Here is a 72,089-nt window from a genome sequence, read left to right on the forward strand (position 1 = left end):
CGAAAAAACCTAACCCAGTGCCGTCGAGTCGATTCCGACTCATAGCGACCCTACAGGACAGACTAGAACTGCCCCACAGAGTTTCCAAGGAGAGCCTGGCGGATTCAAACTGCTGACCCTTTGGTTAGCAGCCATAGCACTTAACCACTACGCCACCAGGGTTTCCAAATTTACTTCAGGGTTATTAGCATTTCTTTTCTGTGACTTCCTTGTTTATATCTGTTGGTCATTTTTTTTTTTAATAATTTTTATTGAGCTTTAAGTGAACGTTTACAAATCAAGTCAGTCTGTCACATATAAGCTTATATACACCTTACTCCATATTCCCACTTACTATCCCCCTAATGAGTCAGCCCGCTTCCTCCTTCCAGTCTCTCCTTTCGTGACAATTTTGCCAGTTTCTAACCCTCTCTACCCTCCTATCTCCCCTCCAGACAGGAGACGCCAACACAGTCTCAAGTATCCACCTGATACAAGTAGCTCACTCTTCGTCAGCATCTCTCTCCAACCCATTGTCCAGTCCCTTCCATGTCTGATGAGTTGTCTTCGGGAATGGTTCCTGTCCTGGGCCAACAGAAGGTTTGGGGACCACGACCGCTGGGATTCCTCTAGTCTCAGACAGACCATTAAGTCTGGTCTTTTTATGAGAATTTGGGGTTGCATCCCACTGTTCTCCTGCTCCCTCAGGGGTTCTCTGTTGTGCTCCCTGTTAGGGCAGTCATCAGTTGTGGCCGGGCACCATCTAGTTCTTCTGGTCTCAGGATGGTGTAAGACTCTGGTTCATGTGGCCCTTTCTGTCTCTTGGGCTCATAGTTATCCTGTGACCTTGGTGTTCTTCGTTCTCATTTGATCCAGGTGGGCTGAGACCAATTGATGCATCTTAGATGGCTGCTTGTTAGCATTTAAGACCCCAGATGCCACATTTCAAAGTGGGACGCAGAATGTTTTCATAATAGAATTATTTTGCCAATTGACTTAGAAGTCCCCTTAAACCATGGTCCCCAAACCCCCGCCCTTGCTCCGCTGACCTTTGAAGCATTCAGTTTATCCTGGAAACTTCTTTGCTTTTGGTCCACTCCAATTGAGCTGACCTTCCATGTATTGAGTGTTGTCCTTCCCTTCACCTAAAGTAGTTCTTATCTACTAACTAATCAGTAAATAACACTCTCCCACCCTCCCTCCCTCCCCCCCTTCGTAACCACAAAAGTATGTGTTCTTCTCAGTTTATACTATTTCTCAAGATCTTATAATAGTGGTCTTATACAATATTTGTCCTTTTGCCTCTGCCTAATTTCACTCAGCATAATGCCTTCCAGGTTCCTCCATGTTATGAAATGTTTCACAGATTCGTCACTGTTCTTTATTGATGCGTAGTATTCCATTGTGTGAATATACCACAATTTATTTAACCATTCATCCGTTGATGGACACCTTGGTTGCTTCCAGGTTTTGCTATTGTAAACAGAGCTGCAATAAACATAGGTGTGCATACAACTGTTCGTATGAAGGCTCTTATTTCTCTAGGGTATATTCCAAGGAGTGGGATTTCTGGGTTGTGTGGTAGTTCTATTTCTAACTGTTTAAGAAAACACCAGATAGATTTCCAAAGTGGTTGTACCATTTTACATTCCCACCAGCAGTGTATAAGAGTGCCAATCTCTCCGCAACCTCTCCAGCATTTATTATTTTGTGTTTTTTGGATTAATGCCAGCCTTGTTGGAGTGAGATGGAATCTCATCGTAGTTTTAATTTGCATTTCTCTAATGGCTAATGATCGAGAGCATTTTCTCATGTATCTGTTAGCTGCCTGAATATCTTCTTTAGTGAAGTGCGTGTTCATATCCTTTGCCCACTTCTTGATTGGGTTGTTTGTCTTTTTGTGGTTGAGTTTTAACAGAATCATATAGATTTTAGAGATCAGGCGCTGGTCGGACATGTCATAGCTGAAAATTCTTTCCCAATCTGTAGGTGGTCTTTTTACTCTTTTGGTTAAGTCTTTAGATGAGCATAGGTGTTTGATTTTTAGGAGCTCCCAGTTATCTGGTTTCTCTTCATCATTTTTAGTAATGTTTTGTATTCTGTTTATGCCTTGTATTAGGGCTCCTAGGGTTGTCCCTATTTTTTCTTCCATGATCTTTATCGTTTTAGTCTTTATGTTTAGGTCTTTGATCCACTTGGAGTTAGTTTTTGTGCATGGTGTGAGGTATATAGGTCCTGTTTCATTTTTTTGCAAATGGATATCCAGTTATGCCAGCACCATTTGTTAAAAAGACTATCTTTTCCCCAATTAACTGACACTGGGCCTTTGTCAAATATCAGCTGCTCATATGTGGATGGATTTATATCTGGGTTCTCAATTCTGTTCCATTGGTCTATGTGCCTGTTGTTGTACCAGTACCAGGCTGTTTTGACTACTGTGGCTGTATAATAGGTTCTAAAATCAGGTAGAGTGAGGCCTCCCACTTTCTTCTTCTGTTTCAGAAATGCTTTACTTATCCGAGACTTCTTTCCCTTGCATATGAAGTTGGTGATTTGTTTCTCCAACACATTAAAAAATGTCATTGGAATTTGCATCGGAAGTGCATTGTATGTATAGATGGCTTTTGGTAGAATAGACATTTTTACTATGTTAAGTCTTCCTATCCATGAGCAAGGTATGTTTTTCCACTTAAGTAGGGCCTTTTTAGTTTCTTGCAGTAGTACTTTGTAGTTTTCTTTGTATAGGTCTTTTACATCTTTGATAAGATTTATTCCTAAGTATTTTATCTTCTTGGGGCCTACTGTGAATGGTATTGATTTGGTTATTTCCTCTTTGATGTTCTTTTTGTTGATGTAGAGGAATCCAAGTGATTTTTGTATGTTTATCTTATAACCTGAGACTCTGCCAAACTCTTCTATTAGTTTCAGTAGTTTTCTGGAGGATTCCTTAGGGTTTTCTGTGTATAAGATCATGTCATCTGCAAATAGAGATAATTTTACTTCCTCCTTGCCAATCCAGATGCCCTTTATTTCTTTGTCTAGCCTAATTGCTCTGGCTAGGACCTCTAGCACAATGTTGAATAAGAGCAGCGATAAAGGGCATCCTTGTCTAGCTCCTGTTCTCAAGGGAAATGCTTTCAGGCTCTCTCCATTTAGAGTGATGTTGGCTGTTGGCTTTGTATAGATGTGCTTTATTATGTTGAGGAATTTTCCTTCAATTCTATTTTGCTGAGAGTTTTTACCATAAATCGGTGTTGGACTTTGTCAAATGCCTTTTCCGAATCAATTGATAAGATCATGTGGTTTTTGTCTTTTGTTTTATTTATGTGGTGAATTACATTAATGGTTTTTGCAATATTAAACCAGCCTTGCATACCTGGTATAAATCCCTCTTGGTCGTGATGGATTATATTTTTGATATGTTGTTGAATTCTATTGGCTACAATTTTTGTTGAGGATTTTTGCATCAATGTTCATGAGGGATATTGGTCTGTAATTTTCTTTTTTTGTGATGTCTTTACCTGGTTTTGGTATCAGGGAAATGGTGGCTTCATAGAATGAGATAGGTAGTATTCCGTCATTTTCTATGCTTTGAAATACCTTTAGTAGTAGTGGTGTTAACTCTTCTCTGAAAGTTTGGTAGAATTCTGTATTAAAGCCATCCGGGCCAGGGCTTTTTTTTGTTGGGAGTTTTTTGATTACCATTTCAATCTCTTTTTTTGTTATGGGTTTATTTAGTTGTTCTACTTCCGATTGTGTTAGTTTAGGTAGGTAGTGTTTTTACAGGAATTCATCTGTTTCTTCTAGGTTTTCAAATTTGTTAGAGTACAATTTTTCATAATAATCTGATATGATTCTTTTAATTTCAGTTGAGTCTGTTGTGATATGGCCCATCTCCTTTCTTATTGGGGTTATTTGTTTCCTTTCCTGTATTTCTTTAGTCAGTCTGGTCAATGGTTTATCAATTTTGTTAATTTTTTTCAAAGAACCAGCTTTTGGCTTTGTTAATTCTTTCAATTGTTTTTCTGTTCTCTAATTCATTTAGTTCGGCTCTAATTTTTATCATTTGTTTTCTTCTGGTGCCTGATGGATTCTTTTGTTGCTCACTTTCTATTTGTTCAAGTTGTCGGGACAGTTCTCTGATTTTGGCTCTTTCTTCTTTTTGTATGTGTGCATTTATCAATATAAATTGACCTCTGAGCACTGCTTTTGCTGTGTCCCAGAGGTTTTGATAGGAAGTATTTTCCTTCTCGTTGCATTCTATGAATTTCTTTATTCCCTCCTTAATGTCTTCTATAACCCAGCCTTTTTGCAGCAGGGTATTGTTCAGTTTTCAAGTATTTGATTTCTTTTCCCTAATTTTTCTGTTCTTGATTTCCACTTTTATGGCCTTATGGCCTGACAAGATGCTTTGTAATATTTTGATGTTTTGGATTCTGCAAAGGTTTGTTTTATGACCTAATATGTGCTTTATTCTAGAGAATGTTCCATGTGCACTAGAAAAAAAAAAGTATACTTTGCAGCAGTTGAGTGGAGTATTCTGTATAAGTCTATGAGGTCAAGTTGGTTGATTGTAGCAATTAGGTCTTCCGTGTCTCTTTTGAGCTTCTTACTGGAAGTCCTGTCCTACTCCGAAAATGGTGTGTTGAAGTCTCTTACTATAATTGTGGAGGTGTCTATCTCACTTTTCAGTTCTGTTAAAGTTTGTTTTACGTATCTTGCAGCCCTGTCACTGGGCACATAAATATTTAATATAGTTATATCTTCCTGGTCAACTGTCCCTTTAATCATTATGTAGTGTCCTTCTTTACCCTTTGTGGTGGATTTAAGTCTAAAGTCTATTTTGTCAGAAATTAATATTGCTACTCCTGCTCTTTTGTGCTTACTGTTTGCTTGATATATTTTTTTCCATCCTTTGAGTTTTAGTTTGTTTGTGTCTCTAAGTCTAAGGTGTGTCTCTTGTAGACAGCATATAGATGGATTGTGTTTCTTTATCCAGTCTGAGACTCTCTGTCTCTTTATTGGTGCATTTAGTCCATTTACATTCAGCGTAATTATAGATAAGTATGCGTTTAGTGCTGTCATTTTGAAGCCTTTTTATGTGTGTTGTTGACAATTTCATTTTTCCACTTACTTTTTTGTGCTGAGATGTTTTCCTTTGTAAATTGTGTGTTCCTCATTTTCATAGTATTTGACTTTATGTTTGCTCAGTCGTTATGTTTTTCTTGGTTTTTATTTTGAGTTATGGAGTTGTTGTACCTCTTTGTGGTTACCTTGATATTTACCCCTATTTTTCTAAGTAAAAACCTAACTTGTATTTTCCTACATCGCCTTGTATCCCTCTCCATATGGCAGTTCAATGCCACCTGTATTTAGTCCCTCTTTTTGATTATTGTGATCTTTTACATATTGACTTCAATGATTCCCTGTTTTGAGTGCTTTTTTTTCTTTTTAAAATTAATCTTAATTTGTTTTTGTGATTTCCTTATTTGGGTTGATATCAGGATGTTCTGTTCTATGACCTTGTGTTGTGCTGGTATCTGATATTATTGGTTTTCTGATGAGACAATTTCCTTTAGTATTTCTTGTAGCTTTGGTTTGGTTTTTGCAAATTCTGTAAGCTTGTGTTTATCTGTAAATGCTTTAATTTCACCTTCATATTTGAGAGAGAGTTTTGCTGGATATATGATCCTTGGCTGGCAGCTTTTCTCCTTCAGTTCTCTGTATATGTCATCTCATTGCCTTCTTGACTGCATGGTTTCTGCTGAGTAATCTGAACTTATTCTTATTGATTCTTCTTTGTAGGAGACCTTTCTTTTATCCCTGGCTGCTTTTAAAATTTTCTCTTTATCTTTGGTTTTGGCAAGTTTGTTGATAATATGTCTTGGTGATTTTCTTTTTGGATCAATCTTAAATGGGGTTCGATGAGCATCTTGGATAGATATCCTTTCGTCTTTCATGGTGTTAGGGATGTTTTCTGCCAAGATCTTCTACTATTCTCTTTGTATTTTCTGTTCTCCCTCCCTGTTCTGGGACTCCAATCACACGCAAGTTATTCTTCTTAATAGAGTCCCACATGATTCTTAGGGTTTCTTCATTTTTTTTTAATTCTTTTATCTGACTTTTTTTCAGCTATATTGGTGTCAATTCCCTGGCCCTCCAGATCCCCCACCCTGCATTCCAATTGTTCAATTCTACTCCTCTGACTTTCTATTGCATTGTCCAATTCTGTAATTTTATTGTTAATCTTTTGGATTTCTAAATGCTGTCTCTCTATGGATTCTTGCAGCTTTTTAATTTTTCCACTATGTTCTTGAATAATCTTTTTGAATTCTTCAACTGTTTTATCAGTGTGTTCCTTGGCTTTTTCTGTAGATTGCCTTATTTCATTTCTGAGGTCATCCCTGATGTCTTGAAGCATTCTGTAAATTAGTGTTTTATATTCTGTATCTGGCAATTCCAGGATTGTATCTTCATTTGGGAAAGATTTTGATTCTTTAGTTTGGGGAGTTGTATAAGCAATCATGGTCTGCTTCTTTATGTGGTTTGATATCGACTGCTGTCTCCAAGCCATCTCTAAGCTGTTGTAGTGATTTATTCTATATTTGCTCACTGAGTCTTACCTTGTTTTGTTTTCTTTCAATATATGTAGATGGGCTACTAGGTTGCGCTGTCTTGATTGTCGTAGTCCTTGAATCACTTATGCCCTATTTCCAGCTGATTTGGGCTGTTACCAGATATATAAGCCTAAGAGTCTATTCACTATTCTTGAGTAGAATCTGATTTTGGGTCATCAAGTGTGTGGTGCAGACTGTCACCTATCCACCTAGAGAAGTAGTGATGATAGTTGTGTGTACCAGATTCTAGTAGCAGCCGGGGTTCACACTCCAGGGGGGGCAGGATGCTGACAGGCTTCCCCCAAGTGCCAGTGAGGTAGGTGTGTCTCTATTCCTAAAGCACTTTGGTGGGTGGGCTCTGCAGCTGTACCTTAGGCCCCCAATGCAAGTACTTCTACAGATTGGTAGGTGTCACCCTCCTTAGACCCCTAAGGCAGGAAGCTAGGTTGTCTGGGGGGAGCTTCAGCCCTCAGTTCCCTGTTGTGGGTCAGTGAGAGCTCTGTTGAATACGCAGAGATATCAGACCTGGGAAACTTGTCTTTCCAGTAATCTGCTAAAACAATTACAGTCAGATTCCTATCAGAATTGCCTTTGCATTGTAATAGCCACCTTGTTCCCTGTAGGGATGAAAGCCCAAGACTGTGGATCACATATGTTTGGCTGGAGCTGGTTCTGTGTTTTTAGTCCAGTTAGGGAAGGATTCTTGGTCCCTGGGTTTTTTGCAGCTGCTTCTCTCAGGCCAGGAGAATGGGTTAGGAAAAGATCAAAAAAAAAAAAAAAAAAGAGGAAAGAAAAACCACAGCGCACTTCTCTCTCTGGCTCAGGAAATTCCAATGTTAATGAAGCCGTCTGGGAAGGGGAGGGGAGGGTTCAGATAAATAGGAGAGAATAGCACCCCGGAATATAGACAAAGCTACTTATCTTGCTTGGAATGACTGCTTTATCTGAGATTCCCGAGGAGTGTGTCAACTGTGTGCGCTGGCTGGGTAGAGATTGCCCTCAAGGGTCAGGCCCACGTCCCATGCTTGTGCTATCTCAGAAGCCATGGTCAGTTCCTCCTCTCCCAGTCCAAAGCCCAGTGCCAAGGTTCCCCAGCTGGGACGCCACACTCCAGGCTCCAAAACCTGTTGCTACCTCCCGGTGACTTCTCCTCCTGTCAGCCGCATGGCTGCGCTGCCTGCGTGTACTGGCTTGCTTCCCCTGAGGTCACTTCTGGGGGCTAGGGCTGCATCCTGCGTTTGCGCCATATCAGGATGCCATGCTCAGCTCCCCTGTGCCCAATCCAAAGCCCGGTGCCAAGGTTTTCTGACTGGGACTCTGGCTCCAGGCTCCGAAAACAGTCACTGCTTCCCCAGGGTTGTTCGTTCTCAGTCTCTGCCACTCAGGTCAACTCTTAAGATCTGTGTTTGATGGTCAGGGTTCATAGATTGTCATGTATGTGATCAAGTCACTTGTTTTTCCAAGTCTTTGTTGCAAGAGGGATCCAAGGTAGCTTCTTCCTAGTCAGCCATCTTCTGGATGAGTGTTGGTCATTTTTTTATCAAGACTTTTATCTTTTCCTCTCAATTTTTTAAATATCTTTATATATTAGAAAGTTTAGTTTTTTAATAAATATGCAAATATATGTAAACATATTAAAAACCCACCCAGTGCCATGGAGTCGATTCCGACTCATAGTGACCCTATAGGACAGAGTAGAACTGCCCCATAGATTTTCCAAGGAGCGCCGGGCAGATTTGAACTGCCGATCCTTTGGTTAGCAGCCATAGCACTTAACCACTATGCTACCAGGGTTTCCATGTACACATATATGTATACATATTTAATTTTTACTTTTTTATGTTTCATATAATAAATTTTGGAGCTCTGGTAGCATAGCGGTTAAGCAGTCAGCTGCTAACCAAAAGGCCAGCAGTTTGACTTCACCAGCCACTCCTTGGAAACCCTATGGAGCAATTGTACTCTGTCCTATTGGGTTTCTATGAGGGAATCAACTCAATGGCAGAGGGTTTTTTTTTTTTTTTTTTGGTTTATGGTAAATTTTACAATGCCAATGCTTTATATTTCATATTGACAAATTCATCAATATTTTCCTTTATGACTCCTGGATTTTGACTCATAGTTAGAAAGGTTTTACATGCTCCCAGTTTATAAATAAATTCATTTTTTTCTAGTATTTATATGTGTTATTTTTTGAGTTATATTTCAGATTCACTTGGAATTTATTCTAATGTATGTTTGTGAGTATATTTACAATGTCATGGTTTTGAAGTGGCTATCCAGAATTCCCATCATGATTTATGACAAAGTCCATCATTTTCCCAGTGATTTTGAAATGCTGTCTTTATCATACACTAAATTTTTAAACATACTTTGTCTCTGTGGACACCCTTATTCTATTTTATTGGCTTGTCAATTCACGGGCCATCGCTGCACTGTTTTAATTATATATGCATTATCATCTGTTTTTGTGGCTGGTTTGATGACCCTCTCTCCCACCATTGTTTTTTTCAGGGATTTCTTCACTACTCTTAATTAATCATTTTTCTATATGTTTTTTAGAATCAATTTATCTATCTGAGGACAAAAAAAAAAAAAAAAACCCTGATATTTTTATCTGTATTTTTTGTCTAGAGATAGAGAAATTGATTCTAAATGAATAATTACCCTAATAATTTATTAGGATTGTATTACATTTATATTTACATATTGACTTGGAGCAAATTGACATCTCTGCTGTTGTATAATTTTATCCTACTACATGGGTTTTCTTTAATTTATTCAAGTTCACTTTTGTGTCTTTCAGGAGTGTTTTATAGTTTCCTCCTTTAGGTTCTGTGCCTTTCTTGATAAGTTTATTCTTAGGACTATTCTTAAGGATGTGACATTTTGGTTATAATGGGACCCCAGATCCTGAACTACAGAACAGATCATAGATGAACCGACACAAAACTGAAAAAAAACAGGGAAATTACTGGGAAGCTTACTGTATAAAATAAATTTGAAAGTTTTTTTTTTTCCTTTTTGTTCTCCCCTATTCATTAAAGCAATTTAAATAACATTGTGATTGGATGGTATTTAAGCATCATCTAGGCCTTGTAGCTCTTGGGAGTAGATCTTTAACAATTTTCTCTATTTCTTGTATTAAAATTGGTCTGTTTTAAAACTTTCCCATGGCCAGTTTTAGTAAATTATATTTTTTCTAGTAAATTACCCATTTCCTCAAGGTTTCAAATTTGTTTGTACAGAGTTGGGAAAGTGGTTTCTTATGAGTATTAAAATATTCTATTTTGAGGGTAATTTTCTTCTTGGTACTTCTTATTTTAGGTGTAATCTTTCATCATTTTCCTGTAATTTGTTAGTTATTGGATTGTTATTTTTTTATTGTACTTTAGATGAAGGTTTACAGAATGAACTAGCTTTTCATTAAACAATTAGTACACATATTGTTTTGTGACATTGGTTGCCAGCTCCCTGTGAAATTGATCGAACATGCAATCAGGATACAGTGATAATTACTGGTGATAGGAACGCGAAACTTGGAAACGAAGAAGAATTGGTGGTTGGAAAATATGGCGTTGGTGACAGAAGTTATGCCAGAGATTGCATGATAGAATTTTGCAAGACCAACAACTTATTCATTGCAAATATCTTTTTTCACCAACATAAACAGAGACTATATACATCAACCTCACTAGATGGAATACACAGGAATCAAATCGGCTACATCTGTGGAAAGAGACGATGGAAAAGCTCAATAGCATCAGTCAGAACAATGCCAGGGGCCAACTGTGGAACAGATCATCAATAGTCCATATGCAAGTTTGGGTTGAAACTGAAGAAAATTAGAACAATTCCACGAGAGCCAAAATAGGACCTTGAGTATATGCCACCTGAATTTAGAGACCATCTCAAGAACAGATTTGAGACGGTGAACACTAATGACCAAAGACCAGATGAATTGTGGAATGACGTCAAGGACATCATACGTGAAGAAACCAAGAGGTCATTAAGGAGACAGAAAAGAGAGAAAAGACCAAAGTGGGTGTCAGAAGAGACTCTGAAACTTGCTGTTGAACGTTGAGCAGCTAAAGCAAAAGAAAGAAATGATGAAGTAAAAGAACTGAACAGAAGATTTCAAAGGGCAGCTCTAGAAGACAAAATAAAGTATTACAATGATATGTGCAAAGAGCTGGAGATAGAAAACCAAAATGGAAGAACACACTTGTCATTTCTCAAGCTGAAAGAACTGAAGAAAAATTCAAGCCTGGAGTTGCAACAGTGAAGGTTTCTATAAGAAAACTATTAAAAGACTCAGGAAACATCAAAACAAAATTGAAGAATTACACAATCATTGTATCAAAAAGAATTGGTCAATGTTCAACCACTTCAAGAGGTAGCATATGATCAGGGATTGATGGTACTGAAGGAAGAAGTCCAAGCTGCACTAAAACAATTGGCAAAAAACAAGGCTCCAGGTATTGACCAAATATCAACTGAGATGTTTCAATAAATGGATGCAGTGCTGGAGGCACGAGCTCACTAGGCTATTCCAAGAAACATGGAGGACAGCTACCTGGCCAACCAACAGGAAGAGAACCATTTTTATGTCTATTCCCAAGAAATGTGATGCAACTGAATGCAGAAATTATCGAACAATGTCATTAATATTATGCACAAGCAAAATTTTGCAGAAGATCATTCAAAAGCAGCTGAAGCAGTGCATAGACAGGGAACAGCCAGAAATTCAAGATAGATTCAGAAGAGAACATGGAACTGCAAATATTCTTGCTGGTGTCAGATGGACCCTGGCTGAAAGCAGAGAATACCAGAAGGATGTTTACCTGTGTTTTATTGACTATCCAAAGGCATCCGACTGTGTGGATCATAACAAATTATGGACAACGTTGCGAAGATTGGGGATTCCAGGACACTTAATTGTGCTCATGAGGAAACCGTACATAAATCAAGAGGCAGTTGTTCAAACAGACCAAGGGATACTGCGTGGTTTAAAGTCAGGAAAGGTTCGTGTCAGGGTTCTATCCATTCACCGTACTTATTAAATCTGTATGCTGAGCAAATAATCCAAGAAGCAGGACTACGTGAAGAATGGGGCACCAGGATTAGGGGAAGACTCAATAACAAACAGCATTATGCAGATGACACAACCTTGCTTTGCTGAAAGCAAAGAGGACTTGAAGCACTCACTGATGAAGATCAAAGAACACAGTCTTCACTATGGATTACTCCTTAATACAAAGAAAATAAAAAAATCTCACAACTGGACCAATAAGTAACACTGTGATAAATGGAGAAAAGATCGAAGTTGTCCAGGATTTTGTTTTACTTGAGTCCACAATCAACACCCATGGCAGCAACAGTCAAGAAGTCAAAAGACACATTGCATTGGGCAAATCTCCTGCAAAGGACCCCTTTAAAGTATCGAAAAGCAAAGATGCCACCTTGAAGTCTAAGGTGGGCCTGACCCAAGCCATGGCATTTTTAATTGCATTTATGCATGTGAAAGCTCAACAATGAATAAGGAAGACTGAAGAAGAACTGACTCCTTTGAATTTCAGTGTTGGTGAAGAAAATTGAATATAACATTTTGAACTTCCAAAAGAATGAACAAATCTGTCTTGGAAGGAGTACAACCAGAATGCTTCCTAGAAGCAAGGATGTGGGAAGACTGCATCTTACATGCTTTGGACAGGTCGTCAGGAGGATCAGTACCTGGAGAAGGACATGCTTGGTAAAGTAGAGGGTCAGTGGAAAAGAGAAGACACTCAATGAGGTGGATTGACACAGTGGCTGCAACAATGGGCTCAAGTATAACAATGGTTGTGAGCATGGCCCAGGATCGGGCAGTGTTTTATTTTGTGGTATGTTGCTATGAGTCGGAACTGACTCCAAGACACCTAACAACAACAACAATGGCTAATGATCGTGAGCATTCCTCATGTATCTATTAGCCACCTGAATGTCTTCTTTAGTGAAGTGCCTGTTCATATCCTTTGCCAGTTTTTTAATTTGGTTATTTGTCTTTTTGTTGCTGAGGTTTTGCAGTATCTTACAGATTTCAGACATTAGACCCTGATAGGATTTGTTGTAGCAAAAAAATTTTTCCCTGCCTGTAGGTTGTCTTTTTACTCTTTTGGTGAAGTCTTTTGATGAGCATAAGTGTTTCATTTTTAGGAGTTTCCAGTTATCTAGTTTCTCTTCTGGTGTCTGTGCATTGATAGTAATGGTTCATATTCTGTTTATGCCATGTATTAGGGCTCCTAGCATTGTCCCTATATTTTCTTCCATGGTCTTTATCATTTTAGATTTTATATTTAGGTCTTTGATCCATTTTGAGTTAGTTTTTGTGCATGGTGTGAGGTATGGGTCTTATTTCTTTTTTTTTTTTGTGGTTGGATCTCCAGTTATCCCAGCACCATTTGTTAAAGAGACTGTCTTTTCCCCCGATTAATGGGCTTTGGGCCTTTGCCAAATATCAGCTATTCATAAGTGGATGAATTTACATCTGGATTCTTAATTCTGTTCCATTGGTCTATGTATCTGTTGCTATACCAGTACCAGGCTCTTTTGACTACCATGGCAGTATAATATGTTCTAAAATCAGGTAGTGTGAGGCCTCCCACTTTGTTCTTCTTAGGGATGCTTTACTTATCCAGGACCTCTTCCCTTGCCGTACAAAGTTGGTGATTTGTTTCTCCATCTCATTAAAAAATGCCATTGGATCAGGATTGAATTGTATCTATAGATTGCTTTGGGTAGAATAGCATTTTCACAATGTTGAGTCTTCCTATCCATGAGCAAGGTATGTTTTCCACTTATATAGGTCTCTTTTGGTTTCTTGCAGTAGTGTCTTATAGTTTTCTTTGTATAGGTCTTTCACCGCTCTGGTTAGATTTATTCCTAAGTATTTTATCTTCTTGGGGGCTATTGTAAATGGTATTGATTTGGTGATTTCCTCTTTGACATTCTCTTTGTTGGAGTAGGGAAATCCAACTGATTTTTGTATGTTTATCTTGTTTCCTGAGACTTTGTTGAAATCTTCTATTAGTTCCAGTTATTTTTCTTGGGGATTCTTTGGGATTTTCTGTGTATAAGATCATATCATCTGCAATAGAGATACTTTTACATTGTCTTTTCCAGTTTGGATACCCTTTATTTCTTTTTCTAGCCTCATTGCTCTGGCTAGGACCTCTAGCACAATATTGAATAAGAGTGGTGATAAAAGCCATCCTTGCCTGTTTCCCATCCTCAACAGGACTGCTTTCAGTCTCTCTCCATTTAGGCTGATGTTGGCTGTTGGCTTTGTGTAAATGCCCTTTTTTATGTTGAGGAATTCCCCTTCTATTCCTATTTTGCTGAGAGTTTTTATCATGAATGGATGTTGAACTTTGTCAAATGCTTAAAGCATCAATTGATAGGATCATGTGGTTCTTGCCTTTTGTTTTATTTACGTGATAGATTACATTGAATTTTTTTCTAATGTTGATTCATCTCTGCATACCTGAAATGAATCCCACTAGGTCACAGTGAATTATTTTCTTGGTATGTTGTTGAATTCTGTTGGCTAGAATTTTGTTGAGGATTTTTGCTTCTATGTTCATGAGGGATATTGGTCTGCAATTTTGTTTATTTGTGGTATCTTTACCTCATTTTGTTATCAGGATTATGCTGGCTTCAAAGAACGAGTTTGTGGGTATTCCATCCTTTTCTATGCTCTGGAATACCTTTAGTAGTAGTGGTGTTAACTCTTCTCTGAAAGTTTGCTAGAATTCTCCCATTTGTTTGGAGTTTTTAAATTACCTTTTCAGTCTTTTGTTATACATTTATTTAGTTGTTCTATCTCTGTGTTAGTTTGGGTAGGTAGCGTGTTTCTAGAAATTCATCCATTTCCTTTAGATTTTCAATTTGTTGGAGTGCAATTTTTCAAGTTATTCTGTTACGATTCTTTTAACTTCAGTTGGGTCTGTTGTGACATCACCCATCTCATTTCTTATTGGGTTATTTACTTCCTTTTCTGATTTTCTTTTGTCAGTTTGGCCAAGGGTTTATCAATTTTATTGATCTTTTATTGATTTTGTTGATCTTTTCAAAGAACCAGCTTTTGGACTTGTTAACTCCTTCAATTGTTTTTCCATTCTCTATTTTATTTAATTCTGCTCTTATTTTTATTATTTGCTTTCTTCTGGTGCCCAAGGGCTTCTTTTGCTGCTCTATTCCTATTTGTTCAAGTTGTAGGGTTAATGTTTTGATTTTGGCCTTTTCTTCATTTTGAATGTATGCATTTATTACTATAAATTGACCTCTAAGCACTGCTTTTGCTGTGTCCCAAAGGTTCTGGTGGGATGTGTTTTCATTCTCGTTTGATTCTGTGATTATCTTTATTCCATCCTTAATTTCTTCTATAACCCAGTAGTTTGGGAGCAAGGTGTTGTTCAGTTTCTGTCTGATTTTTTTTCCCTTTCTGTTATTGGTTTCTACTTTTATGGCTTTATGATCAGAGAAGATGCTTGGTAATATTTCAGTGTTTTGGATTCTGCTAGGCTTGATTTATGGCTTAATATGGGATCTATTCTGGAGAATGTTCCATGTGTGTCGGAAAGAAAAGCATACTTGGCTGCTGTTGGGTGGAATGTTCTGTATGTGTCTATGAGATCAAGTTGGTTGACTGTGGCAGTTAGATCTTCCATGTCTATATCGAGCTTCTTTCTGGATGTTCTGTCCTTCACCAAAAGTGATGTGTTGAAGCCTTTTACTATTATTGCAGAGCTGTCTATCTCTCTTTTCAGTGCCATTAGGGTTTGTTTTACGTATTTTGGAGCCCTATTGTTGGGTGCATAAATATTTATTATAGTTATGTCCTCCTGGTATGTTGACCCTTTAATCATTATATAGTGCACTTCCTTATCCTTTGTGGTGGATTTCACTTTAAAGTTCATTTTCTCGGAGATTAATATTGCCACTCCTGCTCCTTTTTGATTGTTGCTTGCTTGATATATTTTTTTCCATCCTTCGAGTTTTAGTTTATGTTTTTAAGTCTAAGGTGTGTCTCTTGTAGGCAGCACATAGATGCATTTTTTTTTTTTAGTCCATTCTGGTACTCTCTCTTTATTGGTGCATTTAGCACATTTACATTCAGAGTAATTATTGACAGGCATGAGTTTAGTGCTGTCATTTTGATGTCTTTTTGTGTGTGCTGTTGCCAGTTTCTTTATTCCACTTAATTTTCTGTGCTGAATCTTTTTCTTTATGTATGTTCTTTTTATCTTTTTCATTTTTGTTGGTTTCGTATTTGCTGGGTCTTTTTGTGTTTTCTGTTTTTTATTTTGATGTGTAGGATAATTAGTTTCCTTAATATTTACCCCTATTTTATTTACCTCTTTTATTTCTTTCTATCACCTTGACTTCCTCTCCATATGAAAGATCTATGACTACATTTTTTAGTCCCTCTCTTTTGTTTTAATGTTTTCATCTTTTACATACTGACATCTCTGTTTCCATATTTTTAGTGTTTTGTCTTTCATTTATTTTTGTGACTTCCCTATCTGGATTTATATCTCATTGCTCTGTCCTATGTTCTAGTCTTGGGTTGTTATCTGGTGCTATTGATTTTTCTAACTGGAGGACTCCCTTTAGTATTTCTTGTAATTTTACTTTGGTTTTTGTGAATTCCCTAAACTTCTGTTTATCTGGGAATGCTCTAATTTTGCCATCATATTTGAGAGACAGTTTTGCTAGATATATAATTCTTGGCTGGCATTCTTTTTTTTTTTCCTTCAAGGCTTTATATATGTCATTCCATTGCCTTCTTGCCTGTGTGGTTTCTGCTGAGTAGTCCGAGCTTAGTCTTGTTGACTCTCCTTTGCAGGTGACTTTCTGTTTATCCCTAGGTGCTCTTAAAAGTCTCTCTTTATCTTTGGTTTTGGCAAGTTTGATTACAATATATCTTGATGACTTTCTTTTGAGTGGGGATAGGTAAGAAAAAATGCCATTTTTTAGCCAAGATGCTCATCAAACCCCATACCTTGTGTGGAGTTTGATGAGCATCTTGGATAGATATTTTCCCATCTTTCACGACATCAAGGAAGTTTTCTGCCAACAAATCTTCAACAGTTCTCTTTGTATTTTCTGTTACCCTCTCGTTCTGTCACTCTCATCACTCATAGGTTATTCCTCTTGATAGAGTCCCACATAAGTCTTAGACTTTCTTCATTTTTTCAAAATTATTTTACCTGATTTTTCCTCAAATAAGTTGGTGTCAAGTGCTTTATTTTCAATCTCACTAATTCTGACACCCATTGCCTCAATTCTTCTCCTGTGACTTTCTATTGTGTTGTCTAACTCTGAAATTTTATTGTTTATCTTTTGCATTTCTTTTTCCCGTCTGTCTATGGATTCTTGCAGCCTGTTAAATTTGTCATTGTGCTCATCTATAATCTTCTTAAGTTCCTCCATTGCTTTGTCTGTGTGTTCCTTGTCTTGTTCTGCGTTTTCCCTGATCTCCTTCCTGATCTCTTGAAGAGTTCTGTATATTAATCTTTGGTATTCTACCTCCTGTAATTCTAAGAAACTCTCTTCCTCTGGAAGGTTTCTTGATTGTTTGTTGTGGGTGCTTGCTGAAGCCATCATGGTCTGCCTTTTTATGTGGTTTGATATTGATTATCATCTCTGAGCCATCAATAAGTTAGTATATTTATTTATTTTATGTTTTCTTACTGTGTCCTAGCTTCTTGTTTTGTTTTGATATACCCAAAGAGGCTGGTTGTGTGAGCTAGTTTGATTATTGGTGCCTGTGAAGCTTTAAAGTCCTGTCACCAGATGGTTAGATCTGTTACTAGGTAAATAAGCCCAGAAGTCCATTTACTATTCTTGTATGGATTCAGCTCAGGTGTCCAGGTAGTCAGTCACCAAGTGTGTGGTGCAGGCTCTCACCTACAGTCCTAGATGGGCAGTGGTGATTGGAGTAGGCACAGGTATCTGGCTGTAGTAGGGGGCATGCACTGGGCAAGGCAGGAGGCTGACAGCTGCCCCTGAGGTTCTCAGAGGAAGGTATGTGTGTCCCTGTTCCCTAGAGTACATAGGTAGGTGGGTTTTGCAGCCGGACTATGGGTACCCAGTGCTGTTGGCTGTAAGAACTGGGAGGTACCACTTATTCTCAGACCTGTATTGCAGGTGGCTAGGTGACATAGATAAAGCCACCAGTCCTCAGGCCCCTTATGTGGGTAGGTGAGGACCCTGCATAATGGGCAGAGTGGTGTCAAATGTCATGAACCTGTCACTCCATTATATAGCTAAAAAAGTAAAGTTAGGCTTTACATATATTCCCTGTTGTACTGTGTTATGAGGGCTGATGCTGTTGAAATGGGTCCACACAAGTCTATGCGGGGGTCAAAGGCATTCAAAGTCCATGGACAGCTTATGCCTGTGCCTAGGCAAAGGAGCTGTGCCTGCCCTGAGTTCCCTGCTTAGGGGGACTGGCAGATTATTTTTTCCTGCTTGTTAATTTTTTTGCTTTCCAAGGCTGAGAGAATGGTTCAGGGTGCATGATGGAGCCTACTTCCAGCCCAGAGGTAGCGACAATCAGCAATCTCTGAAGCTGGCCCGGGACCTGGTACATAGCAGGGAGGGAGCTGGTAACTGGGAGAGAGGATCTTCTCAAATGGGGTGTTTTTTTAATCCCCGCTGCTGGTTAAACACATGTACTTATCTTTTGCCAGCTGAGCACTGCTTTTCACTGGTTCTAGACGCTTGAATAGACTTTGCCACTCAGTCTCTCCCAACATGAAAAATGCATCCCAAATGCCACTGCTTTTCTCACCGCACATGCAGGCCAATCTAGCCTGCAGGGTGCCAGTTTCTGCCGGGTCACATCTGGTAATTCCTCCTTGTTAAGAATCATTTCTTCCTCCCTCTGCCACTCAGTCTGATTCTGATTCCCCAACCTCGCCTTTGATGTTCAGGGCTGCTAGATTGTAATGTATAATTGATTCATTTGTTTTTCAGGTCTTTGTTGTAAGAGGGACCACTGACTACGCCGCTGTCTTGGCCCCATCTCCTCAAAAATTATTTTTAAATGGACTCTTATTTCCAACCAGGTATATTTTTTGTTTTTGTTGTTTTATTAGTTTCTAGTTGTATTGTACATTTATATTTGCAAATGTTAATTGCATTATTTCTGATTTGTTGAATTTAATAATGCTTTTCAGAGCAACTAGAAAAGTTCCACTGAACGCCCTGTTGCACTGGCTTTGAAATGATCCACAAGCAGAAGTTCCTGCCTATCTGCTCCCCCTAGAACTGTGCACTTTTTCCCTCAAGGTGTTCCATCTATATTCAGAAACCCAGATAGGTTTATTACTTCTGGGAGAGCATTCTCAGAAAAACAACTTAAGAAACAGAAATTATCCTATTTTTTTAATGTTAATTATAAATGAACAGCAAAAATCATCAGTAAAGATAGAATGACCATGTGAAAGAGACCAGAATAAAATAACAGGAAACATTACTGCAGAATTTATAAAAATAATTCAGTGAAAAAATATGTATTAAAACAGACACAATTACTTAGTAGACATGGCGTGATTTCTGTTTATATTTCAGCTGTAAAACAGACAGTGTTCTGTTGGCTAAGGCATGCCTGACCTAAGACATGGTATTTTCAATCACCTTATATGTTTGAGAAAGCTGGACAATGAATAAGGAAGACTGGAGAAGAATTGACACAGGTGAATTGGCAAAGAATATTAACTATACCATGGACTTCCTGAAGAACGAACAAATCAGTCTGGAAACAAGTAGAGCAAGAATGTTCCTCAGAAGCAAAGACTTTGTCTCATGTACTTTGGACATGTTATCTGTAGGAACCAGTCCCCGGAGAAGGACATCACATTTGGTAAAGTAGAGGGTCAGCAAAAAAGAGGAAGACCCTCAATAAGATGGATTGACACAGTGACTGCAACAATGGGCTCAAACATTGCAACAATTGTGGTTGAGAAGGAAAATGTAATGAAAAAATATAATATAAAGAGAACCTTATGTACATAAAAAATATGGAGTTTTTTTTAAATGGAGGAAAGAAAATTATCAGGAATTATCTCTCTTTTTTTTAGTTGCTCTTGTAAAAATTATGTAAAATGCTTCATTTGCCATTTTATCCCCTCCCCCCACCATGTACAGCTTACTGTAACAGCTGCATTAGTCTGGTTGTATAACCATTACCCTTAGTCTGACAATTTTCCCATCACCATGGACAAAAATTCACTACTTCCAGTGAGTGATCCTCACCCCCCACCCTCATAACCATTAGTTTTCATGGGTCTCTATTAAAAAAAGAAAAAAAAAGTTGGTCCTATTAATACTACTTAAGTACAAGTAAACACTTCATGGGATTAGTTTTCTTGGTTTGAAGGTATAGGCTCCTTCAAAAATAGAGAATCAGAGTATCATCGCAGTGTTTAGAAACTATAATGAAAACTAGAAGCAAAAGGAGCAAAGTCACCACATTTTCAAGAGAAATCTAGAATTCTCTGTAAAATCAAATTAACAATCAAGTGTTGGGCAAAAATTTAGACAAACAGTTTAGCTTCAGACAGCTAAAGATTCAGAAAACTTATTTCCCAAGCACTAAGGTAAAATATTGGCAATTTAATTTAAAGCACAGCAGCATAGGGAGTGGGCCATAAATATATTTGTTATCTAAGACACACAATTTAGGCAGTCAGTTTTTATTTATCAGGAGTTTATAGCCCAGGGTTGGTCATATACCATTTATCAGAAAAGCCCCAATTCAGAGCCAAGTACTTCTGATATTTCAGCTTTCTGTATTTCAGTCAACATCAGAGATTTGATAATTAGCATAATAAATGCCAGATATAGATATTCTGTGGTGAATTTATTTGCTTTTCATTTGTGTAATGTATGCTAGAAATGAAGTCTCAATGGTGAAAGTCATATATTCGAGATATGTGGACTGAATAATACACGTTAGAGGACATTCCTCATTTTTTTCACTAATGCTGTTAAGTGACATCAAATCAGTTCCAAATCATAGCGATCCTATGTACAATACAAGGAAACACTGTCAAGTATTGTGCCATCCTATTTGTTGATACGCCTGAGCCCATTGTTACAGCCACTGTGTCAACTCATCTCCTTGAGGGCCTTCCTCTTTTTTGCTGACCCTCCACCTTCCCAAGCATGATGTCTTTCTCCAGAGACTAGTTCCTCCTGATAACAATGGCCAGAGTATGTGAGGTGAAGTCTTGCCATTCTTACTTCTAATAAACATGCTGGCTGTACTTCCTCCAAGACAGATTTGTATGTTTTTCTAGCAGTCCTTGGCATATTCAATATTCTTTGCCAACATTTTAATTCACCTGCATCAATTCTCTTTCCATCTTCCTCACTCATTGTCTAGGTTTCATATGCATATGAGGTAATTGATGACTTTTGATGGCTTGGGTCAGGTGCACCTTAGTCCTTAAAGTGTCATCTTTTATTTTTAACACTTTAAAGAAGTCTTTTGCAGCAGATTTGCCCAACGCAATGAATAGTTTGATTTTTTCACTGTCGTTTCCGTGGGTATTGATTGTGAATCCAAGTAAAATGAAATCCATGACAACTTCAGTGTTTTCTCCATTTACCATGATGTTGCCTCTTGGTCCAGTTGTAAGGACTTCTGCTCTATGTGGAGGTGTAATCCATACTGAAGGCTGTGATATTTGATCTTCTTCAATAAGTGCTTCAAGTCCTCTTCACTTTCAGCAAACAAGGTTGTGTCATCTGCATATCACAGGTTGTTAATGGATCTTCCTCCAATCCTGATGCTGTGTTCTTCTTCATATAGTCCAGCTTCTCAGATTATTTGCTCAGCATACAGGTTAAGTGAGTATGATAAAAGGATGCAACCCTGATGCACACCTTTCTTGACTTTAAGCCACTCAGTATCCCCTTGTTTTGTTTGAACGACTGCCTCTTGGTCTAAGTACAAGTTCCTCATGAGCACAATTAGGTGTTCTGGAATTTTCATCCTTTGCAATGTTATCCATAATTTGTTATGATCCACACTGTAGTATGCCTTTTTATAGTCTATAAAACACAGGCAAACCTGTCTGTCAGTTTGTCGTATTATGGTGGCTTGTGTATTCCTGTGATACTGGGTGCTGTGCCATTGGTATTTTAAATACCAGCAGAGTCATCCTTGGTGGACAAGCTTCAGTGGAGCTTGCAGACTAAGAAAGACTAGTAAGAAGGACCTGGCAGTCTATTTCTGAGAAAAACTGGCTATTAATATTATTTAATAATCCTGTGAAACATGTAGCCTATACTCTTAGGAATGGCACCTCTGAACAAATCTCACTTTGAAAGTTTTCTGTTTACCCAATGCCAATTATAGAGTCCCTGTGTGGTATAAATGGTTAACCTGCTTGCTGCTAACAAAAATGTTGGAGGTTTGAGTCCACCAAGAGGAGCCTCGGAAGAAAGGCGCTGGTGATGTACTTCCAAAAATCAGCCATTGAAAGCCCTATGGAGCACAGTTCTGCACTGCATACATGGGTTTGTCATGAGTTGGAGTTGATTCCACAGCGACTGGTTTGGTTTTGATTTGGATATCATTTATAAGAACAAGAGCATATTGCTTCTGGAATGTTGTCAGATCTTCCTTGAGCTTGTTAGTGTCCAATCACTTATAAGAACAGAAAGCAGGGACTTTTTTTGAATCTACCCAACAGGTTTTACAAACCATTCTCTGCCTTCTTGAAAATAGATACTTGTTTAGTAATTTTTTAAAAAATATAAACAGATTGCAGCATTGTCAGAGAACATTGCTATCAACCATCTCAGTCCTTTAGAGAAAGTTACTGAGGATATACTTGAAATAATACAGGGATGAATACCAACAAAGACAAAAGTTTAAATTTCTCAGAAATCCCTTTGCAGAAATGGGTATCTCATCTAAAATGCAAAGGGTTCAAGTTAAAATAGGAAGTGACAGAGCCTCAAGATGATTGTCTTCAAGGAAATGGGATAAATTTCATTCAGTAGATAAAATGAAGAAGAAACTGAATCATATGAGTGATAACTGTATCCTCTTTCTGCAAAAATAATCAGTGATTCATCACTTCAGTAAATGCAAACAAAAACAAACCAAACACTGTTTATGAAAATGTTTCAATTAAAAAGCACTCTCAACTGTAACCCAAAAATGATGGAATACAAAAAGTGAAGGGAGAAATTATTAAATCTTGAACTAACATACTTTTTCTTTTAAATGATACAGAGATCAAATTATTGAATACATAAAAGAAGAAATATAACCCCAACATAGTATTCGTTTCTTCAGTAGAGCCGACACAAGTTTGGAGGTGGACAGGGAAAGCAGAGGTGGAGGTAAAAGGTGATACTCTTACAAAGTAGAGAATCAAGAAACAATATCCACAATTCATAAAATATAGAAGAGAGACAATGCTCCCCAGAACTTCTGATGGCACAGGACAGGAACCATTCCCGAAGAGAACTCATCAGACATGAAAAGGACTGGTCAGTGGGGGGGGAGAGAGATGCTGATGAAGAGTGAGCTAATTAAATCAGGTGGACACTGGAGAGTGTGTAGGCAACTCTTGACTGGAGGGGGGATGGGAAGATAGAGAGAGAGGGAAGATGGCAAAATTGGCACGAAACGAGAGACTGAAAGGGCTGACTCAATAGGGGAAGAGCAAGTGGGAGAAGGGAGTAAGATGTATGTAAGCCTACGTGTGACAGACTGATTGGAATGGTAAATGTTCACTTGAAGCTTAATAAAAATTAATTAAAAAAAATACATAGAAGAGAAGCCCTGTCCTATATTTAAACATAGTAGATAATATACAGCTACAGTTATTAAAGCAGGTTATATATACATACAAAGAAATTGGACAGAAAAGAGATTTGGGAATTGTCTTAAATATGTATTGGAATTCAATACATTATAAAGACAGCATCAACTTTCAGTGGGGAAAAAATAGATTACTCAATAGATAGTGTTGAGAGAAATGGGAAGTCACCTAGTAATAAAAATTGTATACTTACCTCATTTTTCTTTAATCCAAAAAAATATAATTTCCAAGAGGATCAAAAATGTAAATCTACTAAAATATTTATTAAAATGCTAGAATAAATATGAGAACTTTTAAAATATAAATTAGGAATGGGGAATATGACATGAAACCCTAAAATATAAAAGATTGATAAATCTCACTATAGTAAAAATATTGTAATCTCAAAAGAATCAGTAAATAAAATAATGGTATCAATTAATCATGCATATCAAAAAGGACCAACTTCCCAAGTATATAAAGAGCTAAAACAAATAAAAAAGAACAAATACACTAACCCATTAGAAAAATAAGCAAGACCTAAATAGATAGTTTATTAAAAACAACTAAAAGGATATTCAAATGGTCCCTAAGCATATGAAAAATAGTAAGTAAAATTCAAAATAAGAAAAATTAAGAGATGTTATTTTTATCTATGAAAGTTAAAAATAAGTTTGATAATATATCGCTTGCCGAATCTCTCAAGAAACAAATGTTAGGGAAATATTAAATTCATATAGCCGCTACCAAGTGCACTTTGGCAGTAATCTATCAAAATGTAAAATACATATGCCTGCAATCTGGCAATTTCATTCCTCCTCCACTTTAGCCTTAGAGATACACTTGAAATCACACAATATCATTGTTTTAGTCACATAATGTTGGAAACAGCTTAAGTTACTATTAAAGGGATATGTTTAAACACATCACCACAAATTTGAGACCATCCTTCAGAATGCTAAACTAAATTGCACAAGCATGCTTGAAGTTAACCTGGGTGCCCCTACACCATGCTCTTTTGTACAGATAGTGCAGTAGTTCATTCTTCCCACTGCCTTTACACATTTGGGAGGCAGAGGGGAGATATATGTGTCTTCCCTATTTAAACTTAGCAGATGAATATTTAGTAACTTTGTAATCAGAAAAACAAAAATGAAACCAGTTTCATTTTGAGAGGAAGAACCAATATAAATGAAAAGTAACCACTGAAAAAAATATTTTTTGTTGCGATTGGCTAATAATTTGGTCATGGGAGGAGTAGAAGGGGAAAAAAAAAATCCAGTTAATTCTCCACCTCACACCTTAAGCCAAATAGATTCTAGATAAAGCAAAATGTGGTAAGTAGAAGTGACACGGAAAAAAGAGACATAGTGTGTGAGAAAGAATGAGAAAGGGAAAGAGAGAGAAGATACACATTTAACATATATATCTATAGCAATATATACATAGATATATTTATAAAATAATTCCATCAAGCAAAACATATAACGTATCTTTAATACATTTGACTAAAGAGAATTAATAGCTTCTTTAAAGAAAATGGAAGACGTTCTCTTACAATGTGAGGGGAAGACAAGCAACTTAGAAGACAGAAATAAGAGGGGTTATTTGCTGCAAAGTGTCTGAAAGCAGGATACTATTTTGAGTATTAAAAAAATGACACTATGCTGTAAGGAAAGTTGGAAACTTTGCACAGAGAATTGAGAGCTGCAGGACTTTACTTACTGGTGTCTTATTTTGTGTTTTGGGAAACAGACATCTTTGTCAAACATGCCTGTAATCTGGGTAGGCTGTTCTTGTGGTGGAAATTTCTGTGTCTCTGGGCTTGACAGAAAAATATAAACTAATAAAGGGGGTAAGGAATCACAGAAACTATGGGGTGTTGTGTTTAAATATTTATTTGTTGAATTGTTGGACTTAATCAGTGAACAAAAATATCCCAAAAATTACGTTAGCAACCTTGAAAGATAACAAGGTCCATATTGTTGTTGTTGTTAGGTGCCATCGAGTTGGTTCTAACTCATAGCAACCCTATGTACAACAGAATTAAATAATTCCAGGTCCTGCGCCATTCCCACAATTGTTGCAGTGTTTGAGCCCATTATTGAAGCCATTGTGTCAATCGTTGAGGGTCTTTCTCTCTTTTGCTGACCCTTTACCAAACTTGATGTCCTTCTCCAGGGACTTGTCCCTCCTGATAACATCACCAAAGTACATAAGATGAAGTCTTGCCATCCTCGCTTCCAAGGAGCACTCTGGCAGTACTTCTTCCCAAACAGACTTGTTCATTCTTCTGGCAACAATATTCTTCGCCAACACCATAATTCAAAGGCATCAGTTCCTCTTTGGTCTTCCTTGCTCATTGTCCAGCTTTCACATGCGTATGAAGTGATGAAAATATCATTGCTTGTGTCAGATGCACCTTAGTCCTCAAAGTGACATCTTTGTTTTTTAACACTTGAAAGAACTTTTGCAGCAGATTTGTCCAATGCAATACGTCCTTTGATTTCTTGACTGCTACTTCCATGGGTGTCGATTGTGGGTACAAGTAAAATGAAATCCTTGACAACTTCAATCTTTTCTCCATCTGTCATGATGTGGCTTATTGGTCCATTTGTAAGGATATTTGTTTTCTTTATATTAAGGTGTAATCCATACTGAAGGCTGTGGTCTCTGATCTTTATCAGTAAGTGTTTGAAGTCCTCTTTTCTTTCAGCAAGCAAGGTTGTGTCATCTGCATATTGCAGGTTTTTAATGAGTCTTCCACAAATCCTGATCCCGCATGCTTCTTCATATAGTCCAGCTTCTCAGATTATGGTGAAAGGATACAATCCTAATGCGTACCTTTCCTGGTTTTAAACCATGCAATCTGTCCTTGTGCTGCTCAAATGACTTATGCATGTCCATATAACTTACTCTAATAATCTCACAATCTAATTTTTAGAATGTATTCTAAGGAAATAATCTGAATGGTAAAACATCCAGTGTATAGTAGTCATCTTAGAATATATATTTTTCAAGAAGCCATAAAAATAGAACAAGAATAAAAAAGAAATGATTACTAAAAGGAATATAGTTAATAAAGATATTTAAGTATTACATATTCAATAAATATATACTAGAAATGTTGGTAAAATAATCTTTTAAGAGAACATAAAATTTCAAAAAGGAATGAAACCAATTAATAACATGATAAATAAATGAATTATTGCTGGCAAATACGAATTTTAAATATATATGTAATTAGCCTTATTCACTCAAGTTATTTGTGTTTAGGCCAGTTGGCATTTAGATGAAAATAATTGCTCTCTACTTATTGTAACATTGTCATTTCATAGTAAAATATATCTACTGTGTGTTGAACGTGCTGATTGTTTTTCTGGAAAATGCTTTCCATTAAATGGTATCCCATTTTAGGATTCTTTGTTTTTCCATGTATTTCTATAGTAATACCTAGAGTGAGAAAGTCACTTCTTCTCTTGAGGTAGGCTTTTTTTTTTTTTTAAATCAGCTTCTAATAGAAGTTTGTTTGCTTTGTTTTGTTTTTCTCCTGCACAATGCCTTTTTTTTTTTCCTTTTTCTAAATTATCATAAATGAAAAAAAAGTGGACCCCAGGAAAACTGAGGAAAAGGAAAGGAAATGATATAGAAAAGCAGGTCAGATGGCCAATCACCATCTTTGCCAATTTTTAAGTTTTGACATAACCAGCTGCCATCTGGTTGATTCTGAATCATGGTGACTCCATGTCTGTCAGAGCAGAGCCATGCTCCGCATAGTGTTTTCAAAGGCTGATTTTCTGGGAGAAGATCACCAGGCCTCCAACCTTTCAGTTGAACTCAAACCTCCAATCTCTGGATTAGCAGCCAAGCCTGTTAATAATTTGTACCACCCAGGAACTCCAAATTTTACGTGGGCTGGCCTTGAATCTTGGAGAAATCATTACAGATCAGGTGTTCTGCTCATGTCACAGTTGCTACTGAGAACATCAACAATGAAAAGAGCTTTCAAAATAGATATTCTCTGATTAAAAATATTTTTAATTAAAATGAAGCTTTCTATACCCATATTGATGTAGGGATGTGACACTTTTTCTATCATGATTCACCTTCAAAAAGTCTGGTACAGAATATGACAGCCACAGATGGGACTGATGAAGCAGAGAAATGGAATAAATAATTTACATCATTATTTTTGTTCTATTATGAGCTTCTTTTCTTAGACTGTTGGGCCTATTTTCATGAAAAATAAATTAAGCGTGTAGAGTTTAGAGTTCGGTTCAACCTATTTTTCCAGTTATAGTTACCATGTTTTCTCTAAACTTTGAAATTTCAAAAACCCAGAATCCATTGTTTCATTAAATACTTGTTTCTTCACCGGCATTTTCAAGAAAAATACCCATGGAATCCAGATAAACACTGATGGAAGTTTATAAGTAAGATATAAGCTGGACAGATGCTTGTAGAACATACAAAAAGGAAAAATATTTCCCAGCTGTGTAAGATTTTAGGCAGCCTAGGTACAGCTAATCGCTCAGCTGCTAACTGTAAGGTTGGCAGTTCAAACCCATTCAGGTACTCCACAGGACAAGGACCTGGTGATCTGCTCCTGTAAAAATTACAGCCTAGAAAACTCTGTGGCACTTCTACTCTGTCACATAGGGTCTCTATGAGTCAGAACTGGTTGAAGACACCCACTAACAACAATAAAAAGGTATTATAAAATGAATCACAGAAATAATCCATAAGGACACTTAAAATAGAGGAAACTAAAAGCATTCTTAGACTTCTAATGCTACAATATTTTTCTGTTGGATAATTTGTATATGGGGAAAGTAAAATTAAATGCAAGTACCAGTAAACTGATACTTTGCATATCTAGGTGTATATGTTCAAGAATTTTTTTAAGGCATCATACTAAGTTTTTTATTTTTCCACAAATGACTTTTATGAAAACCTATGATTCATAAATTCATCCATTCATTTATTGAACAAATGATTCTTGATTTCCAGTTATATGTCAGATACTGTTCATGGTATTTGAGATACATCATTAATGAAACACTTCCTTCATGCTAAACCAAAAAACAAAATACAAAACCCATTGTCATGGAGTCCATTTCAATTCGTACTAACCATATAGGACAGAGTAGATCTGCCCCATAGGGTTTCTGAGAAGAGACTGGTGGATTCCAACTGTCAACATTTTGGTTAGTAGCCTATGCTAACAGGCTTCTCCTCCATGCTAGGTACTGAAAATACAAGAGTGTTAATATTGGTGAGAACACCTAAAGCAAAACAATTACAATACAGCCTGATGACCATTACATTGAAAGCACTTACTACATTCCTAGAGATAATCAAGGAGCAGGACACTTGAGCCCCTTCAGGACAATGATTCAGAGGCTGCTGCAAAAGACTTAGGAAAAGGCCCACTAACACCTACTACAATCAAAACAGCTCTGCTTTTCTTGAAATACTGGAAATCTATGCTCTATTTCATTTGGAAAAGGATTCCGCCATTCCATAAACTTTGATAAATATTCACCTAAGCCTTCTAGGTGTTACCAGAATAAGGTTCATACCTCTCACTGGTTAAGAACGAGCAGGTATGGCACGTAGTTTTCCACACAAGCAAAGCTTTATTGAAGAGGCTTGCAAGCAGAGACGAGGAGGGCCTAGAGCAATCCTTACCCCCGTCTCACAGAACAAAAGATGGGCCCGAGTTTTTAAAAGTTCTTGCGCGGGAAAAGATTCACGTTTATTCATAGGCACAGGAGGGGTTATGTTAACTAAGGTGCATGCACAGTAGCTTTCCAAGATGGCTCCTGTCCTGGAAACCTCTGGGATTCGTAGCAAAACTTACTATGGGGTGTGGTGCCTGCGCAGTCTCCCACTCCCCGGGTTCAATTCCCCAGCTGAGGCCGTAGCCCCTCACTGCCCCTGGCGGAAGGTCACACAGAGGTCACAGGTGGATGTTTTGCCCATGTCCCTGGGCCTGGTTTTCTCCAGCTGCTTCTGAAATGCAACTTTAAAGAAGTTTGTGGGCTATTTTTAGATACCCTGCCCCATTGTTCTGGGGAATGGCTTTGTTTCTGTGCCCTGGCCCATCTCTTGTTACTTTGTTTGCAGATTTGGGGGCCCCTCTGTTCCCTGTCTTACTAAGTCTCTAGGTTCTCCACTCAACCCCCATTTCCTCCCTGATAGTATAGTCTATTTCTCTTTTACTTGCTTCTCCTCTAACCACACCAGTCTCTTCACTATTTCTCAAACAGGCACCTTCTGATCTCAGGGCCTTTGCTCCCTGTCTTATAGGGACCTATTGCCATAGAGTTGATTCCGACTCATAGTGATTCTATAGGACAGAATGGAACTGCCCATGGGGTTTTCAAGGCTATAAATCTTCAAACAAGCAAACTGCCACATCTTTATCCCATGGAGCAGCTGGTGGGTTTGAACTGCTAACATTTTGGTTAGCAGCCTAGTGCTTAACCACTATACCACCAGGGCTAATGAAAAAGTAAGACAACATAATAAAAATAGAAATTGAAAAAAATTAAGTTAACAACAATTAAAAAAAAACTAGAAATAGAAAATTCAATTCAGCAGGCATAGACTGAAAGTCTGTATTATGTCATTCACTGGGGATACAAATAGCAATAAAGTACAATCCTCATGAATATTAATATCTAGAGAGGGAGAAAGAGAATTTGAAGACTTTACATTAAAATGATAATCATTTTAACAAAATTATGTACAAGACACACTAGGAACATTAAGAAGTTACCTATCCCTTGGGGACAGAGATTTCACATAAGTAAAGAAGAACCTGATAAAGTTATTGGGAAAGATTTGGAAGTTAAGACACTTGTAGAAGACATTGGTGGTGGTGGTGTTGTGTGCCCATCAAGTTGATTCCACCTCATAGCAATCCTGTGGATCAGAATAAAACTACCCCATAGAGTTTCCTAGGCTGGAGCCCTTGTGGCACAGTGGTTAAGAGCTTGGCTGCTAACCAAAAAACTGGTGCTTTGAATCCACCAACAACTCCTTGGAAACCGAAGGTGGCAATTTTACTCTGTCCTATAGGGTCGCTGTGAGGTGGAATCGACTTCACAGCAAGGGGCTTGTTTTGTTTTGTTTTTTTGAATCTTTAGAACAGCCTGCTTGGGTTTGCCAACTAGCACTTAACCACTGTACCACCTGGGTTCCCTCAGAAGATATTAGTAAGATCTATTTCACACTTCAGAAACCCTGGTGGCATAGTGGTTAAGAGCTAGAGCTGATAACCAAAAGGCCGGTAGTTCACATCCACCAGGCACTCCTTGGAAACTCTACGGGGCAGTTCTACTCTGCCCTATAGGGTCAGTATGAGTTGGAATCAACTTGACGGCAACGGGATATATTTCACAATATAGTGGTATAAATATGGGTACATCTTTTATTTTCCAAGTATGGTAAAGCAGTTTTTATCTGCTTAGTTGCTGTTTTTCTTGTTCATCTCACAGTACAACCTATTTATTTTATTCCATTTGTTCTTTACTTTTGCTTTTGACAGGGGCATGTGATGTCTTTGCTTACTGATTATGATGAAAAGTCACAGTATCAATTTGTCATTTCATTCTTTCTTTGTAACCAAGCTCCATCCCTATAACACAATTTGACCACAAAATTTTATTTAGCGTTTTTCTGTTTCAATGTCATTAATTTGATGCTATTTGCTTCTGGCTGTTTCTTTTCCTATAGGCATCACAAGATATGATGATTAATAAATAACACCTTTATGTCATAGTTAACAAAATTAGAGGGTATGATGGTTGATGATACTAGGGCTTGAAAGTTAATGTCTGTCGGGAGGTACTCTAAAGCACCTAGAATCACAACTCAATCACTTTTATGTGACAGAAATAGTTTTTATGGCCCTTATACAGCCATCTTGACTATTTCAAGACTAGAAACAGAATGATATGATTCATCTCTATTGGGTTTACCTGCAGGGCCTATTAATCTAGTGGTATCTTTTTAATTTTTTTTAACATCTTTGACCTGTGGGGAAGTAACCTTCTTTATGACCTGTGAGGGTCAGTTTATATCAACTGTAGAATATACACTGTGACAGTTTCCTGGTAGAACATTTAGGCATCAAAAACACAAGTGAAGTGCAGCCCTTATCTTAAAGACAGATTCTTAATGGAATTTGTAAATGATCACGAATAATAAGGAGATCTAGTAAAAGTACTTTGTCCCATGTTTAACTATGTTGTTGTTATTTGTCGTTGAGTTATCTCCAATTCATGGCTACCTTATCTATAACAGAATAAAATGTTGCCTGTTCCTGTGTCACCTTCATGATTGTTGGTATGTAGGAGTTCATTGCTGAGGATATTGTGAGTATCTAATTGGGAGTTTCCCTCATTCTTTGGCCCTCTACTTCACCAAACATGAAGTCCTTTTCTATTTAGAGTTTCAGTCACTAGAAAAGGACTTCATGTAATTGTGTAGCTAAAGCAAATCTATCAATCAATATATATTTCTATTCTCTATATAATCATTTTTCTTAAATTTTCCTATTGATTTATTAGCTCAAACTTAAGAATGTTTACCAGTTGCTGTCGAGTCCTTTACATGCTATATTGTCTGAATTCGACTTGGTCAATTTGAAGAAGAAACCAGTTAGAGAGGATTTCACTACAGTTTATACGAACATAGTCTGTTAAATTATTGTTCAGAGATAGTCAAAGAAGAAAATAAGAGAGTGTTTCTTTTATGTCCATTAGAAAATAGAACATTAACCACAATAAGTCAATCAATTTCATTTATTGCTGTTGTTGTTAGTTGCCCACAAGTCAGTTCTGACTCATCGCTACTCTATGTACAACAAAACGAAATACTGCCAGGGCCTGTACCATGCTTATAATCGATGCTGTATTTGAGTCCGTTATTGCAGCCACTGTGCCAACCCATCTCATTTTCATTGACCTTCCAATATATCGAGCATGATGTCCTGCTCCAGGGGCTAGTCCTTCCTGATACGATGTCCAAAGTACTTTAGACGAAATCTTGCCATCCTTGCTTCTAAGGAGCATTCTGTTTGTACTTCTTCCAAGACAGATTTGTTCTTTTTTCTGGCAGTCTATGGTATAGTCAATATTCCTCACCCACATCGTAATACAAAAACATCTATTCTTCTTTGGACTTCTTTATTTATTGTCCAGCTTTCACATGTATATGAGGTGATTGAAAATACCATAGCTTGGGTCAGGAGCACCTTAGTCCTCAAAGTGACATCTTTGCTTTTTAACACTTTATTGACTATGTGAAGGCATTTCACTGTGTGAATCATAACAAATTATGGATAACATTGCAAAGAATAGGAATTCCAGAACACTTAATTATGCTCATGAGGAACCTATACTAAGCGGCAGTCATTCAAACAGAATGAGGGCATGCTGCATGACTTAAAATCAGGAAAGGAGTGTGCTGAGGTGGTGCCCTTTCACCATACTTATTCAATCTATATGCTGAGGAAATAATATGAGAAGCTGGACTATATGAAAAAAAAAATATCAAAATTGAAGGAAGATTCTTTAACCACCTGCGATGTGGAGAAGGCAAAACCTTGCTTGCTGAAAGTGACGAGGACTTGATGCACTTATTGATGAAGATTAAAGGCTACAGCCTTCAGTATGAATAACAGCTTAACACAAAGAAAACAAAACTCACAACTGGACCAATAAGCAACTTCATGATAAATGGAGAAAATATCGAAGTTGTCAAGGATTTAATTTTACTTGATTCCACAGTCAACACCCATGGAAGCAGCTGTCAAAAAATCAAATGACGTATTGCGTTGGGCAAATATGCTGCAAAAACCCTCCTTAAGGTTTTAAAATGCAAAGATATCACTTTGATGCGTATGATTTGCCGGATCCAAGCAGTGGTATTCTCAATCTGCCCCTCCCCATGCTTGCAAAAACTGGACAATGACAAAGGAAGACCAAAGAAGAATTGACACATTTGAATTATTATGGTGTTGGTGAAGAATACTGAATATACCATAGACTGCCAGAAGAACCAACAAATCTGTCTTAAAAGTAGTACAGCCAGAATGCTGCTTAGAAGCAAGGATGTTGTTACTTTGTCTTATTTACTTTATCCAAGTTATCAAGAGGGATGAATCCCTGGAGAAAGTTATCATGCTTGGTAATGTAGAGGTTCGGCAGAAAAGGAAGACCTTCAGTGAGTTGGAGTGACACAGTGGCTGTAACAACAGGCTTAAACATAAGTACTATCACAAAGATGACGCAGGACAGGGCAATGGTTCCTTCTGTTATTCACAGGGTTGTATGAGTCAAAACCAACTGATTCAATGATACCTAAAAACAACAAAAACTAGGATCTTAAGTGTATGCCTCTTTTACATTTTGGCTAGATAAAAGGTCTTCTAAATATCTTTAGGATATTGTCCCACAGCACCCTGACTCCCAAGGTAGAAAAGGAAATGATCTCAAAGAGATTTATGGCAGTAGCTTTTGTCTAGGAAAATGAATCTCTGTGAAACTCATATTTTTAAGAGTATCGTATTAGCAGAAACACTATCAGCTTGGACTGAAAAGGTCAGAGACAAAAAGTTTCTGGGCTCTGACCTTCCATAAGCAGGAAGCATGCTGGAAAGCTGCCCAAACCAAATCTGTTGCTGTGGAGTCAATTTCAAAGTTATTCAGTTGTAAATGCAGGCCATTACTTACACAAAGAAAGGATGACCCCAAGTGCAGAGCGTGGAGCTCAGAGAGTAGAGCCCACAATTCTGAAGTACCACTCCCAATCCCTAATCAAGGAAATGGCAACATGAACCAGTGACCATTATGAGTGTACTGATTCTTCTAATTATTCCCTTTATTTATTTATTTATTTATTTTGGTAGTATTTGTTGCTATCCCTTTAACCCCATTGTATGTTGAATGTTTGGGGGCGGGTGGTGGTGGAAGACAACATCTCTTTAGTGTAAAGGCCTTTGTTGTTGCTTGTTGTCATGGAGTCAATTTCAACTCATGGTGACACCACGAGTGTAGGGTAGATGTGTTCCATAGGGTTTTCAAGGATGTGACTATTCTGAAAGAGATTATCAATCCTGCCTTTGGAGGTTTCTCTGTTGTTGTTAGGTGTCATCAAGTCATTTCTGACTCATAACGACCCTATGTACAACAGAAGGAAATGCTACCCAGTCCTGCACCATTCTCACAATCATTGCTATGTTTGAGCCCATTGTTGCAGCCACTGTGTCAGTCCATCTCATTGTGGGTCTTCCTCTTTTTCACTGACCCTCTACTTTACCAAGCATGATGTCCTTCTGCAGGGGCTGATTCCTCCTAATAACATGTCCAAAGCATGTTAGACATAGTCTCGCTGTCCTTGCTTCTAAGGAGCATTCTGGTTGTACTTCTTACAAGACAGATTTGTTTGTTCTTTTGGCAGTCTATGGTATATTCAATATTCTTTGCCAACACCACAATTCAAAGGCATCAATTCTCCTTCTGTCCTCCTTATTCATCACCCAGGTTTTGCATGCATATGAGGTGATTGAAAACACAATCACTTGAGTCAGGCCTACCTTAGTCTTCAAGGTGACATCTTTGCTTTTCAACACTTTAAAGAGGTCTTTTGCAATAAATTTGCCCAATGCAACGTGTCTTTTGATTTCTTAACTGCTTCCATGGGTATTGATCGCAGATCCAAGTAAAATAAAATCCTTGATAACTTCAATCTTTTCTCCATTTATCATGATGTTGCTCATTGGTCCAGTTGTGAGGATTTTTGTTTTCTTTATGTTGAGGTATAATCCACACTGAAGGCTGTTGTCTTTAATATTCATCAATAAGTGCTTCAAGTCCTCTTCACTTTCAGCAAGCAAGTTTGTGTCATTTGCATAATACAGGTTGTTAATGAGTTTTCCTCCAATCCTAAAAACCCGTTCTTCTTCATATAGTCCAGCTTTTCATATTATTTGCTAAGTACACAGCTTAAATAGGTATGGTGACAGGATACAACCCTGACTGAAACGTTTCCTGACTTTAAACCACTCATTATCCCCTTGTTCGGTTCTAACAACTGCCTCTTGATCTATGTACAGGTTTCTCATGAACACAGTTAAGTGTTCTGAAATTCCCATTCTTGGCAATGTTATCCATAATTTGTTATTATCCACATGGTGGAATGTGCAGGTCTTTAGGTGAAGAATGATCTTGCTTAAAGAGCTCCACCTGAGTTACTCAACATGAGCCAGCCCATCCACATCTGGGGTAAATTAAGATAATGAGATCCTAAACCTCAAGCCTGAACTTGATGCCATAATTCTTGAGTTTTTTAAGGATCTTGAGCAGAGCTGAGTGTTTTTGCAGGTGTGAGGAATGTAAAAAAAAAAAAAAAAATTGTGGTGCACTGTGGTTATTAAAGTAGAGCATTTCCACCCCCTGATATACTGAATCAGAATCTACAGTTTAACAAGATCCCCAGGTGATTCTTACGTATAATAAAATTGAGAATCACTGCTCTTCTAGTGGTTCTCAGAATTAATCCCTAACCTGCAGCATTCGTGTTGCCTGGGAATTTGTTAGACTTGCCAATTATCAGCAGGGGTTTGAACTGGAACAAACCGATTCGAAGCCCTAGATTAAATATGACTATAGTTGATTTGCAACACTCCCATTGGGAAGTGGAGTCTATTTCTCCTTGTCTTGGATCTGGGTTGGGCCTGTGAACCTCTCTGAACAACAAAATGTGATGAGAGAGATACTGTGTGATTACCAAGTCTAGATCGTATGAAGCCTTTCAACTTCCACTGGGCTTGTTGGAATGCTTGTTCTTGGGATGTTCTCTCTCAGACTCAGTGCCATACTATGAGAAGACCAAGCCACATGAAGAGGCTTGTTAAAATTTTTTATAGAGGTAACAGTAAAAATTGCTTCCCTGGGCAAAAACCAAAAAAAGAAATTTGTTATAAGGCTTTTTATAAGAAACAAAATTAAAACTTAAGCAAGTTTTACTTATCAGCACGAATTAGCGTGAGTTAGCAGTACTGAACTGCATGATTTAGCAACATTCATCCAATAAAATAAGCCAGTGTAGCATTTCACTGCCCAAAACAAAAGGAAAATTAGATATGATTAACCAATCAAAGCAAACGACAAAACACTTAATCATCAAAGCTTTAAAAAAGCATTGTAACTATATAAACTCCAGAACCTCTGTTTGGATGCACAGCTCCCTGTTCTTTTAAACAGCTTTCTCACTGAATATACCTTTTTAACTCTCATTTACTTGTTGGTTGTTTTTTTTCTTTTGGCAGACCATTTGTATGTAGGTGCTTCTGCCAACAGTCTCAGCTGAATTTCCAAATAACAGACAACAGCAATTTCCAGCCAGGTGAGTGAACCATCCAGTGGATCCATCAGTTGTCTGCAGATGAGCCACCATCTAATGGCCACTGCCCGAGACATCTCAAATTAGAGCCACCCGCCAAGTCCGGTCTACAAAGGTCCAAAAGAGATAATAATAAATTGATGTTTTGAGCCACAAAATTCCAGAGTGGTTTGCTAAGCAGAAATAGATAAGCAAAATAACAGGCAAAGTTATAGTAACCAGTTCAGCAAATATGTTATACTGTGCAATGGAAAGATCTTAAAATCTAGAGTAAGCTAGGGAAATTTGGAGGAGCTTATAACTGAATTTCTTCCTATTTTAGTTAATGTTGTCTTCTTTAGTATTTGTCCAGTTAGACTGTGGGTCAAGTTAAGAGTTCAAATTTAAGGTTTATTAATGCCTTACTTTCAGTGTATAAAGCATTTTCTCATATATTGACTTGGCTTATTTATGTGTTTCTATAAGGGTTTTCTATTTTCTTTTGTGATAAGATGAGAGTAAAATTATGCACTCAGAGCCCTTGAGATGTCTCAAGAAGTGATAAAGCTTTAGGCAGGCCAGAAGCAATCAATTCCATATCATTTATATTCTCATTCCAAAACACTTTCAGGCTGATTTACACAATTGTTATTTTAACCAGGCAAAGGTCTTAGCAGAAGTCAGAGCTCTCCATTTTCTAAGACACTTAAAACCAGTTTCATTTTTTTCAATTTTTGCATATATTTCTCTTTTTGTGTGAGAGATATGAGTCTCTAAATTAGACATCCATGACAAAGTATTAAAATTTTTGACCAACTGATAATACAACTTTCCCGAAAAAGAGAAAGAAAAGAAGGAATCAACAGACTACAGACACAGAAAGAATTACAAATATAAGCATTTATAAGCAAATATAAATAGACCATTTTAAAAGGCAAATCACCTTCCTTTTGTTAAAAGAGCAAAATCTTTATTTTTCACCCATTTAACAGAAACACAGAGAGAGAGAATGAGTAACTGCAGTATTACAATTTTAGCCATGCGTCTAATACAGAACACAATTTTTTGTATCTCAGTAAAATTGACTGATTGGTTGCATCAGTTCCGGAATAGAAAGAAGGTCAGAGAAACACAGATGGTCTGAAAGGCATACTTATTTTTGTGCTTCCTGATGTAGTGGCTGCTCTTTATTCTAAAGAGCACAAATTATTATTATTATTTGTTCTGATTTACCTGAGCTCATAGTGACATCCAAGAAAAACAAAAAACGCAGAATTCTATCAATAGTTGGAAGGCAACTAAGCAGTTGTTGTATAGTAGTAATAGAAGCAACTTCTCAACCCTTGATCTTCAACTTTACTAAATCATAATTTTGTGGCATGAAGAAACAGAAGCAGGTGACTCAAACACCAGAAGAAGTCAGAATTCTTTAGGCAAAGAGGAAGCAAAAAACGAAGACATAAAAATTTAAAGATGGTTGGGCCAGACAGTCAAAATCAGACTTCCACTAATTATTGGCTCCAATAGTAGGATTAAAAATGGTGGCCAAAGAAAAGCCAAACCAGATTCAGAACCACAGACTTGTTAAATAATCAAAAAAAAAAAAAAAAAGAAAGAAAGTCCCAACCAAAATCAAACTTGTTGCCATCAAACTGATTCTGATTCGTAATGACTCTATAGGACAGAATAGAACTGCCCCATAAGGTTCCCAAGGCTTTAAATCTTTACAGAAATTGACTGTCACAATTTTCTCCTGTGGTGCAGCCAGTGGGTTCAAACTGTTGACCTTTCCATTAATAGCTGAGCGCTTCAACCACTGAGCCACCAGGATTTAAAGACAGTCAGTGAGAAGCAAAACACCAGATCTGGAAACTGAAACTAAAATGGCAATAGAGGGGAAACTTTAGAGTGGAATGATGAAATCCACCCTGCAAGCTGAGGATGTAAAAGGGGCCCATGTGTGGTGTCCTCATCAGCAATTCGGTATCATCAGATATCCAGTCACCAGGTCGATATCATCAGACCTGGTGACTGGATCTACTAGGCATCTCAGTAGAAATGTTATCTGTGAAATAAAGACTCAGGGATAAGCAAATAAATAAACATTAAAGAAACAAGAATTTACTTGCAATTTTTTTTTTGCAAGGAAGCCCATACTTTAGAATTAGAACACCAAATAAAAAAATACAATAGGCCCTTTAAAAAAAAAACAAATTTACCAAGGCTATAAAAAAAAAAAAAGAATTTTTCTTTTTTTTACAGATGGAGTGTTCACAGTGAAAAAATAGCAGTTATCTTATAAAATATCTGGCAATGATTATCACGATTTTACAAACATTAGAAATAATAGAAAATGCATAGAACATGGCTCAAGGTTTCATTTGTTTTGTTACCCTGATTTAAATGCCTTAAAGTGAAATATAACTTTTTTCCTACTGTGACTGTAAGAATACAGCAAACAGCGTCAGGGCAAGATGTCAGTTTGCTTTCCCAACATGCTTGGCCATTGTTTTCTAAATGATGTCACCCTGTCCATGTTGCTAGACTTTTGGGATTAACATATGTCCCAAAATCAGCAATTTAAATCTAATCCTTGTGTCCTTGATTTGAGGATACCAGTCCAGATCTTTTCTCCTATCTTGTTAAGTTCTTGTGGAGATGATAGATGTTCATTTTTACCCCTTATGAGTCGGAATTGACTCGATGGCAGTGGCTTTGGTTTTTTTTTTTTTTTTTTAATATTCTTTCAGGGCCATCTTTAATCACTATTCTACACTGCCTCCTGTTATCATTAAAATTTTGATTTTTAAAATGAATTCATTTCAGTTTGCATTTTATTGTTTAGAACTCAGTGATTTAATTGGTATCATGAAGTTAAACAATATGTAGCTTCCTAGTGAAAAATTATTCTAAGACACCATGAGGATGTTCAATAGGCAGGCAGACAGCTAGTTGATATATATAAGGCTAACTTCGAGAGGTTTGCTTGAAGAGCTAGCTTCAGTTGACTAAAGATGGCTAACGATACTAAGTTTTATTTGAAAAAATGACAGAGAAACATTGGAACACGTAGAAAAACATAATATCATAAATACATTTGCAGTTTAGAATTATCTACCTGGCAGCACTGAAGAAAAGATGAGGCTGGCCAGATAGCAGACTGTCATGGATTGAATTGTGTCCCCCCAGAAGATACATCAACTTGGTTAGGCCATGATTCCCAGTATTGTGTGGTTGTCCTCCATTTTGTGTTAAAGAGAATTAGGCGTTTCCCTGGGGTGTGGCCTGCACCACCTTTTATCTCGTTGTTGTTGTTGTTAGGTGCCATCCAGTCAGTTCCAACTCATAGTGAACCTATGCACAACAGAACAAAATGCTGCCCGGTCCTGTGCCATCCTTACAATCGTTGTTATGCTTGAGTTCATTGTTGCAGCCACTGTGTCAATCCACCTCGTTGAGGGTCTTCCTCTTTTCTGCTGACCCTGTACTCTGCCAAGCATGATGTCCTTCTCCAGGGACTGATCCCTCCTGACAACATGTCCAAAGTATGTAAGACACAGTCTCGCTATCCTTGCCTCTAAGGAGCATTCTGGTTGTACTTCTTCTAAGACAGATTTGTTCTTTCTTTTGGCAATCCATGGTATATTCAATATTCTTTGCCATCACCACAATTTGAAGGTGTCGATTTTTCTTCAGTGTTCCTTATTCACTGTCCAGCTTTCACATGCATATGATGTGATTGAAAATACCATGGCTTGGGTCAGGCGCACCTTAGTCTTCAAGGTGACATCTTTGCTTTTCAACACTTTAAAGAGGTCCTTTGCAGCAGATTTACCCAATGCAGTGTGTCTTTTGATTTCTTGACTGCCACTTCCATGGCTATTGATTATGGATCCAAGTAAAATCCAAGTACAAGAGATAAAAGGAAAGGGAAGAAAACAGAGTGGGGGACCTCATACCAACAAGAAAGCAGTGCCTGGAGCACAGCACATCCTTTGGACCTGAGGTTCCTGCATGAAGAAGTTCCTAGTCTGGGGCAAGACTGATGAGAATGCTAACAGAGAGAGAAAGCCTGCTCCTGGAGCTGACACCCTGATTTTGGACTTTTAGCCTACTTTATTATGAGGAAATAAACTTCTCTTTGTTAAAGACATCCACTTGTGGTATTTCTATTATAGCAGCACTAGATAACTAAGACAGAATTTGGTACTGAGAGAGTGAGGTGCTGCTCTAACAGATGCCTAAAATGTGGAAGTGGTTTTGAAACTGTGAATGGATAGAAGACTCAGAAGGAAGTGAGGAAAACAACACCGGAAAAGGCACAGATGGTGAGAAACAGCAGCAGAGACCAGCAGCAGCAGCAAACCGGCAGCAGCAGAACCAGGAGACCAATGCCAGATGGTGCTGGAGCTGACCCACAGAGTGAGGAAGCTGAGTACCTGTATGCAGGAGGCTTCCTAGAGGAGTGGGGTGCCTCTGGGCACTTACTAGTGGAGCTGGGCCTGCTGACCCACGGAGTGAGAGAGCTGAGTGCCTATGCATGTGCATTTATTGGTGGAGCTACTGAGCTTTGGAACACTTTGGAATGCTTGCTTCAGCAGGGCAGATGTGAGCGTGAGACCCGCAGGCCAAGAGGCCAAGAAACCGGGAAGCAGAACCTGAAGAGACGAGAAACACAGGAAGCCAAACTGCCTCGGTCTCAAAAGGTAGGGCCTTGACCTCTGGGGTTTCAAATGGTGCAGCCATGGCCTCTGGTGTTTCTAAGGATGGAGTCGCCACTTAGATGGACTAGGAGAATGGTGCACCTAAAGCCAAGAGAGCATAGTTGCCATCCTGGAAGGCAGAACTGAAGCCCAGGGCTAAGGGGCCTCCGCTCAGAATCTGGAGAAAATGACCATCACCTAGAGTCTGGAGGGCAGGACTACTGTGTAAATGGTCTCAGAGAAGGGAGGGTTATTTTCAAAGCCTTCAGGGCTAATGTAATGTGTTCTTCTGACTTGGCTGGTGACTGTTATGCCTTCTTTCCCTCAAATTTCTCTTATTTGCAATGGAAATGTCTAGCTTGTGCCTGTTCTGCCATTGTACGTTTGGGAGCTGATAACTTGTATTCTAGATTTCACAGAAGAGTAGGAATTTTTGGATTTTGGACTTGGAATTGATTTAAGACTTTTGCTATGATATGGTGGGGTGAATGTGCCTTACAAGGACATGAATTTGGGGGGGCCAAAGGGTGGAATATCATTTTTTGATTTTCCCATGTGTTATAAACAATAATTTCTGCATGTGGTTAAAGAAGATTAGGGTGGGACATAACACCCTTGCTCAGGTCACATCCCTGATCCATGTAAAGGGAGTTTCCCTGGGATGTGGCCTGCACTACCTTTTATCTTACAAGAGATAAAAAAGAAAGGGAAGAAAGCAGAGGGTGGGGGACCTCCTACCACCAAGAAAGCAGTGACGGGAGCAGAGTGCGCCCTTTGGATCCAGCATTCCTGTGCGAGGAAGTTCCTAGTAGGGGGGAAGATTGATGACAAGGTTGACAGAGAGAAAAAGCCAACCCTTGGAGCTGATGCCCTGATTTTGGACTTTTAGCCTACTTTATTGTGAGGAAATAAACTTCTCTTTGTTAAAGCCATCCACCTGTGGTATTTCAGTTATAGCAGCACTCGATAACTAAGACAGAGACCATTGACATAACTTACAATTAAGGACTAGAATGAAAGTATTAGAAACAGTGATGGAGAAGGAGAACAGAGTCTAAAACTACAATAAGTAATATTTGGTAATTTATTGAAGCTAGGTCTATAGACCACTACTCATCTGTCGGTTTGTCATACTGTGGTGGCTTGTGTGTTGCTGTGATGCTGGAAGCTATGCCACTGGTATTTCAAAAACAAATAGGGTCACCTATGGTGGACAGGTTTTAGTGGAGCTTGCCATCTAAGACAATGAAGAAAGGCCTGGTGATCTACTTCCAAAAATTAGACAATGAAAACCTTATGGATTACAACAGAACATTGTCCGACTAGCTTGCTTGAACATGTTATCAGGAGAATCATTTGCTAGAGGACGACATCATGTTTGGTGAAAGAGAGAGCCAGCTAGGGTGAAAGAGACTAGCAATGAGATGGATTGGCACAGTAGCCACAATGATGTACTGGAACACGCCAGTGATTGCAAAGATGACACATGACCAGGCAACACTCCCTTTCTTTCTGTTGTGCATAATATCACCCTGAGTCAGAATCCACTGGATAGCAGCTGTCTATCTATCTATCATCTATCTGTCTATCATCTATCTATCTATCTATCTATCTATCTATCTATCTATCTATCTATCTATCTATCTATCTATCTATCTATCTATCTATCTATCTATCTATCTATCTATCTATCTATCATCTATCATCTATCTATCATCTATCTATCAATCTATCATCTATCTAGCTATCTAGCTATCTGTCTATCATCTGTCTATCATCTGTCTATCTATCTATCTATGTGTCTATCTATCTGTCTATCATCTATCTATCTAATCTGTCTGTCTATCATCTATCTGTCTGTCTATCTATCATCTACCTACCTACCTATCTATTCCCAAAGTAAATAAAGGAACTGAAAAGATGCAATATAAATAAATGAAATAGATAACAGAACTCTACACATAATTTGGTCCATATTTGCATGTAATTTTCATCTCAATAAATTTTATTTAGTAAAAAAAACCTGTGAACAGATATTTAACTTATTGGAAAAAGTTCCTGATGCCCTTAGGCATGGAATGTTTGGACTCAAAGCAGAACACTTAATGTACAGAAGTGTTTTAGTACTTTTCAGCAAAATGGGCTTTGTCCAGCAGAAGAAATGGGCGCTTAGAATGCCAGCGGAAGCTCCCTAAGCCGTTCTCACGTCGTATCTGTTGCAATCAGATGTTCCAGCCCTCTGTTTATAACTTGGCTTTTATAGTTGAGCATTTAAAAGATAGCCAGTATAAAATTCCACATCAATACATAGATATACTTATATTTATTTATGATTATAAAACAACACATAGAGTTAATTTTCCTGGTTCAATACCAAGTTAAAGCTTCATGTACAATTGACCACCCACTGCTGTCGATTCGATTCAGAATAGTAAAATACAAATCAAAATTTTTGAATCCTACCATGCACAAAACAATTTTCATATGTACTTTTTTTCAGTCATCAGAACATCCTTGTTAATGTTAAATCTATAAGATGAAGACATGAAATATAATCGATCTTAAGCAAATTACCAAAGTCTTATAGCAGACTCATCACTGTTCCCAAACAACAGCAATCCATCTGCTATAGCACATTGCTTTTTTCTTAACCTACGTATTTTATTATTTGTTTTCTCCTATACAACAGAGATATAGATGGAAATTAAACAGTAAAAACAATTTTACATACACAACTAGCCAGAGAGTTTTCTTTTAATTATCATTGTCAAAGGAAGATCTAAGGAAAATTATAGAATTCTATGTTTGTACCCAAAGCAGCTTTTAGATTCAACTTAAGGGTTCCTTTTTCTAAATCGAACTCAGCTGGGAGAAATTTCACAACTGTCAGTCAACCTAACTTAGAGACAATAGTTATATTTTGGATGTCTAATCTCAAATTGATAGATTATATACTTTTCAATCCTGGTAATCTTGAAGGAGTTGAGTGTCAGTTACTGGAATTATTTTACTAATGTACCAGCTAAGATCAAAATTTGGATCATTTTTCTTTGAGACATGGTTTGGTCATTTACTTAAAGACATTTTGGCTCTCCAATGAATCAGGTTATGTACTGAGGATATGCAGATGATAAAAACATAGACTCATAGAGTTCACAGCATATTAAGGGAAAAAAATATGGAAATAAATAATTGGGTTGTGATATGAGTTATAACAAAATATGAATAATGCATAATATTGATACCAAATAGAAAGTAATTGACTCTATATTTGAGTGTTAGGGGAAAAAAGGCACTGAAAAACTGATGCAAAAATATGGATAAAGAAATGTGCTCGTTAATCCAAAAGTGAAGCACTGGTTCAATCAAACCTAACTTCTAAATTCAGAAGCTAATGCTTTAAACTTTCTGTATTAGTGTATTCACATGTTTTCCATTATTAGCAAATCCATCAATGCAATCGATTTGGAACAGTATCCCTTCTTTATTTTTTTCTTATTAACACTGCCCTGAATATGACTTTGAACACAGTAGAGTTTGTTTGTGGACCTATATCCCTTCATAAGTAATGTTCTATGGTTTGGGATCTTTATCCTACTCATCTTTGCCCTTTTCTGGGTGAAAATTTCCCACCAAGTATGTAGCAACAGACTACAGACTTGCCTTGAGAGTCTTACTGAATCATCCCAAATATTTTTCAGCGAAGGCTGAAAATCCAGCTATAAAGCATTTAACATTTAATACTGAATATTTGATATCATTATTTCACCCCTTCCAGTTATTGTTTGAACCTTTTAATAGAAGGTATAAATATCCATTGGGCAAAAAGCACACAGTACACTCCAGGTACTGTGCAAGGCATATTTTATGCACTCCCTCAGAACAACCTTACATGATAAATTTCATTATAATCTTGGCACATGTATTTATCCTAAAGTGTATCATGATCATCTTTTTATTCTTTGTCTCATATTGCAATGTTCTTCAAAATCTCTGGGGACAAATATGGAATATACGTAAGAAATAAATAATGTAGACTTTTATAAGTCCTAAGACTGGATAATTTAAGAGAATTAATTCATATATTCCTAATTCTTTCATATCCTCTTTTTTTTCCACTCTGCCCTCTCTGTCTTTCTGTGTTGACTTACCATGGCAACATCGCTCATCCTAATATGCATGTGTTTTTGCGTGATTGTGCTTTATTTAAAACATATCTATTTATTGAAAAAAGAACTCTAAGATCTCTTATTTCTAATTTTGGAAAAAGGAAGGCTGCTCACCAGCAGCAACACAGATATACACTGAGCCAGCTGCTCTGTTTCACAGATAGAAAATATGCCATGCAGGTCCTCATAAAAAACTAGTCCTCATAACTTCTGAAAAAATGTGATTCAGAGTTTTAAAATGACTCTAAATTATCTTGAAGGTGACACTCCTGTCAGCATAATCCTGAAAAACTAACTAAGGTTTAAGACATCATTTAACACGGGAAATAAATGAGTAATCATAGATTTTAGCTGTTTTTTTTTTTAATAATATTTTATTGTGATCTAAAAGGGTAATGTGTAAAAAAGTACCCTTGGCCAATTTAGTATGAAACAAGATAAAAATGGACAAGTTATATGAAGCAATCACAATTATCATTGTGACTTTGATTTATTTTGGTTTCCCAATTTACCAATAGCCTTGGGAGAATATAATCAAATACCAGAAAAGAATAAAAGGATGAAGGTCTTAAGTTTAATTTTGGGCAATAAGACTAATGCCAGCAAGAACATTCTTCTTATGTTGATTTTTCCTTATTCCACACTCATTAGAAAGAACCCTGTTCTTTCAGTTTAGCTGAAAAGCAGTCGGAGAACTGGCCTCTGACCTGCTAAGTAGTGCATTTCCTTCCCTATTAGTGTTGTTTGAACCTGAAAGATCCTTTCGACAACTTTTTTTTTTTTTTTTTGTCATATCTGGAACAGAGAAAAGAAGCTTAGCAGTCTAAAGGCACCATTTTGTTGTTTTCTTGATTCTATTCTAATCATCTTTGTGATTTTATGTCTTTAAAAAATTAATTTGCTGTAGCTTAAATGAAAATTCAGGATAGAACAAAAATATATGTGTGTGTTCAATTCTATATCTGAACTGATATTTAAGTTCATCTTTGTCAGACTACTCTAAAAAGATAGTTTCACCTGAATGAAATTCATATTTTTTCATTGTTGATTTTCATGGCCTTCTTAGCTTAGATCTCTTTAGATGCCCTTTTCTGTTTGGAATTTAGTTTGTCGGCTTGTTTTCAGACAGTTTTTGGTTTTATTTGTTTTAGTTTGGGTTGGTATTTTCTTCTCTCTCTTTCCGTTTCTCCCTTTCTCAACTTGCCTATGTCTCCTCTGCTTGATTTTCCCTCTCCTGTGTGTATGCGGTCACTGTAAGTTGGAATAGATTTGACAGCAATGAGTTTTTAACAGATATGTGTATGTGTTTTATTTTATACCTTTGTTGTACCCCAGGGACCGTCTGTGCACCCAGTTGCCCAAATGAAAACCAGATCATACAATATTTCTGGGGTTATGGCCCTGTTGTGACATTGGTATATGGCAGATTCACTTAAGATGTGATGGGCAGCTTGGTTTGGCCCTGAAGGTAAGGCTATGCCTAATTTCTTTCCACCTCTCTAGGTCTCTAGGCCTGTGGGCTGGCACAAACCCCAAGCAGCATATGGTATGAGTATTTTGCTATTTTATTCTGTAGCTGTACTTCAGAATGGATTTGGTGATGGATTACTCATTTTGGGCTAAGCCAGCTGTCATGTTGTGAGGGTACTCAAACAACTGCATGGGGAGTTCCATGTGGTGAGGAAATGAGTCCTCTAACCAACATCCAGGACTAATTTGCCCAAACGTGTGAGAGATTCGTCTTGGAAGTCAAAGCTCCATCCCCAGCCAAGCCTTCAGATGACTGCAGGCCTGACTAGCATCTTGAATACAACGTCACGAGAGATACTGAACAAGAACAACCAGGTAATTCACTTGAAAATTCCTTACCCACTGAAACTGTGTAACATAATACTTGCTGTTTTAAGCTAAGTTTTGGGGTCATTTGTTTCACAGCAATAGATAACTAATATACCTTTTATATCTATATATTTGCCTGTATCTCCATCTCCATGCCCATCTATGTCCATGTGTATATCTATATCTCTATAGAAAATTAACACTAAGGAAGCAGTATTAATTGGATATAATAGAATGCAATGGTCACTGGAAACTTATTTTCTTTTTAAATTATGTTAAAGTCATATTATTTGGTAAAGATTATTTGGAAATAGCTCTGAAAATTGTTATAAACTAAAAATTAGCAATCTTATACTGCTCATTTCTTAGATGGTATCACTAAGGTTTAGCTGCCAAACTGCATAAAGTGTTAATGAGATATTAATTACAAAAAGTAACACTTAAACCCTGAGACTGAGCATCATGTTATTATCACTAGATCTCTGAAACATGTTTCTACTTTTATAAAATTTTTACTGTATAAATTGTATGTATTTAATAATCAAATATCATTTAAAGCTCTGTGACTACTAGCAAACTCGTAGAGACACCATTCATGTGCTTCAGAATATAAGTGTCTTCACATTTTTCTAAATCATAAAGATGGTTTATAAAATACCCTTGTGGAAAGGAGTCAGATTTAGGGAACTCAGGCTACAAATACAGTTCTGGAAATAGTGAGAACTTCTTGCTCTACAGATACACAGTCTTCATTCTCCACAGCTGAGGCCACATACCAATTCATTTTTTGATCCTCAAATGAATGTAAAAATACTCACATACATATTTACTGGAGAAAATTTAATGGATTTTAACCCTATATTTGAGGACACAATTTTCAAGGACAGCTTTAACCTTGTTTGCATTTCTAGTATCTTAATCCACACTCTTGAATTCAAATGACAGAAACACAACTCAAAATAGCTTAAACAAAAAATCAAATGCATTGTCTCAGGTAACCAAACAGGTATACTTGATTTCAGAAGTAGTTGGATACAATGATTCAACAAATATTTACCAAGGTGCTCTCTCTTTCCATCTCTTTGCTTTCTGGTATTTGGCTTAAATCTCAAACAAGTTGTCTCCATTTGGTGATAAGAAGGACACTGGAAACCCCAACCATACACAATATTGTTTATGTCATGTGACTACCACTGAACCAATCACATAGAATGGGAATATCTGGGTCTCCTCAGCCCTGGAATCAATGCCTACACATGGCAAGGTATGGAAGGAAAGACGGCTATGTAACACACTCCCAACCTACACTCACTGAGAAAGATCACTGTTGATTGGGAGATTGTCTTAGGCTGGGTTCTCTAGAGAAGCAAAACCAGTAAAGCATGTAAATATATATATATATATATATATATATATATATATATATATATATATATATGAAGGAAATGGCTCACGCAATTGTAGAGGCTGGAATGTCCCAACTCTGTGGATCAGGATAGAGGCTTCTCCTGATTCATGAATCTGAAGGGGCTGGTGAACCCCAGTTCAGCAGGTCTGGGAGAAGCTTCTTGTTCACAGGCTGTGAAGATCGAAGAATTCCAAGACCAGCAGGCAAGCTGCTAGCTCAAGTTCCAAGAACTGGAGGTCAGATAAAAAGGAGGTAGCTGCAGGATCCAGAGAAGGCAAAGGCCAGAATGTCCACTTATATTCACAGGCAGGCCACATGCCCAAGGAAACTCCCTTTCAACTGATTGGCTACTCACAGCAGATCCCACCATGGGGCTGATCACATATAAACACTGAAAATCATGGCCCAGCCAAGCTGACACACAATCTTAACCATCACAGTCTACCCCTTGTCAACTTGGCACCTCTACACATCTCCCCAAAACACACATAATCTCTGAATAAAGACAATTACAAGGTCATACTTGCACCTAATAGATTTCCTATCTATTTCACTCCTAGGGACACCATGACTAAGCAGTCAACTCCATACATCCATACAAGTCAGACTATTCTGATGACTTCTTTGACTCCATTGTTCATTACTTAACACACCGACCTTGTCTTTGTTGATCGAGTGCCACCACTTGGCCCCTACTACCACAGGGTCCAATCAGCGCCATTGTAGTTAGGTGTCTTAATTCAGTTAGGCAGTTCCCACTGTCAAATCTGATTTACATAAAATTGTAATCACAGCAGTCTTCAAGGATGCCGGAGTTTCCTTTGTAAATTTGTTCCTCACAGTTGTGGTAAAAGGTGTGTCTTCTGGGCATTCTATGTGTGGATCTGTGGGTCTAACCTGATAAATTCATTCTAGCATGCCAATTTCCCTAAGACTTTGGATACAAAAACAGGTCTGGTACAGCAACTTGACTTAGTGTATGCCACTGCATAATCCATGCTTCAACAACCCAACAGAATAAACTATTAGATCCTTTCCTAACTTCTTGGGCTGAAACAAAGAATGAAGAATCTGTCCTTAGTGGGGCCATGTCAGTAAACTCAGACTGATCGATCTTTATGTTACTTGCACCATTATCCCACACCTTTAATAGCCATTCCCGCACATATTCCCCAGGTTTCTGTTTGTACATATTAGAAAAGTCAAGCAGTTCTTTTGGGGTGTAGTGTACCTTTTGGGACTTACTGAGACTTAAGCCTAGTTATAGATCTAGAAGGCAGAATCTGTAGTGTGGGACTGTTTTGAGAGCATTCAGCATTGTCTTGTAAAGCATCTGCCTCAGGTGATGCTCCAGGCAATGACTCTAGAAAGAGCTTTTTAGCGGCAGCTGGACTAGGGCTAATCTCATTAAATAGGAGTGATGGGGCTAATGGTTTTTCTTGGCAGAGTGGTGTAGCAGACAAACATGAAATAATCTCTTCAGATGGGAGTGTTTCTGTTGGCATGAGTGATCCACTGGAATTTAGGGGCTCAGTGTCTCCAGCTTCCTGATTATCTGCCCATATGTCCCCATCCCAAGTTTCAGGATCCCATTTCTTCCCAACCAATGACTTCACTTTAACTTCAGACACCTCTTGAGGATGGCATTTGAGCTGCCATTATAATTCGGCCACTCTTACGATAAGACTCTGGGTTTGATTTTCGGCAATATCAGCTCTGTTACTACAAGAAGTAAGGCTTTCTTTCAGAACACAAGTGGAAACTTTGAGGTCATTTATGTGGCACTTGAGCTTTGATTCTGAAGCCCTGAGCACAGCTCTTTCTTCCTCCACTTTGTATACCAAAAGTAGGAACAACCAATCAGCTTTCTTATACTTCTCATTATGACAAAATTGTAGAAAGGAATCATATATGCAATCACCCAGAGCCTTGCCTTTCACCAATACCTGATCTATTGTTGGTGATATTTTACATATTTGAATTGCCACCTCATGCCATGGATTAGCGGTGCCCTCTTTACTACTGGAAGCAGAGTCATCAACATTTTTAAGACTAACCAGACTTGAGACCCAATTTAGAAAAGTCATTCTTACAATATTGTTTCTCTAGAACACTCTCAGTACCAAACATCTTAGGCTGCGTTCTCTAGAGAAGCAAAACCAGTAAATCGTATAAATATATATAGACAGAGATTTATATCAAGGAAACAGCTCACGTGATTGTAGAGGCTGGAATGTCCCAAGTCCACGGATTAGAATAGAGGCTTCTCCTGATTCACGTATGCCCTGGGGCTGGCGAACCCATGATCGGTAGATCAGAGAGCAGGACTCTTACTCACAGGCTGTGAAGACTGATGAATCTCAAGATTGGCAGGTAAGCTCCTACCTCGTGTTCCAAGAACTGGAGGTCAGATGAACAGGAGGTAGCTGTAGCATCCAGAGAAAGCAATAAACAGAATGTCCACTTATATATGGATGCAGGCCACATGCCCAAGGAAACTCCCTTTCAACTGATTGGCTACTCACAGCAGATCCCATCATGGGGGTGATCACATATAAACACTGAGAATCATGGCCCAGCCAAGTTGATATACAGTCTTAACCATCACAGAGACATATTATCTCAAAAGGGAAGGGAATCTGGATAGACCAAACCCCGGATACTGTGCATTTGCTATCTGAATTACTACCTGGTTCCTAATGCCAAAGTTAATATTTTAATTATCTGCCTAAAATAAGAGTGTTTTCAATTGAGCTGTTCCCCAAAAATGTGTATCAATTTTATTAGGCCGTGATTGTCCATCATTTTGTAATCTGATGTGATTTGCCTGTCTTGTAAATTCTACCTCTATGATGTTAACGAGGCAGAATTAGAGACAGTTATGTTAATGAGGTAGGACTCAATGTACAACATTATGTTGTGTCTTAAGTCAATTTCTTTTGAGATATGAAAGAGAGTGCAAGCAGAGAGACAGGGGGAACTCACAGCACCAAGAAACAAGAGCCAGGAGAATAGTGTGTTCTTTGGATCTGGGGTAACTGTGCTGAGAAACTCCTCGACCAGGAAAGACTGATGACAAGGACCTTCCCCAGAGCTGACAGAGAGAGAAAGACTTCCCCTGGAGCTGGCACCTGAATTTGGACTTCTAGCTTTCTAGACTGTAAGAGAATAAATCTGTTTGTTAAAGCCACCTACTTGTAGTATTTCTGTTATAGCAGGTCTAGATAACTAAGGCAAAGAATATTTTTCAAAACTGTTTTGCAGTCAACCTATATCTTGTGTCTTTTCATTTATTAACTCAGTAAATATTTGTTGAACAGGTACTATATTCCAGGAACAGTTCTAGGTTATGAGGCTATATCAATAAATTTAAAAAAAATTATAAATATTGTACCGACTCTCATAGAGATTACATTTTAGTAAATCTAACATTCTAGTATTTTTTTTTTTTTAAGTGCAGATTCTTAGACACTACCACAGACCTACCCAACTGAGAAATCTGAGATTGGAAAAAAAAAATGCATATTTAATGAGTAACCCATGTGATTCTTACATATATTGATTTCATATCTAAACTACTTTCCTCTTTCTATCCTCTCTCCGGTGACCTAGAACTTTGATATTTGTCAAGAGATTTTCCTAAAACCTTCTGCTTAAAATACTGTCTAAAATTGAATTCTATATTCTAATGGTCATTATATTTTGGGGGATATCACACTGTCCCCATTTGGTACCTTTCATATTTCACTTATAATAAAATATTAAAACTTGTTTTAACAATACTCTTTACCATAATGTATCTTCCTTTCACCTACAAACAAAAGAACATTGGTATTCAAAATCTCTACCTACAACTAACTTTAGCACATAAAAAGTATTTAGTTATTGCTATTATCATTCTTATATGCATATATGTTGTGAACAGAGAAATAATTATATAAAATTAATAAAATAATTCTAAAATGTATCTAATAATATTCATTATTTTTATGCTTCTGTCTTTACGCTTATTGGGTTAGCAAATCAATAGAGTACAAAAATGCCCTGTATCTTATACTTTTCTTACAGTAAGAAGATAAGACATTACACTCACTCCTTACTTTTCAACAAGGTTGTGTTCCAAAAACCAGGTAGTTATCTGAAAATTGGTATTGCGCAAAAATAGAAGATGACCACATCAAATCACAAAATGAAGGATGAATACATCATTACATAATTGCCATATTACATCATTACATAACTGCCAAATTGCATCATTACATGACTGCCAAACTACTGAGAATCACAGTCCAGCCAAGTTGAGATGTAACAGTTGATGTCACAGCCAGTGTAAATTTCTCCTCACACATTGTCATTCATTACTGCCAGACATATGTCATTAATGTTCAAAACAGTTGAATAGTAGATTTTTTAATTGTTGTCAAAAATGGAAATATCAAATAACGAGATAGTAGACAAGTGAGGAGTAGGTGTATAGAGAAAGCCCCATAGAAAATAGAAAAAAATTCAAATTTTTCCTTGCATTTTGAATAATCAAATATTTGGGTGTATGCATCAGACACAATTACAGGGAAAATATAAAAATGGGAGCAAACACGAATACCAATGAACTTCAATAAATGAAGCATTCTAGGAACTTGAAGAGATCAGCCATGATTTATTTGCCTCTACACCTATTTTCCCTTCTCTCTCTTGAGTACACTTTGAATATCTTATCTGACAAGTTCCCATATATTTAATATCTAGATAATTGGTTGTCATTAAACAGAATAATAGCCAGCCCCTATTTCAAGAGACCCCCAAATATTCTAACACTTAACAACAAAAACAAAAAAACTAAGGCTTAATGACCAATCAGGAAATATAATGAAAGGGTGTGCCTTATTTTACTATTGATTTATACAGTAGATTATTTCTTAAGTGAATTCATTTAATAGTTTTGCCAGATGAAATCATCCTTAAACATTCCCCATTGAACAAACTGCATAGTACATGAGAGAATGAACCTTGTTGGCTTGTTGCCTAGTCTACCATAAGCCCATGTTCTTCTGCTTCCATTATTCTATCTCTTTATGGCAAGTTGTTCTTGAGACTACATGATTTTATTAACTATGACGTAAACTGATGTAAAAAAGGAAAAAAAAAAGTTGTTCTTGGACAATGAAGTTACATGTTTTGTAGATATTTAATAATGCCCTATCTTGTCACCATTGGAAAATACAATTTTAAAAAAAATGCACTCAAATTAGGAAAAACAATAGGATATTACAGATGATTTAAAAATTAAAGAAAAGGCCTAAAATCAGATTACTTTGAAACTGAAGTGAAATATGACATTATGGATATGAAATCTCAGTGGACTCATTCTAAAAATAGGCTTTGCTCAGCATTAAATCGTTAGTGAAGGAATGCACATGCACACTATCTAGATTTGATTTCCAAAGTTCAGTTTCTGAGGGCTCACAAAGCGTTTCCTTCTGTTATACATAGGGTTGTTATGAGTCAGGCTCACTCAATGGCACCTGACAGCAACAATCTTTGGGTGAAAGGTAGACTTTGGGAATAGCTTCAGGTCTATGTTAACAGGGTGTCCAGGGGCCGTAGCCCTGGAGGTTCCTCTAACCTCTGTCAGACCAGTAAGTCTGGTCCTTTTCTTGTGATTTGAATTTTTTTCTACATTTGTCTCCAGCTCTCTCAGGTACCCTATAATATGATTCCGTTGGTGGTAGCCAGAACCATCTAGTTCTTCTGGGCTCAAGCTGGTTGAAGCTGTGGTTCATGTGGTCCATTAGTTCTTTGGACTAATATTTTCCTTGTGTGTTTGGTTTTCTTCATTTTCTTTTGATATGAATGTGATGGGACCAGTAGATGTAACTTAGGTGGCCACTCGAAAGCTTTTAAGACACCAGATGCTACTCACCAAAGTAGGATTTAGAACATTTTCTTTATAAACCATACTATGCCAATTGAGACCTAGATGGCCGCCGAGACCACAGTCCCCAGCCCTGAGCCCGTGTAACTCAGTACCTCAAGGTGTTTGGATTTGTCTAGGAAGTTTCTATAACTTTGTCTTTGCCAAATTGTGCTGACTTTCCCTGTATTCTGTACAGTCTAATCCTTCTCCAGAAATTACCACTTATCTACTATCTAGTTAGTAATTTCTTTTCCCCACCCATCCGCTCCCTCATAACCATCAAAGATTATTTTTTCCTGTTTGTTAACCTGTTCTTGAGATTTTATAATAGTGGTCTCATACAATATTTGTCCTTTTGTGATTGTCTTATTTCACTCAGCATAATGCCCTCCAGATTCATCCATGCTGTAAGATGTATCATTTATCGTTGTTCATTATTGTTGCATAGTATTCCATAGTTTGTATGTATCATAATTTTTTATCCATATCCATGAAAGATTGTTTTCATCTTTTTGTTATTGTGAATGATGCTGCAGTAAAAATGGGTATGTATATGTTTATTCATGTGATGGCCCGTATTTCTTTAGGATGATATATTCCTAGGAGTGGGATCCCTGGGTGGTATGATATCTCTAGTTCTAGCCTTTTAATGAGGCATCCTATCATTTTCCATAGTGGTTGTACCATTTTACATTTCCATCAACAGCAAATAAGAGTTTCAATTTCCCCGCAAACTCTCTAGTATTTCTTATTTTCTGTTTTTTTATTGCTGTGCGGTCCTGCATCATCCTCACAATCATTACTATGCTTGAAACCATGGTTGCAGCCACTGTCTCAATCCATGTAATTGAGGATCTTCCTCATTTTCACTGACGCTTTTTTTACAAAGCTTGATGCCCTTTTCCAGGGACTGATCCTCCCAGATAACATGCTCAATATGTGAGACAAAGTCTTACCGCCCTTGCCTGTAAGGAGCATTGTGGCTGTACTTCTTCCATACATATTTGTTTGTTCTTTGGCGGTTTGTGGTACAGTCAATAGTCTTTGCCAATGCCATAGTTCAAAGGCATCAATTCTTCTTCAGTCTTCCTTATTCCTTGTCCAGGTTTCACGTGCATATGAGGCAATTGAAAGCACCATGGCTTGGGTCAGGTGTACCTTAGTCCTTAAAGTGACATCTTTGCTTTTAACACTTTAAAGACATATTTTGCAGCAGATTTGCCCATTGCAATGAGTCTTTGGTTTCTTGACTGCTGCTTCCACGGGCATTGATTTGGATCCATGTAAAATGAAATCCTTGACAATGTCAATCTTTTCTCTGTTTGTCATGATGCTGCTTATTGGTCCACTTGTGAGGATTTTTGTTTTCTTTATGGGGAGGAATAATCCATATTGAAGGCTGTAGTCTTTGATCTTCATCAGTAAATGCTTTAAGTCTTCTTCACTTTCAGCAAGCAAGGTTGGGCCATCTACATATTGCAGGTTGTTAAAGAATCTTCCTCCAATCCTGATGCCCCATTCTTCTTAATGTAGTCCAGTTTCGGGGATTTTTTCTCAGCATACAGATTGAATAAGTATGGTGAAAGGATACAATCCTGATACACACCTTTCCTGAATTTTGACCATGCAGTATTCTCCTGTTCTGTTCAAACAACTGGCCCTAGATCTATGTACAGGTTCCTTACGAGCACAATTAAGTGTTCTGGAATTCCCATTCTTCTCAAATGCCTTTGCATAGTCAATAAAAGACAGGTAAACATCTTTCTGGTAATCTCTGCTTTCAGCCATGATCCATTTGACATCAGCAATGATATCCCTTGTTCCATGTCCTGTTCTGAATTCAGCTTGAATTTCTGGTAGTTTCCTATGAAAGTACTGCTGTAACTGCCTTTGAATCCTCTTCATCAAAATTTTACTTGTGTGTGATATTAACGATACTGTTTGATAATTTCTGCATTCTGTTGGATCTCCTTACTTTGTAATGGGTACAAATACGGATCTCTCTTAGTTGATTGGCCAGATAACTGTCCTCCAAATATCTTGGCATAGACGAGTGAACATCTTCAATCCTTTATCTGTTTGTTGAAACATCTCATTTGGTATTGCGTCAATTCCTGAAGCCTTATTTTTCACCAATGCTTTCAGTGCAGCTTGGACCTCTTCCTTCAGTACCATCAGTTCTTGGTCATATGCTACCTCCTGAAATGGTTGAATGTCAACAAATTCTTTTTGGTAAAGTGGCTCAGTGTATTCCTTTCATCTTCTTTTGATGCTTTCTGCAATGTTTAATATTTTCCCAGTAGAATCCTTCAATATTGCAACTGAGGCTTGAATTTTTTCTAGTTCTTTCTGCTTGAGAAATGCCCTTCATGTTCTTACCTTTTGGTTTTCTATCTCCAGGTCTTTGCACATTTCATTATAATATTTTACTTTGTCTTCTCTAGCCGCCCTTTGAAATCTTCTGTTCTGCTCTTTTACTTCATCATTTCTTCCTTCTACTTTAGCTATTATATGTTCAAGAGCAAGATTCAGAGTCTCTTCTGACATCCACTTCTGGTTTTTTCTTGTCTTGTCTTTTTAATGACCTCTTTCTTTCTTCATGTTTGATGTCCTTGATGTCATTTGACATCCTGTCTGGTCCTCGGTCATTAGTGTTCAATGCATCAAATCTACTCTTGAGGTGGTCTATAAATTCAGGTGGGATATACTCAAGATCTTATTTGTGCTCTGGTGGGCTTGTTCTAATTTTCTTCAGCTTCAACTTGAACTTGCATAGGAGCAATTGATAGTGTATTCCACAGTCAGCCCCTCGCCTTGTTCTGACTGATGACACTGAGTCTTTCCATCATCTCTTTCCACAAATGTAGTCGATTTGATTCCTGTGTTCCATCTGGTGAGGTTCACGTGTATAGTTGCTGTTTGTGTTATTGAAAAAAAGGTATTTGCAGTGAAGAAGCCATTGGTCTTGCAAAAATCTGTCATCATGCGATCTCTGGTGTCATTTTTATCACCAAGGCCATATTTTCCAACTACCAATCCTTCTTTGTTTCCAACTTTTGCATTGCAGTGACCAGTAATTATCAATACATCTTGACTGCATGTTTGATAAATTTCAGACTGTAAAAGTTGGCAAAAGTCTTCAATTTTGTCATCTTTGACGTTAGAGGTTGGTGCCTAAAGTTGAATAATAGTTGTATTAACTGGTCTTCCTTGTAGGCCTACGGATATTATCCTGTCACAGACAGCTTTGTACATCAGGGTAGAGCTTAAAATATTCTTTTTGATGATGAATCAAATGCCATTCCTCTTCAGTTTATCATTCCCAGCATTGTAGGCTATATGATTGTCTGATTCAAAATACCAGTCCATTTCGGCTTACTAATGCCTAGGATGTTGATGTTTATGCATTCTATTTCATATTTGATGACTTCTTATTTTCCTAGAGTCACACTTCTTACATTTCATTTTCTGATTATTAATGGATGTTTGCCTCTGTTTCTTTTTTGATTAGTGCCAGTAATGTTGGGGTGAAATGATATCTCATTTTAGGTTTGATTTGCATTTCTCTAATGGTTAATGATTGTGAGCATCTCCTCATGTGTCTGTTAGCAGCCTGAATTCTTCTTTGGTGAAGTATCTGTTCATATACTTTGCCCTTTTTTTAATAAAGTTATTTGTATTTTTGTTTGGTTCTTTAAATATTCTGTAGATTTTAGAGATCAAACGCTTGTTGGATATGTGGCAGCCAAAACTTTTTCCCCTACCTTTAGGTTCTCTTCTTACTCTTTTGGTGAAGTTTCTTGATAAGCATGAATGTTTAATTTTAGGAGCTCCCAGTTATCTAGTTTTTCTTCTGGTGTTTGTCTATTGTTAAATATGGTTTGTATTGTATTTATACTGTGTGTTCATGCCTCTAGTGTTATCCCTATTTTTTCTTTCTTAATCTTTATCGTTTTAGTTTTTATATTTGGGTCTTTTATCCATTTTTAGTTAGTTTTTTGTGTATGGTGTGAGGTAAAATGTTGTTTCATCTGTTAAAATGACTGTCTTTTCTCCATTTAATGGAAATTTGTCCTTTGTCAAAGATCAGCTGATGGTTGGGTGAATTTACCTCTGGGTTCTTGATTCGTTTCCATTGCTCTACATGTCTGCCATTGTAAAAGTACAAGGCTGTTTTGACTACTAAGGCTGTATAACAGGTTCTGAGATCAGGTAGTGTGGGCCTCCTACTTTGTTCTTTTTCTGTAATAATGCCTTGCTTACCTGGGCCTCTTTCCTTTCCATATAAAGTTGGTGATTTGTTTTTACATCTTATTAAAGAATGATGTCAGTATTTGGAATGGGGTTGATTGTATCTGTAGATTGCTTTGGGTAGGAATGATATTTTCACAATGTTGAGTCTTCTTATCCATAAGCATGGTATGTTCTTCCATTTATGTAGGTTTCTTTTGGCTTCTTACAATAGTGTTTTGTAGTTTTCTTTGTATAGGTCTTTTATGACCCTGGTTAGATTTATTGCTGAGTATTTTATCTTTTTAGGGGTTGTTATAAATGATACTGTTTCCCTGATTTCCTTTTCTTTATCTTGATTTATTTTTGTGATTTCTGTATCTGGGGTGATATCTGTTTGCTCTGTCCTCTGTTCTAGTCTTGGGTTGACATCTGACATTGATTTTCAAACCAGAAAACTCCTTTTAGTATTTCTTGTAGTTTTGGTTTGGTTTTTACACGTTTCCTAAGCTTCTGTTTATCTGGAAATGTCCTAATTTCACCTTCACATTTGAAAGATAGTTTTGCTGGATATATAATTCTTGGATGGCAATTTTTTTTTCCTTCAATGTTTTATATAAGTCATCCCATTAACTTCTTGCCTGCATAGTTTCAGAGGAGTAGTTTGAGCTTATTCTAATTGACTCTCTTTTGTTTAACCCTAGCTGCTCTTAAAATTCTCTCTTTATCTTTGGTTTTGGCAAGTTTGATTATAATATGTCTTGGTGACTTTCTTTTGAGATCTACCTTATGTGGGGTTCGATGAGTATCTTGGATAGATATCTTCTCATCTTTCATGATATTGGGGGTTTTCTGCCAACAAATCTTCAATAATTCTCTCTGTATTTTCTGTTATCCCTCCATGTTCTGGTGCTCCAATTGCTCATAGTTTATTTCTCTTGATAGAGTCCTAAATAGTTCTTAAGATGTCTTTATTTTTTTAAATTCTTTTATCTGATTTTTCTTCAAATATATTGGTGCCAAGTGTTTTATCTTCAATCTCACTAATTCTGCCTTCCACTTGCTCAGTTCTGCTCCTCTGACTTTCTATTGGGTTGTCTAATTCTGTGATTTTATTGTTAACCTTCTGAATTTCTGATTGCTGTCTCTCTGTGGATTCCTGCAGCCAATTAAATTTTTCATGTTCTTAAATAAACTTTTCAATTTCCTAACTGCTTTATCGGTGTGTTCCTTGGTTAGTTCTGTGTTTTGCCTGATATCCTTCCTGATCTCTTGAAGAGTTCTGTATATTAATCTTGTGTATTCTACATCTGGTAATTCCAGGACTACACCTTCATCTGGAAGATTCCTTGATTCTTTGTTTTGAGAGCTTGTTGAAGCAATCGTGGTCTGCTTCTTTATGTGATTTGATATTGACTGTTGTCTCTGAGCCATCTATAAGTTATGTATTTATTGTACGTTTGCTTACTGTATCCTCACTCCTTACTTTGTTTTGTTTTTATATGTCCAAATCAGGTGCTTGAGTGAGCTAGCTTGATTATTTTCACCTTTGGAGCTCTAACTTCCTGTCACCAGACGGCTAGAGCTGTTACTAGGCATATGAGCCTGGGAGCCCATTCACTTTTCTTGTAGGAATTCAGTTCAGGTGTCCAGGTAGTTGCTCATCGAGTGTATGGTGGAGGCTCTGTCCTACAGTCTTAGAGGGGCAGGGGTGATTGGTGTAGGCACAGGTATCTTGTTGCAACAGGGGGTCATGCTCTGAAGAAAGCAGGAGGCTGACAACCATCTCCCAAGTGTCTACGAGGAAAGTGCAGCCCTGTTCCCTAGAGCTCACAGGTGGGTGGTTCCTGCAGCTGGACCATGGGCACCCAGTGCTTTTGCTTGTAAGGACTGGGAGGCACCACTTATCCTTGGCCCCTGTCACGGGTGGCTAGGCCACTTGGGTGAAGCCACCAGTCCTCAGGCCCCTGATGTGGGTAGGTAAGGACCCTGTTTAATAGGTAAAGTGGTGTCAAACATCAAAAACCTACCTCTCCGCCAGAGAGCTGAAACAATTGGATTCAGATCTCAAGCACATACACCATTGCAGTCTGCCAACAAGGGCCTAATCTCCTGAAATGGGCCCACATAGGTCCATGCAGGGGTGAAGGGTATTCAAAGTCTGCGGACAATTTGTGCCTGGACAGGAGCTGCTTCTCTCCTGAGCTCCCCAGCTTAGTGGAACAGGCAGATTATCTTTGCCCCAATTTGTGAGTTTATTCCTTCTCCAAGGCCGGGAGAATGGCTCGGGACATACAGCAAGACCTATCTCAGGCCCAGGAAAATCAACAGCCACTGAAGCCAGCTTAGGGGCTGGGGGCACAGTAAAATAAATGCAAGTACTTAGCTTTGCTAAGAACATTGTTATTCTCTGGTTCAGGAGGTGTGAGTAGAGCGTGCACCTCGCTGTCTCTCCCTGAGTAATGCTACCACCAGCCCCACCACAGTAGCTCCAGAGATCATGCCTGAGGGGCACCAGTTCTTGCTGAGTCAGGTCCAGCAACTCCTCTCTGCTTCTGAACTGTTTCTCCCTCCCCCTGCTGCTCAGTCCGATTTCCTAACTTTGCCTTTGATATTCAGGGCTCCTAGCTTGTTATATATACAAAATCATCTCACTTGTTTTTTCAGGTCTTTGTTGTAAGAGGGATTACCAGAAGCATCTGACTACTCTGCCATCTTGGCCCCACCTCTTCTGTCCTACTTTCCTTTTTGAAGTTCCATTGGCTGGTGTATAGGAATCTAACTGATATATGTATGTAGATCTTGTATCCTGCTACTGTGCTGAATCTTTCTATTAGTTCCAGTAGTTTTCTTGTGGAATCACTGAGGTTCTGTATGCATAGGATCTCATCTTCTGTCAATATGGGTAGTTTTACTTCTTCCTTCCCAATTTTTATCTCTTTTATTTCTTTTTCTTGCCTTATTGTTCTAGCTAGGACATCCAGCACAATGTTAAAAAGGAGTGGTGATATAGGGCATCTTTGTCGTGTTCCTCTTCTCAAGGGGAATGCTTTTAGCCTCTCTCCATTGAGGATGATGCTGTCAAGTTGATTCTGACTCATACCAACCCTATTGGACAGAGTAGAACTTCCCAGTAGGACTTCCAAGGAGGGGCTGGTGGATTTGAACTGCTGACCTTTTGGTTAGCCGCCAAGCTCTTAACCACTGTGCCAGCAGGGCTCCAGTTTTACATACCAAAAAAAAAAAAAAAACCCATAGCCATCAAGTTGATTCTGACTCACAGAATTTCCCTTTTATTGAGAGTTTTTGTCAGGAAAGAGTGTTGATCTTTATCAAGTTCCTTTTCTGCATCAATTGAGAAGATCATGTGATTATTTTATCTTGTTTTATTTGTGTGGTGTATTACATCGGTTGATTTTCTAATGTTGAACCATTCTTGCATACCTGGTATGAATCCCACTTGGTCATTGTCAGGGACTGAATTGTGTCCCCCAGAAATGTATGTCAGCTTGGCTAGTACATGATTTCCAGTAGTGTGTGATTGTCCACCATTTTGTCATCTGATGTGATTTTCCTGCATGTTGTAAATTCTATCTCTGTGATATTAATGAGGTAGGATAAGTGGCAGTTATGTTAAGAGGCAGGACTCAATCTAAAATATTAGGTTTTGCCTAAAGCCATTCTCTTTTGAGATATAAAAAAAGAAGGGAGTAGAAAGACATGGGGACTTCATACTATTAAGAAAGCAGCCCTGGGAGCAAAGTGCATCTTTTGGACCCTGGGTCCCTGCACTGAGAAGCTCCTAGACCCAGGGAAGATTGAGAACAAGGACCTTTTTCCAGAGCCAAGAGAGAGAAAGCCTTCCCCTGGAGCTGGCACCCTGAATTTGGATTTCTAGTCTCCTTGACTGTGAGAGAATAAATTTCTCTTTGTTAAAGCCATCCACATGTGGTATTTCTGTTACAGCAGCACTAGATAACTAAGACAGTCATTTTTTTTTTCATCATGTTGAATTCTATTGGCTAAGATTTTGTTGAGAATTTTTGCATCTATATTCATGAGACATATTGGTCTGTAATTTTCTTTTTTTTTTTTTTGAGATGTCTTTTTCTGGCTTTGGTATCAGGGTTATGCTAGATTCATAGAATGAATTCAGTAGTATTCCTTTCTTTAATATGCTCTGAAATAGTTTGAGTAGTACTGGTGTGACCTCTTCTCTGCATGTTTGTTAGAAATGTCCAGTGAAGGCATCTGGATCAGGGGTTTTTTTTGTTTGTTTTTTTAATGGGAGTTTTTTTTTTTTTTTTTTTTTTTACTACCCCTTCAATCTCTTCTCTTGTTATGGGTCTACTCAGATTTTCTACCTCAGCTGGTGTTAGTTTAGATAGGTAGTGTGTTCTAAAAATTTGTCCATTTCCTCTAGGTTCTCCAATTTGTTGGAGTACAATTTTTCATAGTATTCTGTTATGATATTTTTTATTTCAGTTGGGTCTGTTTTAATGTCCCCCACCTCATTTGTTATTTGGGTTATTTACTTCTGTTTTTCTTTAGTCAGTTTGGCCAGTGGTTTGTGGATTGTGTTGATCTTTTCAAAGAACCAACTTTTGGTCTTGTTGATTCTTTCTACTGTTTTTCTGTTCTCTGTTTCATTCATCTCTGTTCTAATCTATTATTTCCTTCTGGTGGCTGTGGAATTCTTTTGCTGTTCTCTTTCTATTTGTTCGAGTTGTAGGGCTAACGTTTTGATTTTGGCTCTTCTTCTTTTTTGATGTGTGCATTTATTGCTATAAATTGACCTCTGAGTATTGCCTTTGCTGTGTCCCCAAAGGTTTTGGTATGATGTGTTTTCATTCTCAGAATTTTTTCTATTCCATCTTTGATTTCTTCTATTACCCTTTGCTTTTAAGCAAGGCATTAATCAGTTTACATGTGTTTTATTTTATTTTCCTTGTTCTTCCTGTTATTGATTTCTACTTTTATGGCGCTGTGATCAGAGATAATACTTTGTAATATTTCTATGTTCTGGATTTTACTGAGGGTTGTTTTGTGGCCTAAAATGTGTCTATTTTGGAGAATGTTCTGTGTGCATTTGAAAAGAATATATACTTTGCTGCTTTTGGGTTGAGTGCTCTAAATATGTCTATGATATCCAGTTGGTTGATTTTGGCCTATAGATCTTCTGTATCTTTGTTGAGTTTCTTTCCAGATGGTCTGTTCTTTTCTGAGGGTGGTATGTTGAAGCCTCCTACTATTATTGTGGAACTCTCAGTTTCTTTTTTAGTGCCGTTAGAGTTTGTTTTAGGTAATTTGAAGTCCTGTCATTGGGTGAGTAGATATTTATTTAGGTTATGTCTTCTTGTTGAATTCTCCCTTTAATCATTATAATGTTCTTCTTTATCTTTTTGGTGGATTTTGCCTTAAAGTCTATTTTGTATGAGATTTGTATTGCCACACATGCCCTTTATTGGTTATTGTTTGCTTTTTTTGTTTTTTTGTTTTTTCATCCTTTGGTTTTTAGTACATTTATGCTTTTTGTCAAAGGTGTGTCTCTTATAGATAGAATATCGATGTTGTTGTCATTAGGTGCCATTGAGCTGGTTCCAACTCATAGTGACCCTATGCATGACAGAATGCAACAATACCTGGTCCTGCACCATGCTCACAATCATTGTTATGCTTAAGGCAATTCTTGCAGCCACTGTGTCAATCCTTCTCATTGAGAGTCTTCCTCTTTCTCACTGACCCTCTACTTTACCAAGAACCATGTCCTTCTCCAGGGACTGATCCCTCTGCTAACATGTACAAATCAAGTAAGACATAGTCTAGCCATCCTTGCTTCTAAGGAACATTCTGACTGTACTTCTTCCAAGACAGATTTGTTCATTCTTTTGGCAGTGCATGGTATATTCAATATCCTCTGCCAACACAATTCAAAGGCATGAATCTTACTTCAGTCTTCTTTGCTCATCACCCAGCTTTCCCATTGGTATGAGGCAGCTGAAAACACCATGGCTTGGCTCAGACACACCTTAGTCTTCAAAGTGATATCTTTGCTTTTTAACACTTTAAGAGGTCTTTTGCAGCAGATTTGCCCAATGCAATGCATCTTTTGATTTATTGATTGCTGCTTTCATGGTCATTGATTGTGGGTGTAAGTAAAGTGAAATCCTTGATAACTTCAATTTTTTCTCCATTTACCATGATGTTGCTTATTGGTCCAGTTGTGAGGACTTTTGTTTTCTCTATGGGGAGGTGTAATCCGTACTGAAGGCTGTGGTCTTTGATCTTCATCAGTAAGTGCTTCAAGTCCTCTTCACTTTCAGCAAACTAGGTTGAGTCATCTACATAATGTAGGTTGTTAATGAGTCTTCCCCCAATTCTGATGCCTCATTCTTCTTATAGTTCAGCTTATAGTCTTCTTATAGCCCAGTTTCTCGAATTATTTTCTCAGCATACAGATTGAATAGGTATGGTGAAATGATACAATCCTTTGGCACACATTTCCTGAATTTTAACCACGCAGTATCCCCTTCTGTTCAAACAACTGCCCCTTGATCTAAGTACAGGTTCCTCATGAGCACAATTAAGTGTTCTAGAATTTCCATTCATCACAATGGTATTCATAATTTGTTATTATTCACACAGTTGAATGCCTATGCGCAGTCAATAAAACACAGGTAAATGTCTTTCTGGCATATTGATGAGTGGTGCTTTTTTTATCCATTCTGCCACTTTCTGTCTCTTTAGAGCTACATTAAGCCTTTTACATTCAGTGTGATTATCAATAGGTATAAGTTTATGGCAGTCATATTGTGCTTTTTTGTGTGTGTGTGGTGCTGAGGTTTTCTTTGTTCCTCTTACTTTCCTGTGATGAGTTCCTTTTGCTTGTGAATTTTCTTTTTACTTCTTTCATTATTATGGATTTTGTGTTTTATGAGACTTTATGTTTTTCTTCTTTTTTATTTTGATGAGTAGTTTTGTTAACGTTCTTTGTGGTTACCTTGAAATTTACCCTTGTCTTTCTAAGTTTGAATCAGTCTTTTATTACTTGATATCATCTTGACTTCTCCATTTGAAAGACCTATACCTGCATCATTTATTCCTACTTTCATTGTTTTGACATTATTTTCATTTACAGATTGACTTCCCTGGTTCCCTGTTTCAGTCTTTTAGCTTTTTATTACTATTATTATCATGAGAGTTCTTTACCTAAGTTGGTATCTGGCTGATACTGCCTTGTGTCCTAGACACAAATTGTTATCTGATGTCATTGCTCCTCTAACCGAAGGAATCCCTTTAATAATTCTTGTAAATTTTGTTTGGTTTTTACAAATTCCCTTAATTTCTGGTTTTCTGGAAATGTCTTAAATCTCTGTTTTTCTTTATTTTCCTCTTCCATTCAGTGTTTCATCAATTTCTTTATAGTTTCATTTGATGCTTAGGGTTCAAGGATTGATGTTTGTGTCTGTTTTACTTAGTTTTTCAGGTCTTTGCTACAGAGGACGTCATGATGCTTCCCTCTAGTATATCATGTTGGTTCTGCCTTGTTTGTAGTTAATATTAATAGACATAATCCTATTTTGAATTAATCTCTACAAATCCTTTAAGAATGACAATTCTCCCCTTAGTGAAATAAATTCTTCTAGTCCCTCATAGATTAAATTGAGAACTTTGAAGAGGTTATTGCCTACATGGTGTCTGGGAAGCATTTTATTCTTTGTAGCTTGACTGTTCAATACCAAAACTCATTTGTTCACTTTTAGTCATGTAAAGTGAACACCATCAATTCCTCATGGCTCATAATGAAAATTAATGGCTTGAGAAATTGTAATATTTGCAAGGAGGAGTGAACCCATATTGTTTTGAAAAAGTTTGCTTGTTTTTGACTCTTTCTGCTTGAATCTTTGAACCTTCTGCCGTTCTTCCCAATGTTGAAAATGGAAGATATTTTGGATTTAAAGATGTTTTAGTATGTTTGGAGGATGAAATGTATCTACAATTATTATCATATTGACTTCATCAGTTTAACTTTCTGGAGGTGGATGTAAATGACAACTCTTCTAAAAGCAAGCAGGTGTGGGCCTGGCTCCTGAATATCTTAGTTGGAAGCTGACATTTCAACATTAAAGTTCAGTGCATTGGAACATTGTTCTAGTCATAACAAAGTGTCTAAATTACAAAATCCTGGCACACATTCTAGCCATTAAGCTGTATATCCCCCTACTTTCAGCCTGGAAAGCTTTTATTAATTCATAAAAAGGATTTTCTCAGATGAGAGAAATTGGAAACTGGCAGAGCAAGCAATGAAAACAAGTCCACTCATTTCCCAGCTGAAAGACTGGACCAGATTCATTAGCATTTGAATTATTTCTGAAAAATTCCACCCATCACTGATTACTATGTATATATTTAACATGTTTCTGCAGACTCATATTTCCATGCCTTTTCATCCAATTGTATTTTTTATTTATAATGCTCTGATGTAGTTATTAGACATTATGCAAATATTATATTTTTTCCTCTTTTGGAAAGGTTACAAATGAAGTCACAGTAAAAATATTACACTGAACAATAATACCCTTTAAACCTGAGGTTGTTCAGTGTTTGCTCAGTGTTCTCTCTGTCATGGTCCTGTCAAGATCACAATGAGGAAAAAGTGAGATACTGTACTATTTGCAATTAAGCCATTATTGACCAGTACAGAAGTGGTAATGATAATGATAAGAAAAGTAATTCTTCTTTAATCACTGGAGTTTTCTAAAAAATCAGTTATTTAATGTGATTATCTATAAATTTTCACACTGTAACAAATTGTGCTGACTTTTTTGACATTGTACATACAGTAAATTGCATAAAATGCACTAATCCTTAGCATATGAAATGAAGATGTTTACATACATATAAAATGATATATTCACCAAACAGGTGAAGAAAAAGGACACTTCCCAAAGATACACTGATGTCCTTTTCCCACCTATGCCATTTTCTAGGCTATCTTCAGGTATTGTGATTTCTAACTGTTCTGACTTCTATTAACATCAATGCATTTTCCCTCTTCTCAAATTAATATAAATGTAGTGATATCATGTGCACTGTTTTGTTTCTAGCACTATCAGTATACTATTTTTGAGATTGATCCATGTTGTTGTGAGTGCCAGTAGTCCATTCCCTGTAATTGCTGTGAGGTAACTCATTATATTATTTTGCCACAGTTTATTTTTCAACTGCTTTAATGAGATATAATTCACGTACCATGAAATTTTACTCTTTTAAATTGCTACATTCAGTGGTTTCTAATATAGTCGCAGAGTTTTGCAACCATCACATCTATCTAATTTTAGAACATATTCATCACCCCCCAAAACAAAATTTTAGCTAAAAGAGCTTTTAACAGCCACTCCCCATTCTTCCTCCCACCCAGCTCCTGGCAACCACTAATCTACCTTCTGTGTCTAGGGATTTGTCTATTCTGGACATTTCAAAGAAATCAAATCATACTATAGTCTGGTTTATCCATTCACCTGTTCATGGACTTTTGATTGTTGCCAGTTTGGAGTTATTATGAATAATAATCCTTGAAGGGCCCTGGTGGCACAAACGGTTTTCACTCAACTACTAACCTAAAGGTTGAGGGTTTGAACTCATTCAGCAGAGATGTAGAAGAAATGCCCAGGGATGTACTTCTGTAAAGACTACATCCAAGAAAACCCTGTGGAGCAGTTCTACTCTGTAAAACATGGGACAGTCATGAGTTGGAACTGATTCCACTGCAATTGGTTTTTTATTTACCATGTGTTTAATTTTTTCATCTTTCTCTAATTTTTTAAAAATTAGTTTAGTGATATTAGATCTTTCTTTTCTTCTGACATAGGCATTTAAAATTATAACTTTCCCTGTGAATATTGTTTTGGTTTCAATCCACAAATGTTGTTTTCATTTTCACAGTCAGTTCAAAATATTATTCAATTGCCCTAGTCCTTTCTTATTTGTATATTATCACAGAATATTATTCTATGAATATTAATTTATTTAATAAGGATATCCAGTTGCTTAATAGTGCTATTCAATTATTTTATATTCTAACTGATTTTTATGTACTTATTCTATCAATTTCTGAGCAAGGCTATACAAACTTCAAACTATAGTTTTAAATTTGTCTTTTTTACCTTTTTAGTTCTTTGAGCTTTTGATTTATATATTCTGAGGCTCTATTATTAGGTATATGAACATTTAGTATTCTAATATCTTCTTCATAAAGTGTTTTTACCAATATAAAATGTTCATTATCTAGTAAGACACCATTTCTTAAAGTCTATACTGTCTGATACTGTTTATGCTCATCTCAGCATTTTATGTTATTCTTTGTAATATTACATATTCTATTCATCCTTTGAACTTTAACCTAACTATAATATTTAAAGTAGATTTCTTATAGAAGAGATATAGTTGGATCTTTTTTTTTTTTTCCTTTAACCCAGGTTGACACCTTGACACTTCTTTGAGTTAGAATAGTTAGATCATTTTTATTTAATGTGATTTTCTATATGGTCAAATATTAATTGTATTATCTCTTTTTTTTTTTTTTCCATTTGCTTCATCTCTTCTTTCCTATTATTTTCTTGTGTTTTTTTAATTAATCTATGGAAACCCTGGTGGAGTAGTGATTTAGTGCTATGGCTGCTAACCAAAAGGTCAGCGGTTCAAATCCACCACGTGCTCCTTGGAAACTCTGTGGGGCAGTTCTCCTCTGTCCTATAGGGTCGCTATAAGTCAGAATCGACTCGACAGCAATGGGTTTGGTTTTTTGGTATTTATCTCCACTTGTTTTCTTATTAATAATACATGTGTTTTATTTTAATAACTGTTTTATTATTTAAAATATGCCTTTTTCAATCATCAGTGCCTACCTTCAAGTAATTCTGTATCACTTCACATGTAATAAATAACTTTAAAGATGCATTCTCACATAAATTTTGTGCTAACAATGAAAAGTTGATAGTTAATTTTTAAAGTAAACTCTAAAATAGCTCAGAAAAACGGAAATACTTGGTATAAATCTAACGAAATGTGTACACAATCTATGCAGTGGAAATAACACTAATTAAAGAAACCAAAAGAGCACTAAATAAATGAAGATACATCCTAAGTTAAAGGTGGGAAGACTCAAAATACTGAAGAGGCTAATAATATCCAAATTGAAGAATAGCAATAGTAATCAAAATCCTAGCAAGATTTTCTGTAGTTATGGAAAAGTCGATTCTAAAATTTTTATGAAAAGGCAAATGAACTAAAATAGCCAAAACATGTTTTAAAGAGAACAATACTGAAGAAATAATGCTACCCAATTTTTAGACCTACTATAAACCAAAACAAAAAAACCAAACACATAGCTGTCGAGTCAGTTCCAACTCATAGTGACCCTATAGAACAGGATAGAACTCCCCCATAGAGTTTCCAAGGAGTGCCTGGGAGATTTGAATTGCCAACTTTTGGTTAGCAACCATAGGTCTTAACCACTTCACCACCAGGGTTTCCAGACCTACTATAGAGCTACATCAACCAAGAGTGTGGTATTGATGAAAGAATAGACACACCGATCAATAGAACTGAGTAAAGAATCCATAAATAAATAGTTTCACAAAAAGGAAGCCCAGTGATTGTTGACAACGGGGGAAAATATTCAGTGGAGAAAAATATAGTATTTTCTACTAGTGGTATTGGACATTTGAATGTTCATAATAAAAAAAAAAGAAAGAAAAAAGAACCTTAAACTACACATCACACAAAATTAAAAAAAAAAAAACTCAAAATGTATCATATCCTTACATTGAAAACTATAAGACTCTTCAAAGAAAATCTTAGAAAAAGTGTTCTAGACATTGGGTTAAGCCAAGAAATCTTGGATGCAACACCAAAAGTGTGATCCATTAAAGAAAGAATTGATAAACTGGACTTTACCAAATTAAAACTTTTGCTTTGCAAAAGACTCTGTTGAGAGAATAAAGGGGCAAGCCATTGACTGGGGAAATGTCTTTATACCACATATACAAACAAAGAATTTGTATCCTGAATATATAAAGAACTCTAAGATATATAAAAGAGTCTTTTGGGGATGATAAAATTGTTATGTATACTGTTCGTAGTGGTGGTAACACGAATATATAAATGCATTAACACTCATAGAACTGTACACCAAAAAACAGTGAATTTTTGAGTATGGAAAAATTTTTAAATGAAAATATCTGTGACATCACATTTGATAAATATGCATTTATCATATTGATAAGTATGCATAATTTTCATTTTGGTGTTATTTATTCCTCCCCGAATGGTTCTTCTTCCACTTGGGAACATTTTCCTTTGGCTCAAAGGACTTCTTTTACAATTTATGGCACTGTGGCTCTGTTGTTGTGTTTGAAGCATCTGTGCTGCATCTCTTTGTTCAAGGGCATTTTTGCTGGTTACAGAATGCCAGGAAGAATTTTTTTTCTTTTTCCTTCTGTCACTTTAAAGATGCCATTTAACTGTCTACTTACTGTTGCTCTTTTGAGAATAATGTAAGTCAGAATTGACTGGACGGCAGCAGGTTTGGTTTTGGTTTAGTTACCCCTCTGTCCTTGTAAATTTTGTTTTAGCTTATATTTTTGTACTTGATTTGATGTGCTTAATATATGCTTCTTGGAATTTAATTCCTTAATGTGTGGTTCAATTTCCTTCATCAGTTTAGAAAAATTTCTAACAATTATTTTGTAAAATATAGCTTCCTGCTGTTTTTTTTTTTTTTTTTTTCCTCCTTTCCTTACTCCAAAGTGTATACGGTAGACTATTTCACGGTGTCTTATTTTTTTATTTGTATCTCATGCTTTGTTTCTTTCATTTCTGAGCTTTTTTGATAATTTCTAATGATTTTCTTCTGCAAGTGGTGTTTTCTTCTGATACGAAAGAGATCCAATGAGTTCTCAAC

The sequence above is a fragment of the Elephas maximus genome, chromosome 1 (genome assembly GCF_024166365.1).
Source record: "Elephas maximus indicus isolate mEleMax1 chromosome 1, mEleMax1 primary haplotype, whole genome shotgun sequence".
Taxonomy (NCBI): domain Eukaryota; kingdom Metazoa; phylum Chordata; class Mammalia; order Proboscidea; family Elephantidae; genus Elephas; species Elephas maximus.